The sequence below is a fragment of the Lithobates pipiens genome, unplaced genomic scaffold (genome assembly GCF_037356315.1).
Source record: "Lithobates pipiens isolate NorthernLeopardFrog02 unplaced genomic scaffold, aLitPip1_a1.2 Scaffold_1, whole genome shotgun sequence".
Taxonomy (NCBI): Eukaryota; Metazoa; Chordata; class Amphibia; order Anura; family Ranidae; genus Lithobates; species Lithobates pipiens.
Window position 1 is genome coordinate 225,153,547 of NW_027507685.1, and position 72,089 is coordinate 225,225,635.

The window sequence follows — 72,089 nt, forward strand, 5'->3', positions numbered from 1 at the left end:
ATTTATGGGCTTTGTTATGATAAAAAGGTTGACTCGTCACAATGTTCCAACCATTCAAAGGAATTCTACCACAACCATGTCCTGATGTTGCAAGTCTTGCAAGGAAGGGTCTCAGCAGAGCCTCCAGAACCTTCTTGCCAGTAAGGACTCTATGAGGCTGATTTACTAAAGACAAATTTCCAAGGAATAGCCCCCTGGGTTTATTGAAAGAAGTGAAGCTCTACTGACTTCCATTATCCAATCGTGTGCAAGCAAAAATGTGGCTTTTCTGTTTTTTTCCTTGCATGTGATTGGGTTATCTGGGTAAAGTGAAATTTCACTGCATTCACTAATCTCTGGGGAAAGTTCCCTTGCAAAATGAATAGCGTATTTACCTTTAGTAAACCAACCCCATGTAGTGGCGTCACCAGCGGGGGCCAGAGGGGGCCATGCCCCCCCAACATTATACTGTGCCCCTATGTACCCCCCAACTAAAAAAAACGGACACTGGGAATGCAGGGGACAGGTATGGACTGAGCTGCCGTGTTGCTGACTCTGGTTCCGTCTCCACCTCCTGAGTCTACTGCCGGTGTCTTGTCAAATAACGTCCTCCATCGGATAGTGTCCGCTGTGTACTGCGCATGCGCAGTACACAGCAACACAGATTCCGAAAATTGCCGAGGATGAACGGCGCCTGCGCCCTGAGTCCAGGTTCTATCCCCACTATCCAAGTGGACATAGAGTAGGAATAAAAAAGAGCCGAGCGCAGCGAGGTCGAGCCCGAAGCGTGGCGAGCGAAGCTCGCCCGCGAGGGGCCCTTTAATACTCACAACCCTATGTCCGCTTGGATGGTGGAGCTACCACCTCCACTCACGGCGCAGGCGCCGCTCAGCTTCGGAGATTTTCCGAAGCTTCGTCTGCTCCGTACTGCGCATGCGCAGTACGGAGCGGACACTATTTCATGGCCGGACACTATACGGCAGAACACCGGCCACTGTTTGCTTGAGCCGCCTCCCGTCTAGCAACCAGTGTTGTCAGAGCCGGTGTCCTATCATATTGTGTCCCCCATCGGATTGTGTCCGCTGTGTTCTGCGCATGCGCAGTACACAGCACACACAGATTCCGAAAATAGCCGAAGATGAACGGCGCCTACACCGTGAGTCCAGGTTCTAGCCCCACCATACAAGTGGACATAGAGCTAGAATATAAAAGAGCCGAGCGCAGCGAGGCCGTGCCCAAAGCGTGGTGAGCGAAGCGAGCCCGCAAGGGGCCCTCTAATATCGGCAGCCCTATATCCACGTGGATGGTGGGGCTAGCACCTCCACTCACGGCGCAGGCGCTGTTCATCTTTGGAGATTTTCCGAAGATTCTTCTGCTCCGTCCTGCGCAAGTGCTGCGCCTGCGCAGTACGGGGCGGACAGTATCCGATGGCCGGACTGAATATGCCAGAACACCGGCATTGATGGTTCTCTCTCCCCTCCTTCCTCTCTCACATGGATTGGCGAGAGAGGAGACACAGCCAATCTGCTTCTTCTCCCCCTCCCCTCTCCTGTGTGTGTACCGCGGGAAGTGTCCCCATGTGCCCATATTATGATGAAGTTAGGTAACGCATCCTGTAGGGGTAGGATTAGGGCTCAAGTCCTGTGGGAACGCATGGGAACGGAGTACTTTTTCCACAACAGGAACTCAGTTCCCCTTAGCAGCCATGTCCTGCAAGACTTTGAAGTATGCCAGCTGTGTGGCAGGTGCTACACCAGCAGCCGCCGATACAGCTCGCAATAGTAAGTACCACACACCAGGGGTGGACTGACCATTCAGGCATTGTCATTAGGGGGCCCCATGACAGCCTCCGCTTCAATCTACCTTTCAATCACAGCTAGCTGATGGGTATATTAGGTCCCTGCTGCCAAGAGATTATATTTTAGTCAGACCTCATGTCTCCACCCCGCTGGCCTCTCCAGATTTTTTGTCTCATCTCCCCCCGGTCTCCTGCATACTTGATCTGTGTGTTCCGCTGAATCCCCCCCCTCCTCTATCTTCAGTGCCATATTATGAGAGAACCCAGAGGAGGAGCACAGCTATTCTGCTCACAGGACATGCAGGGAGAGAGGTGAGCTGAGGGAGGAACATCAGTTTGGGGTGGTAAGCTTTGCACAATACCTGGCAAAGTTTAATGCCAGGAGGGAAGTTTATGTGGAAATAAGTGAAGGGTTGGAATAGCAGCGAGTGTGTGTTGGAGCCCTGCAGAGTTTGCAGCCCCCCAAGCTAACATACATCTCCTAAGCAGGAACATCACTATCTCCCCAAGCATTCTGTCCAGATAATGTGCAGTTCATTTATGACCTTTCCATTTAACCCTGTGTTATCCAAACTCTGTTCAATGAAAAGTGTAAACTCACCACATAAACACTCTATATACAAAATAACATTCCCCAATAAAGATCGGAACATGATGTTCACATTTGCATGGAAGCACAATTGAATGAATGCTGATTATTCAGAGAATTACCATATTTATGTTTATTGAGGATTGTTTTATTTTATGCACTAACAGTTAAGCTTCATACACACAATACGAAAATTGGATGAAAAATACCACTTTTGAAGCGTTCGTGCATATGAGCGTATCATTTTTTTTTTTTTTTGGTGGGGGAGTTCCCACACTTTTTTCCCCAGGACTTGACCCCTGGGTAGGATGTATATGAAAATCGTCTTCAGCAGGTTGAAAGTCCTTGGCTCCCTCAGGTAGGCTAATGACCTTCATGTTATGTGGAAGTAGGGTGGCCACCTGTCTGGGATTCACCCGGACAGTCCAGGTATTGAACCATGTGTCCTGGTTTTAGACTGCCTGAAACCCGGACACATTCCCATGCTTGACCAGATCAACTAGTTCCCCTAAATAAATTCAAAGCCGCTAAATAAATACACCGCCGCTCAGTAATCAGCCCAGATTCTACCCCCTACGTCTTTCCCCTACACTCTCCAGCGCTCTTAATCAGTGTGCTCCAACGCTGGCTGCAGCAAGATGAAAGGGGTGGAGGCGGAGCTTGACGGGTAATGGTGAGATGGGAGATTATTGGCCAAATTCAGAGATCCCGCCGGAAGGGATGCAAGCATCTGGAGTTCATTCTAAGGCCCCTTTCACACCTCAGCGTTTTGGAGCCCGAAGCTCCAAAACACTGGAGGAGAAAAAAATTCATTATTCTCTATGGAGATGGTTCACATCTCCACTCCAAGTCGCCTGAAGCGTGTTTTTGCTCCCAGAGAAATTAATGAAAACACGCCATTTGCGCATTTTTTGTGTGCATTTGCGTGTTTTGTTGTGCTTTTTTTGCAGGGTTTTCTGCTCAAATTAAAACATTTAAAAAATAACGTTGTAATAAATAGATCTAAAATAAATAAATAAATACACAAATAACTAAAAATCATCATAAATATATAATATGTAATAATACATAAATAAATAATAATTAAACCTTAACCCAAAAAAATATATATATACATGATTATTATTATTCATTTTTTGTTATTATTATTATTATTATTATTATTAACACACAAACAAAAAATACTAATAATATCAATAATAATAATAATTTATGCATTTATTTATTTTGTGTTAGGGTGAGGGGGTTTAGTTATTTATTCTTAGACAGTAAGCTCTAAGGAGCAGGGCCCTCTGATTCCGACTATATTAAAGTGTATTGTATTTGTACTATCTACCTTCAAGTTGTAAAGCGCTACGTAAACTGTTGGCGCTATATAAATCCTGTATAATAATAATTATTATTATTATTTTTTTTAAGGGTTAGGGGTTAATTATTTATTTGATTATTAATTAGTATTCATTTATTGAATTTGTTTATTATTTATTTATCAAACGAGCTAGGGAGGCTCCAATACAGGATGGATCTGTGGGAGCCTGAGATAACACAGTGCCACGTCCTAAATAATAATAGTTTAATAAGGCACATGGAAAAATGGACTTCAGAGGCACCAATTATATAAAAAATAAAATACATTTTATCAAACATATTTTACATGAAAAACATTTAAAATACTGCCAATTGCAGTAAACGACAGAACCTCTCCAATATGGATCAAACACATCAAAGACATGTCATATAAGACATGTATGACTATACTAAATTGTAACATAAAACAATAGCTCTACATGTTTCGCGAAAGAACGCTTCTTCAGGAACTTGGCAGGGATATGCAATTAGTGGACCTCCAGCTGTTGCAGAACTACAAGTCCCATGAGGCATAGCAAGACTCTGACAGCCACAAGCATGACACCCAGAGGCAGAGCTTGATGGGATTTGTAGTTTTGCAACAGCTGGAGGTCCACTAATTGCATATCCCTGCCCTAAGAGAAGAAAAAGAGGCAATCAATAATAAAGATGGTAATGCATCCCAATGATAGAAAATGTCTCAAAAGGGGCAGGAAACTCCATACCTCCCACCCAACATTTTGAGATGGGAATGAGGGACACCTACTAGCATATGTATGCAGGCATAGGACACACACCCCTTGCCACGCCCCCTTGAAGGAGAATTAACCACAAAAAAAGGTTAATTAAATCCTTACAGGCTTTTTTTTATCACCACTATTCTTTTAAATTGGCTTTTAAAATTTACAAATGCAGAGATTTAGAATTTGTATGAAAGGTTTAGCACTGGGAAACACTTTTTGAAAGATAAAAAGTGCATTTTATATACAACTATATAGATCAGACCAAAATGAGGGACAAATGAGGGGGAAAGAGGGAAATTGCTCCAAATCAGGGACAGTCCCTTCGAAATCAGGGACAGTTGGGAGATATGAAACCCCATGGCATCAATCCGAAAGAACCATAAAAGGGGACATGCGGGCGGAGCAGTGGATAAAATGTGGGGACGTGCCTGATAAAAACGGTAGACAAATGTAGCAAAGTAGAAACACTCTAAGCCCCCGTGCACACGGTTGGACATTCCGACAACAAAATCCGTCAGATTTTTTCCGACGGTTTTTGTCCGAAACTGGTGTTGCATACACACGGTCGGACAAAGTTGTTGGAAAATCCGATCGTTCGGAACATGATGACGTTCGTTCGTTGCGACGGGACTACGTGCGGCTAGTAGCCAATTGCTTTGGTCTCGTAATTTGATCTGAGCATGCGTGGCACTTTTTCCGATCGGAATTCTCTACTAGTGATGGCCGAACGGTTCGCCCGGCGGTCGTTTCGCGGCGAATTTCCGACTTTCGCCGTCCGCGGGTTCGAACGCCTTTTTCCGTCGTTCGCCCCGGCGGACTTACGTGTTTAATGTATACAAGAACTTTAACCTTTCGTGACACGTTTATCATGTGTTACAGGACAACCAATTGAGACATGACAGCTCATGGACACTTGGACATTCCCCCTAACCTATAAATACACCCGATCCGGTGGCCATTTTACATTCTTTCTTCTGTCACTGTAGGGAAAGGATCCTGTGTGGAGTAGGGACAGAGAAAACGCTAGCTATTTGGTACACAAAAGTTCTTTTCAGGACTGGTATAGGTGTTAGGTCAGCAGCCTGAGTTTCTTTTGTCAGTTTAGATAAAGGGACAGAGCGCTGTATGCTGCTATTTTAGGGACAGCTCAGCCAGATTAGTCTTTCTTCATCATCATCATCATCATCATCATTAGCTGTTACTATCAGGTCCACAAAAGAGCTGTTCCAGCTAATCGTTCCAGCCTACTCTTTTTTGCCAATTTGTATAGGGACAGGCAGGAAGCAGTGTGTCAGGCAGTGAGGATAATTTTAAAGACTTGCTGTTACTATTAGTTCCACAAAGGTTCTTTTCAGGACTGGTATCAGTGGTACGGTAATAGGCTTGTACACGTATAATATTCTTTCTTCCAAATATAGAAAGAATATTATACTTGACTGCTGCCCTTCTGCTGCAGTCTGCTAATCATTCACAACTCACTTGTTCCACAAAGCTCTTTATCAGGACTGGTAACTTGGTCTGTCTAGGGTGCTACGGTACATAGGCTTGGGTGCGGTACAGTCTGCTGTTCTGTAAGGACCGCTATCGGTCCACAATACATAGGGTTGCCGTGCACTACTGCTGACCGCTGCCCTATACTGCAGCAGTCCTTCATTGGTATAGGGACTGACGTACAGTCTGCTAATCACTAACACACAACCTGCTTGGTCCACAAAAGTTCTTATAAGGACTGGTAACTTGGTATAGGGTGCTACGGTACATAGGCTTGAGTGCGGTACAGTCTGCTGTTCTGTAAGGACCGCTATCGGTCCACAATACATAGGGTTGCCGTGCACTACTGCTGACCGCTGCCCTATACTGCAGCAGTCCTTCATTGGTATAGGGACTGACGTACAGTCTGCTAATCACTAACACACAACCTGCTTGGTCCACAAAAGTTCTTATAAGGACTGGTAACTTGGTATAGGGTGCTACGGTACATAGGCTTGAGTGCGGTACAGTCTGCTGTTCTGTAAGGACCGCTATCGGTCCACAATACATAGGGTTGCCGTGCACTACTGCTGACCGCTGCCCTATACTGCAGCAGTCCTTCATTGGTATAGGGACTGACGTACAGTCTGCTAATCACTAACACACAACCTGCTTGTTCCACAAAAGTTCTTATAAGGACTGGTAACTTGGTATAGGGTGCTACGGTACATAGGCTTGAGTGCGGTACAGTCTGCTGTTCTGTAAGGACCGCTATCGGTCCACAATAGATAGGGTTGACGTGCACCACTGCTGACCGCTGCCCTATACTGCAGCAGTCCTTCAGCGGTATAGGGACTGACGTACAGTCTGCTAAACACTAATACACAACCTGCTTGGTCCACAAAAGTTCTTATAAGGACTGGTAACTTGGTATAGGGTGCTACGGTACATAGGCTTGAGTGCGGTACAGTCTGCTGTTCTGTAAGGACCGCTATCGGTCCACAATAGATAGGGTTGACGTGCACCACTGCTGACCGCTGCCCTATACTGCAGCAGTCCTTCAGCGGTATAGGGACTGACGTACAGTCTGCTAAACACTAATACACAACCTGCTTGGTCCACAAAAGTTCTTATAAGGACTGGTAACTTGGTATAGGGTGCTACGGTACATAGGCTTGAGTGCGGTACAGTCTGCTGTTCTGTAAGGACCGCTATCGGTCCACAATAGATAGGGTTGACGTGCACCACTGCTGACCGCTGCCCTATACTGCAGCAGTCCTTCAGCGGTATAGGGACTGACGCACAGTCTGCTAAACACTAACACACAACCTGCTTGGTCCACAAAAGTTTTTATAAGGACTGGTAACTTGGTATAGGGTGCTACGGTACATAGGCCTGAGTGCGTTACAGTCTGCTGTTCTGTAAGGACCGCTATCGGTCCACAATACATAGGGTTGCCGTGCACTACTGCTGACCGCTGCCCTATACTGCAGCAGTCCTTCATTGGTATAGGGACTGACGTACAGTCTGCTAATCACTAACACACAACCTGCTTGGTCCACAAAAGTTCTTATAAGGACTGGTAACTTGGTATAGGGTGCTACGGTACATAGGCCTGAGTGCGTTACAGTCTGCTGTTCTGTAAGGACCGCTATCGGTCCACAATACATAGGGTTGACGTGCACCACTGCTGACCGCTGCCCTATACTGCAGCAGTCCTTCAGCGGTATAGGGACTGACGTACAGTCTGCTAAACACTAATACACAACCTGCTTGGTCCACAAAAGTTCTTATAAGGACTGGTAACTTGGTATAGGGTGCTACGGTACATAGGCTTGAGTGCGGTACAGTCTGCTGTTCTGTAAGGACCGCTATCGGTCCACAATACATAGGGTTGCCGTGCACTACTGCTGACCGCTGCCCTATACTGCAGCAGTCCTTCATTGGTATAGGGACTGACGTACAGTCTGCTAATCACTAACACACAACCTGCTTGTTCCACAAAAGTTCTTATAAGGACTGGTAACTTGGTATAGGGTGCTACGGTACATAGGCTTGAGTGCGGTACAGTCTGCTGTTCTGTAAGGACCGCTATCGGTCCACAATAGATAGGGTTGACGTGCACCACTGCTGACCGCTGCCCTATACTGCAGCAGTCCTTCAGCGGTATAGGGACTGACGTACAGTCTGCTAAACACTAATACACAACCTGCTTGGTCCACAAAAGTTCTTATAAGGACTGGTAACTTGGTATAGGGTGCTACGGTACATAGGCTTGAGTGCGGTACAGTCTGCTGTTCTGTAAGGACCGCTATCGGTCCACAATAGATAGGGTTGACGTGCACCACTGCTGACCGCTGCCCTATACTGCAGCAGTCCTTCAGCGGTATAGGGACTGACGTACAGTCTGCTAAACACTAATACACAACCTGCTTGGTCCACAAAAGTTCTTATAAGGACTGGTAACTTGGTATAGGGTGCTACGGTACATAGGCTTGAGTGCGGTACAGTCTGCTGTTCTGTAAGGACCGCTATAGGTCCACAATAGATAGGGTTGACGTGCACCACTGCTGACCGCTCACCTATACTGCAGCAGTCCTTCAGCGGTATAGGGACTAAGAGTTTTGTCACAGGGTCATTTAAAAAATGACATGCAGAGGAAGAGGCAGGCCCTTCCGCAGGGGTGGTAGGGGTAGGGCAGGAGCAACAGGCTTGAGCCAAAGTGGGAAGTTGCAGAAGGTGCGTTCAATTACTTTAAAGGATGCACCAGACTTGGTTGAGTGGCTCGCTCAGCCTTACTCTTCTGCACCCTCCTCATCCTCTCGATCTGCACCCTCTTCTTCACTCTCTGCTATGTGCACCCCCAAAGACACTACCACCAACAACACGACCACCACCACCACCACCACATACCTTCCGCTTGAGTCACTGGAATTATTTTCCGATCCATATCAAGAGGACATTTCTGATGCGCAGCCACTCTTGGTATTGGATCAGGAAGAGGAGGTAGCAACAAGCGCTACTCAGCAGTCTGACGCCAGTACCCAGATCAGCCCAAGGAGGAGGTTGGTCCCCGGTGTTGCTGCCTACTCTACTTATAGCGGTGGGGAAGGTGACGTTGATGATGACGTGTCTAGTGATGTCACGTGGGTGCCCACAAGAGAGGAAGAGGAGGGGAGTTCAGAGGGAGATATGGACCAGCAGATAGGGAGGAGAAGCAGCAATGACTTACATTGCACAGCAGGGACAAAGCAGACTGCAAATGTATCAGGAGCGAGTCATCGACCATGTACGGTCACATCTGGCGCTCCCAGGACACCGGCACATGGCTCCGCAGTGTGGGCTTTTTTTAACGTGTCCGCTGCTGACAATAGCGTTGCCATCTGCAATCTTTGCAGTCAACGCGTTAGTCGCGGTAAGCCCAATACTCACCTAGGGACGACCGCCTTAAGAAGGCACATGAGCAGCCATCACCGAGCCCAGTGGGAGCAACGGAACACACAAAGCCACACTGCAGGCTCTCACCGTCCAGCCTCGTCTTCTACTTCTCCTTCTCCTCTCTCCTCACAATTGTCCTCCACTCCACCTTCCATCACGCCAAGCTCACATTTTTCTGCAAAAAGGCAGGCTTCCGTGGGCCTAATGTTTGAGCGTAAAAAAATGATGACGCCGGATAACCCTCTTGCCCAACGGTTGGCGGCTGGCTTGTCAGAACTCATAGCCCGCCAACTACTGCCATATAAACTGGTGGACTCGGAGGCCTTTCGCAAATTTGTGGCCATTGGAACACCACAATGGAAGGTCCCAGGAAGGAAGTATTTCTCAGAGAAGGGCATCCCAGAGCTATATGGCCATGTTCAGCGGCAAGTGAATGTATCTCTGGCACACAGTGTCGGTGCCAAGATACATCTGACCACAGACACGTGGTCTAGCAAACACGGGCAGGGAAGGTATATCAGTTTTACTGCCCACTGGGTGAACCTTCTGACGGCCGTCAAGCATGTAACCCGTGGCACCCGTGTAGATTTGGTTTTACCGCCACGGATTGCATGCAGGCCTGACTCTTCTTCTCCTCCTCCTACTCCATCCTCCTCCCTCTCCTCCTCAGCTGCCTCCTCCTTTTCCGCTGCTAGCGTCTCTTCCACTGCACCGCCCAAGCTCCCCAGAACCTATTCCACATGCCAGGTGAGACGTTGCCATGCCGTGCTGCGTCTGTTGTGCCTGGAAGCAAAGAGCCACACTGGCCCGGCACTCCTTTCAGCTTTGCGTTCACAGGCAGATGAGTGGCTAACACCGCTCAATTTGACAGTTGGTAAAGTGGTGTGTGACAACGGTGCCAATCTGCTTAGCGCATTGAAACAGGGCAAAATCACGCACGTGCCGTGCATGGCACACGTCTTAAACTTGGTCGTGCAGCGATTCCTTGTCAAATACCCTGGGGTCCAGGACATCTTGCGGCAGGCAAGGAAAATCTCGGCCCATTTCAGAAGATCTTACACGGCCATGGCTCGCCTTGCTGACATTCAGCGGCGACACCATCTGCCGGTCAGACGTCTTATTTGCGATTGCCCGACGCGATGGAACTCAACCTTCTATATGCTTGATAGGCTGCTCCAGCAGAAACGTGCAGTTAACGTCTACCTGTATGAACTCTGCGAAAGAAACGGTTCTGGGGAGCTGGGTTTTTTTTCACCGCGCCAGTGGCTGCTCATGCGCGACACATGCAGACTTCTGCGGCCATTTGAGGAGATCACCAAACTGGTCAGTCGCAGCCATGGCGCCATCAGTGACATGGTACCTTATGCCTTCTTTCTGGAGCGTGCATTGCGTCGTGTCATTGATCAGGCTGTGGAGGAGCAGGAGCGGGAAGATGAGGAAGTCGCAATGCTGGATGAATTCCCAGGGGGGGCTACTCTATCTGAGACAAGTCAACAACAGGAGTCTGATGAGGAGTCAGAGGAGGATGGTGCCGGGGCGGATGAGCAGGAGCAAGAAGAGCATGCTTTAAACCTTTCTGGGATCCCTGTTGTGCGAGGATGGGGAGAGGAGAATGAAGAGGACGACATTATCCTGGATGATGAGCAGGAGCCAGGCCACCACACCGCTTCCACTTTAGTGCAAATGGGGGCCTTCATGCTCCAGTGTTTTAATAGGGACCCCCGTATAAAAAGCATGAGGGTCAAGGACCAGTACTGGGTGGCAACGTACTTAGACCCCCGGTACAAACACAAAATGGCGGAAATGTTACCGCCGTCGCAGAGGGCTGTCAGAATGCAGCACTTCCAGGCCTTGCTTCGAGAAATGCTGCATTCTGCTTTTGCGTGCGCTGGCAGAGGAGCAATTCCCACTCCCAGAGAAGGATTTGCGGGTACCAATCCAACAGCGCCTGCAAGAAGAGGCCGGTTTGAAGATGTGTTGGTGACTTCGGATATGAGGTCATTCTTTCAGCCGACCCATCGACAGGTGTCATCCGGATCCAGCATCAGGGAACGCCTAGACCGTCAGGTGTCCGACTACATTGGGTTAACGGCCGATGTGGACGCTCTGAGGAGTGATGAACCCCTAGACTACTGGGTGGGCAGGCTTGACCTCTGGCCAGAGCTTGCCCAATTTGCAATCGAACTGTTGGCTTGCCCCTCATCCAGTGTCCTGTCCGAAAGGACGTTCAGCGCAGCAGGGGGGATTGTGACCGATAAGCGTACTCGCCTAGCTCACCACAGTGTTAACTACCTCACATTTCTAAAAATGAATGAGGCATGGATCTCGGAGGAATTCAACACATGTGATCAGTAGACCATGTATATGTCTATAAACAATTTTTGGAATCAAGCACACAGACCTTCTTAATTCATTTGGCTCACTTCCCTGACCCAAAAAAGCACACCGTACTATATGCCCCTACCCTCCTCTTTGAAGAGGTTGAGCGGTGTCATATTTCTACTGGGGCTGCTTATTATGAGGGGTTCCCACCATCCCTGTGCTGTGCTGACTTCCTCCTGGGTGTTCTTATTATGAGGGGCTCCCACCATCCCTGTGCTGTGCTGACTTCCTCCTGGGGGTTCTTATTATGAGGGGATCACACCATCCCTGTGCTGTGCTGACTTCCTCCTGGGGCTGCTTACGGTGCTGCTGTCAGCGCTGTATGTCACGGAGCTGCTGTCAGCGCTGTATGTCACGGAGCTGCTGTCAGCGCTGTATGTCACGGAGCTGCTGTCAGCGCTGTATGTCACGGAGCTGCTGTCAGCGCTGTATGTCACGGAGCTGCTGTCAGCGCTGTATGTCACGGAGCTGCTGTCAGCGCTGTATGTCACGGAGCTGCTGTCAGCGCTGTATGTCACGGAGCTGCTGTCAGCGCTGTATGTCACGGAGCTGCTGTCAGCGCTGTATGTCACGGAGCTGCTGTCAGCGCTGTATGTCACGGAGCTGCTGTCAGCGCTGTATGTCACGGAGCTGCTGTCAGCGCTGTATGTCACGGAGCTGCTGTCAGCGCTGTATGTCACGGTGCTGCTGTCAGCGCTGTATGTCACGGAGCTGCTGTCAGCGCTGTATGTCACGGAGCTGCTGTCAGCGCTGTATGTCACGGTGCTGCTGTCAGCGCTGTATGTCACGGAGCTGCTGTCAGCGCTGTATGTCACGGAGCTGCTGTCAGCGCTGTATGTCACGGAGCTGCTGTCAGCGCTGTATGTCACGGAGCTGCTGTCAGCGCTGTATGTCACGGAGCTGCTGTCAGCGCTGTATGTCACGGAGCTGCTGTCAGCGCTGTATGTCACGGAGCTGCTGTCAGCGCTGTATGTCACGGTGCTGCTGTCAGCGCTGTATGTCACGGAGCTGCTGTCAGCGCTGTATGTCACGGAGCTGCTGTCAGTGCTGTATGTCACGGAGCTGCTGTCAGCGCTGTATGTCACGGAGCTGCTGTCAGCGCTGTATGTCACGGTGCTGCTGTCAGCGCTGTATGTCACGGAGCTGCTGTCAGCGCTGTATGTCACGGTGCTGCTGTCAGCGCTGTATGTCACGGAGCTGCTGTCAGCGCTGTATGTCACGGAGCTGCTGTCAGCGCTGTATGTCACGGAGCTGCTGTCAGCGCTGTATGTCACGGAGCTGCTGTCAGCGCTGTATGTCACGGAGCTGCTGTCAGCGCTGTATGTCACGGAGCTGCTGTCAGCGCTGTATGTCACGGAGCTGCTGTCAGCGCTGTATGTCACGGTGCTGCTGTCAGCGCTGTATGTCACGGAGCTGCTGTCAGCGCTGTATGTCACGGAGCTGCTGTCAGTGCTGTATGTCACGGAGCTGCTGTCAGCGCTGTATGTCACGGAGCTGCTGTCAGCGCTGTATGTCACGGTGCTGCTGTCAGCGCTGTATGTCACGGAGCTGCTGTCAGCGCTGTATGTCACGGAGCTGCTGTCAGTGCTGTATGTCACGGAGCTGCTGTCAGCGCTGTATGTCACGGAGCTGCTGTCAGCGCTGTATGTCACGGAGCTGCTGTCAGCGCTGTATGTCACGGTGCTGCTGTCAGCGCTGTATGTCACGGAGCTGCTGTCAGCGCTGTATGTCACGGAGCTGCTGTCAGCGCTGTATGTCACGGAGATGCTGTCAGCGCTGTATGTCACGGAGCTGCTGTCAGCGCTGTATGTCACGGAGCTGCTGTCAGCGCTGTATGTCACGGTGCTGATGTCAGTGCTCTGTATTACGGTGCTGCTGTCAGTGCTCTGTATCTCCTGCACCCTCTTGTTTGCCTACCCTGGTCCCTGACCTTCCCTCTCCTCCATTGCCTTCATTAGCTCCATAGTCCTGAATTGTCAGAACAATTTCCCAAATAAAAAAAAAATGCTTGTAGTTATCGATCCCAAATTCACCTCATACATGTATTATGCTATTGTCCAGGTGGTGGGACTACGTGCTACCCCCTAATAATTACCCCGTGGCCGCAAATTCGACCTAAAGGTTTGCGAAATTCGCCTCCCATTGAAGTCAATGGAGCCCGCGGCGAACGGTCGTTTTCGCGAACGTTTGTGTCCGTTCGCGTTTCGCGTTCGCGAAACGTCCCGTCGGAAGTTCGTCCATCACTATTCTCTACAAACAATCAGAAAAATTCCGATCGGATTTTGTTGTCGGAAAATGTGAGGTCCTGCTCTCAAATTTTTTCAGTTGGAAATTCCGAAGGAAAAAGTCCGATAGAGCCCACACACGGTCCGATTTTCCGACAACATAGTCCGATCTGACCTTTTCCGTCAGAATTTCCGACCGTGTGTACAGGGCATAAGATTGATTTACTAAAGGCAAGTAGACTGTACTCTTCAAGTTCAGTTGCTCCAGAGCTTAGTAAATGAGCAAAAGTTCTGCTGACTTCCATCATCCAATCAGGTGTAAGCAAAAATGCTTTTTTTTTTTTCCTTGCGTGTGATTGGTTATTCTCTGCAAAGTGAAGCTTTATCTTATTTACTAAGCTCTGGAGCAATAGCCAGTTTGTCTTTTGTAAATGAACCCCCATATGTCAGTCATCGGTGTAAGGCAGCCATTCTCAACCTTTTCAACACAGAGGAACCCTTGAAATAGTTCTCCAGTCTCGGGGGGGGGGAACCCCTACTAACAATTAGAAATCTACAACTCATGGTGCAATAGTGTGATGGCCAGTGGGAAGAATGGTCCTTACACTTGTGGTCATTGGTAAGAATTACCTCCTTACCCTGTTTCCCCGAAAATAAGACATAGCATGATTGTCGGTGATGGCTGCAATATAAGCCCTAACCCCCAAATAAGCCCTAGTTAAAGGCCTTGTCAGTCTTATTTTCAGGGTAGAGCTTATTTTCGGGGAAACAAGGTAGGGCTTATTTAGGGGGGTAGGGCTTATATTGCAGCCACCACCAACAATCACGCTAGGTCTTATTTTCGGGGAAACAGGGTACAGATAGCTAAAAAGATCAATGGTGTGAGTGGGAACTTATCTGAAAGGCAGAAATTGCCCAATGCTGAAGGAACCCGTAGCAACCTTTGGGGGAACCCCGGTTGAGAATCACTGGTGTAAGGCCTAAAAAGCAATAGGTACTACAACAAGTGTGACTATAGATAGTAAAACAAAAAAGCCAAAACAAAGAGAACCATGTGACCCGTGATGGTATATCTATGGGTATGGGAAATCTAGCTAATCCTACCTGGATATATAATGTATATAGCAATATTTCATTAGATGATAATGGTTAAAAATGATTGGAGGCGAGAGAGTAATAGACGGCAATCAAGCCACCTAAGAAAAATATTTGATGGTATAAGATAGTTAGAGAAGTAAGGTAAAATAAATTTGTTTGGGAAAATGGAACCCTCAATTGAAAAATAGTAATAGAAAATAGTCTCACCTCTAACCTGAAGCTCTTGTTTCATACAATCAGATTCAACATGAGATTAGCATGCAAAAAAAAAAAACAGACAATCATTTGCCCGATAATCGGATCGTGTGTACCGGGCATTAGTAACAGTGTATACAAAACAAGCCAAAACAATAAGGCAGAATTGATGTTAGATCCCAACTTGTAAGGCCGCGTACACACGCGGGGACTGTTCGCCCAACTTTGTCCGTCAAACAGTTTCAGCAAACAGTCCGCTCAAAATTAGCATGGACGGACATGGCCACACACGACGAACGAACAGTTTGCTGAAACCGTGCGCGATGACGTGAACGGCACGTACGACGGGACGAAAAATACGACGTCCTATACACTGCATTATAACTTTCGGCGTGTAAATCCTTTCTGAGCATGCGTGGAACTTAGTTTGACGAACAAGCCTACACACGAGGGGACTGTTCGCTGAAACAAAGTTTCAGCGGACAGTTTTTCGGAAATTCCGAAAAACCTTGTTCAGCGGACTGTTTGCTGAAACTGTCCGCTGAAAGCCCACACACGAGCGGACTGTCCGCCGAAACACTGTTCAGCGGACAAAGTTGGGCGAACAGTCCCCGCGTGTGTACGCGGCCTAAAGGATAAAGGAGAGGTAGTGTGGATTTGTAGTAAAGCAATATACTCAAGCCGACAGGCTTACATTGCACACCATCTAAAATAGTATAGATGACACCATTAAATATTTTAGAAAGAAAGAGAGAATAATGCTATTTAAGCTCAGATAAAATATAGAGAAATCCTACCATGTAAAGTAGATAGATGAACAACGGATGGATCTAAGGCTCGGTTCACACAGTGGGCGGCACGACTTGCAGCGCCGCGACCTGCACACGATCATCGGCGACTTGCAAAACGACTTCTGTATAGAAGTCAATGCAAGTCGCCTGAAGTCGCCCCAAAGTAGTACAGGAACCTTTTTTCTAAGTCGGAGCGACTTGAGTCGCTCCTATTAGAACGGTTCCATAGTACAGAACGGAGAGCGACTTGTCAGGCGGCAAAGTCGCCTGGACAAGTCGCCCCTGTGTGAACCGAGCCTAATGCCTCTAAAGTCCATTTTTCCACGTGCCTTATTTAAACTTTTATTATTTATTTATAAATATTTTTATTTATTTATGTATTTCTTTTACATGAATTTATTATTATTAATATTATGCTAACCCTAAGAAAAAAATAATAATCCTAACCCTAAACCCAACCCCTAATCCTAACCCTAATCTAACCTTAATTCTAACCCCTTACCCTAACTAAAAAACAATGATAATAAATTAATAATAAAAAAATAAAATAAATAAAAGTTAATGGAAAAGCTAAAAAAGCTGAAATAACTAACAACAAATGATGCAACGGATGATAGTTTTCTCTATTGGCTAATAAAATAACGCCAAAGCTCAAAAATGCTGTATAAAAACACATGTAAATGAACTAAGCTGCATTCAGTGGCTAGGCAATCAATCTTGGCTGTGAAGGTGATTTTGCAGACCTCAGTGACTACTACTACCCTTGGTGTGTGTACTGACCTCAGCGCAATGTGCCAAATCCAGGAAGGGGAGAGAATCCCCCTCCGCATCAGTCTGCTATGGTATATCCCCCCCATTATAGGGTGACAACGCTCTTTCCCTGTCTCCCAATTGTGCTCCTGTGTTGTCACCTTACACATGGGCTTCTGTTTTAACACCACTTATGAAGGCATTGTCCACTGTTGTCACTGTCAGAAAATCCTGCTTCAAGAAATGCCATGCAGACATTGGTAGGGGACCTGTAGTTGAGAAGTGGCTGCAAAGAGGCTGCTCAGATCAGGAGTATTGAAATGCAAAAAAGTATGAAAAAATGGTGAAGACAAGTATTTTATAAAAATAATTAAAGTAAGAAAAGCCATGGCAGTTGTTTATGACACAGAGTGCTTAAGCAAACTTAATGTCGTTCAGCAAGGGTTTATCTCCACACATATTGTATGGTGACAACACTCTGTCCCTGTCTCCAAATTCTACCCAGTATTGTCAACATGTCACATGTACTCCCAATGTGAGATACAAATAGCAGTACCTACTCACTTTGCACAGGCATGTTTAACTGTTGTTACCAGCAGGAAACTCCCCATGAGAAATTACATGTATTCGTTGCTGGTGGGTATGAATGTGGGCAGGAAATGGCTGGTTGCTGATCCTCTTATCTGACTGCAGGTCTACTGGACTGAATCTTTTTGACCACAAACAATAAACTGTTTGCAATCGCTGAAATTCACGGGTGGAAAAACAAAATCAGTGGTAAAAAGTGTCCCCCTTACATCCAGGAATGCTCATCAGATACCCCCTCCCCTTCTACATCCAGGAGTGCCAAGCAGAGCCCCCATCCCTCCTACATCCCTCCCTCCCGAGTAGTGTCCCCCTTATATCTATGTTTGCCCAGAAGAGTCCCCCTTATATCTATGTTTGCCCAGCAGAGTCCCCCTTACATTCATGTGCACCCAGGAGAGCCCCCCCTACATTCATGTGTAACCAGGAGAGTCCCCCCTTACATTCATGTGTAACCAGGAGAGTCCCCCCTTACATGCATGTGTACCCAGGAGAGTCCCCCCTTACATACACGTGTGCCCAGCTTATATCTATGTGTGCACAGCAGAGATCCCCTTACATCTATGTATGCCCAGCAGAGTCCCCCCTTACATCCATGTGTGCCCAGCAGAGTCCTCCCTTACATCTATGTGCGCCCAGCAGAGTCCCCCTTACATTCATGTGTGCCCAGCAGAGTCCCCCTTACATCTATGTGTGCCCAGCAGAGTCCCTTCTTATATCCATGTGTGCCCAGCAGAGTCCACCTTACATCTATGTGTGCCCGGCAGAGTCCCCCTTTACATCTATGTGTGCCTAGCAGAGACCTCCTTACATCTATGTGTGCCCAGCAGAGTCCACCTTTACATCTATGTGTGCCTAGTAGAGACCCCCTTACATCTATGTGTACCCAGCAGAGTCCTCCTTACATTCATGTGTGCCCGGCAGAGTATTCCCTTGCATTCATGTGTACCCAGCAGAGTCCCCCCTTACATTCATTTGTGCCCAACAGAGTCCCCCCTTACATCTATGTGTGCCCAGCAGACATATATGTGTGCCCAGCAGAAACCCCCTTGCCTCTATGTGTACCCAACAGAGTCCCCCCTTACATCTATGTGTGCCCAGCAGAGTCCCCTCCTTACATCTATGTGTGCCCAGCAGACATTTATGTGTGCTCAGCAGAGACCCCCTTGCCTCTATGTGTACCCAGCAGAGTTCCCCCTGATATCTATGTGTGCCTGGCAGAGTCCCCCCTTGTATTCATGTGTGCCCAGCAGAGTCCTCCCTTACATTCCTGTGTGCCCAGCAAAGTCCCCCCTTACATTCATGTGTGCCCAGCAGAGTCCCCCTTACATTCATGTGTGCCCAGCAGAATCTCCCCTTACATTTATGTGTGCCCAGCAGAGTTCCCCCTTACATTCATGTGTGCCCAGCTGAGTTCCCCCTTACATTCATGTGTGCCCAGTAGAAGCCGCCCTTAGTAAGCATCTATGTGTGCCCAGCAGAGTCACCCCTTACCTTTCAGGAGGCAGAGGAGCAGAGCAGAAGCTGGGAAGTGGACCAAGTTTGGATGGAGCAAGGCAAGGCCTACAGCAAATGCTGGGGGAAACACACCATTGGTTGCTTGGATGCTGGTGGTGGAGACAGGGATAGGGTCAGGACCGGCTGGTTAGACGTGGATGTGCTGGTCTCCATATTATGACCGGTGAAATCCCTGCCAGCCAGCTGGGGTATTTTTGTAGACAGTTGCTGTAGGCCAGATATAGCGGGTCGGATGTGGCTCTCATGCCAAATTCTGGAGACCCCTGGTCTAGGACAAAGCTCCCAACTCTCCCTCGTGAATGATTACCTTGGTTTGGATCCAAATTTGTCTGCCCCTCTTTTTTTTATCAGTTGTCCCTCATTTTGGTCCAAGGTTGGAATGTGTATAAATCTAAAAAAAAAAAAAAAAAATGTAAAGTATTATACAGCACTAAATTCTTCATCCATGCTCTAAATTATTACTTGCAAAATTTTGAAAAGTTAATATAAAAGATCCTTCTACAATTAAGCCCTGAGTGAAGCCTGTCTCCCTGCGAGGAGACAGGCTGAAGTAATTTCTCATTCACAGATTTGGCCGTCTTTGGTATGCTGTGTACCATCTTATGCTAAGAGTTTCACTGCAAGATTAGGAGTGACACCAATGAGGGCTGCTAACTCTCAAGTTTGAGTAAAACTATTTTTTGGAGTTTATGGGGTTCCATTACTAGGAGGTTATATGATTTATTGGAGTATTTTTAAAGTCTTATTTTTTACTTGGTATCTGTGAATAAAAGAAATGTTGTAGATTGTTTTAGTTGTAATCCTTGGGCACCGTGCTGAAAAGTCCACTGACTATAAACTTTAGGGATCTATACCTATAGAGTTTGTTCTGCAGTATGTCCCTCTTTGTCAGCTGAGAACGCTGGAAGCCATGCTTGGACTTACAAACGTAGGCATATCAGACTATGTCTGTCAGTCTGGGGAAGTGCAGAATTACGAAACTGTATTTTTGCAGATATTTGTGGTAAAATAAGATAAGACTTTTTTCCTTCCCCAAAGACTGACTTTTCATCTGTCTTATATTATTTATTATATTATGGTTATTATAAGGAACCACTAATGTTGCAATAAGGCCTCGTTCACACGTGTAATGAAGCCTGCACCCGTGTGAGGACTGTGTTTTGCCTGCAGAGGTTGCATGGGTGTTCCATGTATCTGCATGCAAGCAGCCCCAATCATGACAATTAGGACGCAGACATTGCTCCCAATTTGACATCCATGTGGGTACAGGTGTGTGCGGGGTGCGTCTCCTCCAGTTGAACTAGGGTTGCCACCTTTTCTTCAAGGCAAACCCAAACACTTTAGCGGTGCACAGCAATTTTTTTTTTTGCTCTGTTGTATCACGAGATGGATAGGAGTCCGTTAAAGAAGAGGAGGATCAGAGAGACAGGATCACACAGCCTTTATACACAATTCAGAGCATTAACCCCTTAGGTTCCACAGTGAGCATGCTTTACTGCATATGCAGACTGATTTTACTGTTGTAAAGGCTTGTTGAGTATCTATTTATTTGATGCAGCCTCATCTTTATATTTTACCAAAACATTGGGTAATATATTGCAGTAGGTGTCCTAAAATTACCTTTAAAGGTAGTAGATCCTGCTCCCTCGCAAATGCTATGCTCACCCTTTGGCTTTATTCTGCACTCTCTAACTCACATCTTCAACCTCTCCCTCTCTTCTGGCATCTTCCCCAACTCTCTAAAACATGCACTAGTCATCCCTATCCTTAAAAAAACCCTCACTGGACCCCACTAATCTTAACAAACTACGCTCCACCTTCTTACTCTCCTTCTCCTCCAAACCCCTTGGATGTCTGATCTACAACTGACTGAGCGACCATCTGACTAAGAACAAAAATCTTGATCCCCTACAGTCTGGATTTCGCCCTCAACACTCCATGGAAACTGCTCTCCTTAACCTTACAAATGACCTACTAACAGCTAAAACCAATGGAAACTATTCTGTGCTACTCCTCCTGGATCACTCTGCTGCCTTTGACACAGTGGACCACCCCCTCGACCTCGAAATACTCCATTCCTTTGGTCTCTGTGACTGTACTCTTCACTGGTTCTCATCCTACCTATCCCACTGCACCTTCAGTGTCACTTACAACTCGACTTCCTCCTCAGCTCTTCCTTTCTCCATCAGGGTACCCCAAGGTTGTGTTCTTGGACGTCTCTTTTTCTCAATCTACACCTCCTCCCTGGGTCAGTTGATTGCCTCCCATGGCTTTCAATTCCACTTCTACACGGATGACACCCAAATCTATCTCTCTACCCCTCTGCTCACTCCATCAGACTCCTCACACATCACCTACTTAATAACAGATATATCAGCCTGGATGTCACAGCACTTCCTCAGACTCAATCTATCCAAAACTGAATTCATAATATTTCCTCCCCCATGTGCCTCTTCCCCTGATTTCTCTTTTAAAATCAATCGCTCAACTATCAACCCATTGCCAAGGTTCTAGGTGTAATCCTGCATTCTGAACTATCCTTTCGGCCCTGTGTCTAATGGATGTCCAAAGCTTGCCCCCCTAAAGAGGAGGTAAACCCTGATGAGTTTACTTCCTCTTTCATTCCCTGCAAAGGCAAAGCATAATGGACTACTGTGCATCGCATAGTAGTCCATTATGTGTCACTTACCTGACACAGGAGCCAGCGAAGTCACCGCTGTCCCCTGTAGTCCGGCGCATCCATCTTCTCGGTGGGTCTCGCAGCTCCGCCGCTGTCATTCAGCGAAGCCGCGATGACGTCACTCCTGCGCATGCGCACGGGAGCCGACACGCACGGCATCTTCGTCATTGACGATGCCACGCTCAGTGCGCCTGCGCAACACTGTCTACGGCGCATGCGCCGTAGACAGCGGTGCCTGTCTTCGGGCAAATATCTCCTAAACCATATAGGTTTAGGAGATATTTCTTGAACCTACAGGTAAGCCTTAATCTAGGCTTACCTGTAGGTCAAAGTGGTTTGTAAGGGTTTACAACCACTTTAACTGCCGCAACATCTCATAGATATGTCCCTTTCTAACCAATAACACCACAAAGCTTCTAATTCACTCTCTGGTCATCTCTCCCCTCAAATACTGCAACTCCCTCCTCATTGGTTTACCTTTAAATAGACTATCCCCACTTCAGTCCATCATGAATGCTGCTGCCAGGCTCATCCACCTAACAAACCGCTCAGCGTCTGCTACCCCTCTTTGCCAATCCTTCCACTGGCTTCCACTCACCGAGCTAATTAAATTCAAGTTACTAACATTAACATACAAAACCATCCACAACTCGGCCCCCAGCTACATCACTAACCCAGACTCAAAATACCAATCTACTTGTTCTCTTTATGAGAAATGTAATGTTTGTGAGAAATGTAAAATGTCATCCCACTGTTAATGAGCACTTATGTAAGAAAAATGGTCATAGTCAGCTTAGTGGGCCTCATCACTATGATATTCAGTGTTGTGTACATATGTTGTCTTCCAACCCTGCTTGTCAATAAAGTTCAGTTTAGAAAAAATAAGTGTGACATTTGATTACATAACCGTGTGGAACATAAATATGACACACAGCCATTCTGGCCAATCAGGACCTCCCTATCTAGCCTATCAGCGCTGTTTCATCTGAATTACACGGTTCTTGCATCACGCGGCGAAGGCGGGACCAAGTTGTCCAATGTGCTTCGTAAGCTGTGAAGTAAAGGTCAATTGGCCAATCGGACGCGCTGTTTTGGCGCTCCTTTCCCCAATCAGCTGCCTTACGTCTCCCGTGACGCTCCGCCCGGTGCCCGGCTAGGTTCCGGTCTCTCGGTTGCCATGGCGGCGGCTGCTGGCAGCCCCGGGGCGGCTTATGAATGTAATATCTGCCTGGACACTGCCCGGGAGCCGGTGGTCAGTGTGTGCGGCCATCTGTACTGGTAAGGGGACCTGTCTGCGCCTCCATTGTGGTGTCCTGGTGATGAGGTGGCTGCTTTGGGGGTAGGATGTGGCCCATGAGAGCCCTATAGTGAAGGATGGGGCCCCTGCGAGTCATATAGAGTAGAATGGGGCCCGTGAGATTCCTATAGTGTAGAGTGGGGCCCCTGAGAGTCCTATAGTGTAGGATGGGGCCCCTGCGAGTCATATAGTGTAGGATGTGGGGCCCCTGAGAGTCCTATAGTGTAGGATGTGGGGCCCCTGAGAGTCCTATAGTGTAGGATGTGGGGCCCCTGAGAGTCCTATAGTGTAGGATGTGGGGCCCCTGAGAGTCCTATAGTGTAGGATGTGGGGCCCCTGAGAGTCCTATAGTGTAGGATGTGGGGCCCCTGAGAGTCCTATAGTGTAGGATGTGGGGCCCCTGAGAGTCCTATAGTGTAGGATGTGGGGCCCCTGAGAGTCCTATAGTGTAGGATGTGGCCCCCTGAGAGTCCTATAGTGTAGGATGTGGCCCCCTGAGAGTCCTATAGCGTAGGATGGGGGGCCCCCCTGAGAGTCCTATAGCATAGGATGGGGGGGCCCCCTGAGAGTCCTATAGCGTAGGGTGGGGGGGCCCCCTGAGAGTCCTATAGCGTAGGATGGGGGGGCCCCCCTGAGAGTCCTATAGCGTAGGATGGGGGGCCCCCCTGAGAGTCCTATAGTGTAGGGGGCCCCCCCCTGAGAGCCCTATAGGGCCACACATGTATCCATGGTCAGTGTCACTAAACCAATCAAATAAACTCTTCTAGACCTTCCATGTAATCTGATCAGTGAGCCTTCTATTGATTATTGATCTTGCAGCACCGATAGACTGCGGAGGACCTTTGGCAGATTGCAGTTCTATCTAATTTTTTTAATGGGTTTTACATTGAAATTGATTGGAACACATCAGCGCGGCGTCATGATACATCACAGCGCATGTAAATACCACAACGTGCATTGACATCCGATGACATGCATTCAAAATGTGTAACAACAACACAGATTAACATGCGGTGCTGTGGGGTGATATGCAATTTGATGCGCTTTTATTGATTGATTCTGTAGAAAATGCTTGGGATGGGGGGGAGGGGGGATTACATCATGGCTTGAATTTTCTGACCTTCTCCCCCCCCCCACCAACTGTCATTCCGCTCCTACCCCTCCCCCTCTCCAACAATTGGAAATGTTTCTTTTTTTTTAACCCCTTGCTGTCACAGCCCGGTGGCCCTTTAAGAGGGCTTTATTGGGGTGGGGGGTTGAGTGTTGGGGCTCTTTCACACAGGCGGTCCGCCCAACGGACTTCATTTTTGCTCAGCGGGGGATCGGTCTGCTGAACAGGCGGATGACAGTTCTGTCACCGATCACTGTGCAGAGACAGACCTGTCAGAGTCCTGCTCTCCTCTATGGGGAGATCAGAGGAAAACGGACTGCCTGTCTTTTTTTTTTTTTTTCCCATCTGATCCTCCAGACAGATGGGGGGGAAAAAAAGGATCTCCATCGTCTGGATTTCACGGACGGATCGAATATAGGCGGACATGTCACCCCTAACATCCGCCGCTCCATAGAGGTTAATGGAGTGTCTGATTAGTTCCGCCTGAAAAACTGACAGGCAGACCTGATGGGAAAGCCCGGGGGAAAGGGGCCTTCATGGTCTGTGCTGCAGAGGTAGCAGTCCAAATATTGCAGTATGCACCCACCACGGTCCTGCATGCTGAATTTTTGATGCGTTTTCATCAAAACACGCAATAGTAGTGCAGCTTTAACCCCCTAGGTAGTGACGGTAATACGTGACCTCTTGGCAGGCGGGCTTTGGCGCCAAGAGGCCGCATATTTGCAGACACGGCTGTGCCGACAGCACATTACCGGTGGCTAAATGAAAGCTTTCTGACCTTGTGACCACCATGACAGCCAATCACGGCGGTCACATGATCATAACCCCCAACATCTGAAATCCCTTAAACGACCGGCCCAAAGTAGTTAAACACCTATAAAAATGCAGTGCACAAAAAACACACCACATACATAGGAGCTGGTTCTTACTGGATGGAGCCTCCTCAGGATGCGCTTCTCATGGGTTAGATGGGACCATGTTTAGGCAATGACACGGACTAAATATGGGGATGTGTCCGTATAAGGGCACTGATGTCATCAGCATCTCGCCCCTTTGTTTACGTGTACCATAGGACAGGAGGTGAAGTGTCCCGGTCTGAAGCTGATTGGATAAAAAAAAAGTGAGATTTAATATTTCAGTAAAGCTGCCCACCATAGACAGTTTATATCTCGGTGATGGCGAATCTTGGCACCCCAGATGTTTTGGAACTATATTTCCACTACACTGCAACGTGCCAGAGCTTCGTGGGAAATGTAGTTCCAAAACATCTGGGGTGCCAAGGTTCACCATCACTGTTATATCTCATCCAGTTCAGCGGGAATTTGCTGAGATTTGAACCATGTGTGGGCATGCTGAATATATACCCAAGTTGATCAATCAACTTGTGTACAGCCAGCCTGCTGGATTTTACATACGATTACTTCTAGCAGCTATACCAGCCACTGGCGATAATCACTGTCTTCTCCCAGCAGGGAAAGCAGCCAGCTCATAATGCAGCGACCTGTCATTGATTTGAACAGGCTGCCCGGAACACCTGAGCGTTTAGCATGGCTGGAGAGGGGCCTTCGTCTGAGTGTATGGATCAGAACGCCGTATGAATGAGGTCTGATGGTGGTATTCTGTGAATACATGAATTAAAAATAACTGATATCCGGGTTCAGCACACAGCTGGATGCCTATAGATCAGAACCCTGGAAAACATTTATAATATATGGGAACCTGATTGGTTGAACATTGGTTTGTTTTCTCTTAACTTATAATCTTTTATAATTTTTCATCCTTTTTTGCATCTCAGTGCTGCTGATCTCCTCCAACCTCTTTCATCTGCTTCCTGTCAGCAAGCCCTCAATCTGCTGTCACCTGTACATCATTACTTCCTAATAGTAACATCAGGGGTGCATACCACACACAGACCCTTATAGACTGCACTGGGGGTGCAGGTAACAGAGTGACAACACAGGAGCACGTTGTGGAGACAAGTCACACCCTAAAGCCTCATGGACAGTGAGAGGCTGGAAATTACAGACATTTGCCTGTGCCCAGGTAGCATGCCAGGCATATCCTGCCATTCAAGTTAAAGAGGAGTTCCTTTTTGATTAAAGTCAGCAGCTGCAAAAACTGTAGCTGCTGACTTTTAATAAACAGCCGCTCACCTGTCCCAGGATCCAGGGATCTGCTCATCCCAGCTGTTTTCATCTCCTGTTTTCTGTCCCTGCATCTTAACTGTGGGCACCCAGCTGTGACAGCTTGTGGCTTCATAGCCAGGCAGCCACTGTGCATGCACGAGCCACGATGCGCTTTGTGACATGTCCCAGACGATTGCAAGGAGGGCGGGGGAGAACTTCCACTCTGATCACCTAGGTGGTTTTGAGCGTAGATGGGAGCAGGTACCTGCCAAAATCGGGTACCCACTGCCCCCACATTTCATAAAAGGGAAGCAGGGGAGGTGGCCTTAAAGGGGTTGTAAACCCTTGTGTTTTTTCACCTTAATGCATAGGATGCATTAAGGTGAAAAAACACCTGGCAGTGGCAAGCCCCCCCCCCCCCCGTTTTACTTACCCGAGCCCCGGAACTTCATCCGGCTGGGATGCACTTTTCCTCTGCCCGGGGTTCTTGGCTCTTGATTGGATAGATTGATAGCAGCGCAGCCATTGGCTCCCACTGTTGTCAATCAAATCCAATGACTTGGGAGCGCGCCCGCAAGGTAACCCCCTGGGAGAGCTCTTCTCCTAGGGGGTTATCTGATGTGGGGAGGAGCTGCAAGAGCTGCTGGGGGACCCCAGAAGAGCAGGTTTGGTGCCACTCTGTGCAAAACGAGCTGCACATTGAAGGCAAGTATAACATGTTTGTAAAGCTGTTTATTTAAAAAAAAAAACACTTTAGGTCCGGTTCACACTGCTGCGGGGGGAGATCCGGATGTGATTCGCACCGCACTGCAGTGCAAATCACATCCGATCTCCGTAGCGATGCGAGTTCAGCCATACAGATAGCAAACTCGCACGGGACCCTTTTTTTGGTCCGCAGCAGAATCGGATCGCATGGGTGTTCACACCATGCGATCCGATTCCTGTGCGAGTTTGCAGATCGCACTGCGATATGCGGACGGATCTGGGGGTGTCATTAACATTTCATTGACACTCCCAGCAGTCCGCATAGGGCAGTGCGAACTGCCGGCGGGAGGCATGCGATGCGGGAAAAGGCTGCGGATTCGCGACGTTCCCGCATCGCTATGGTGTGAACCCAGCCTTAAAGCGGAACGTCCCATTTTGGGTGAATCGTCACATTAATGGCTGTATGTGGCTCTTGAAATTTCTGCATTGAAGAAATGTCGCATGCATGGCACAGCTGCATAGAGGCATCAATATTTAGAAGAGTACAGTTGCAGCACTTGTGGCCCACCAGTCTGAAATGTAATGCCGGTTGTGTTTTCAGCCTCTTGCCATCTGTGTGCATGAGGACTTAAACAGGAAGAGGAAGGACCTTCATGGCAGGATCACCAGGTGCAGTCATGTGATAAAGTAAATACACCCCATGGCAACTTTTTCTGCTTATTTGAGCAAGCAAACAGTAGATCTTTGTTCAGACAGTGTCTGCAGATAAAGGTGATTTTTATACAAACGACACATAAAACTGAAATGCATTAGCTTCTTTGTAAAAAGTGAATGTACACTATCAAGTGGTTGTAAACCCTTACATGCTCAGTGAAGTGACTGGCCTCAGGTGATGCACAGAGTTGGGGGGGGGGGGAAGTTGTACCCGTTTATCTGCAGCCTTTTCTCCTCTACAGCCATTCAAAGTCCAGAATTTTATACAGCTTGTCTGAGAGTTCAGAAAAAAGGGGGTGGAGAGCTGAAGTCACACTTTGCTGCTTGGAGGGAAGGGACACACCCCTCTTCACACAGGTACAGAGCTGAGGCTATCAATCACAGGCTGTGTGCTGGAGGTCCCTCCCCTTTCACCTTTTTTCTCTTGGTGTCAGAAAATCTTGTCAGAAGTGATTCATGCAGATAGCAGAGGAACGAAGCAGCAGATGGAAATGCCACTTAGTGCCCTTACTCGAGACAAATACAGACTATAGAGGGATATGCTTTGTTCATATTTCATGTCTGAGATTTACATCCACTTTAAGTCCAAAGAGCTGCATGACATCTCCTGGGCTTATCTTCATTATTTATAGCTGACAGTTTCATTGCACTCCTGGAAGTTGGCTATCGCTGTATTTATGGAAGCCCAGCGCTAATGCTTCAGGTATAAGCTTTTTCAACATTAGATTCAGTGCAGCTTCTATGCCTGCTTTGCCGCCCCTCCTGCCCAGTCACAGAAGCCTTTGTGTTCTCTTGCTTCTGTGAATGGACAGCAGAGGGGATGGGCAGCCATAGCTCCCTTGTATGTCATTATCTCTCACAACTCCATGTGTCATTGTATTGTCTGGCTGACCTAAACCTGTCAGATATAGATAATAGAAATAAGTTCAGGAGATGTCCTGCACCTCCTTGGACTTGACTCATAGTGTGACTTTTTTACAAACTGCCTGAATTCCTTTAAGTCAGCTTTAATTCTAATGTTCTAAATTAATGGAGATGCAGATTTGTCACATGGGGGAAAAATTAAAAACACCCCTACATTCACCTCCACTTCAAATCGATGAAATCCAGAATCTGGTATTCCCGATTAGGTTAGCAATGAATTGGTCTTCTTAGGGAGTTTGTGGAGCCATGGACATTTTAAAAAATTACCAAAATGGTTTCAAAGAAAAAAATAATCTACAAGTGGCAATGGAGTCTAGAAGCTCCAAACCAAGAAGTGACTGTTTTGAGTCTATAAGACGTCTCCAAGAACCCCAAATGTAACTCTGAACAGTTGGGATCAAAGTACTACAGTGCATCTACAATAAGAAAGAGATTAGCCCATATGGGAGATGTGCCAGGAAAAAGCTTTTGCTTTCCAAAAAAATAATATTCTAGCAAGATTACAGTTTTTATATTTGTATGCAAAGGCCAGGCCTTCCAGGCCAGGCCTTCCGGAACAATGTGCTGAAGACTGACCAGTCAAAGATTTTCTAGACCTATTTGCTGCAAACCAAAGACAGGTTTTTAGGTGGACCTCATACCAGCTTTGAAGCATGGTGGTGGAAATGTTATGGTTTTGGGTTGCTTTGCTGGTTGAGGGCCTGGGCAGCTCAGTCATCCAGTCAACTACACATTCTGCATCAGATCGTAATGTGCTTAATGAGAATGTGTGCGAACGTTGAGGTTGACCCAGAAACAAGAGTTTCAACACCATAATGATCTGAAGCAGACCACCAAGGAATGGCTCGAGAAGAAGAAATTAAAGGTTGTAGACTGGGCTAGTCAAAACCCTGTTTTGATTCCCATTGAAATTTTGTAAACCAGAATTTTCTTTATGGAAACCCCAGAAGTATCTTACAGCTGAATAAATTGTGTGTGGACCATGGAGTTGATGTAAGAGACTGCTGGGCAGTTATACAAAACACCTACAGTGCCTCGAAAAATAAATTTTCCACAAAGTGGCACGTAATTGTAAAGTGGAAGGAAAATGATAAACGGATTTCAGTTTATTTTACAAATATCTGAAAAGTGTGACGTGCATTTTGTATTCAGCCCCCTTTACTCTGACACTACTAACTAAAATCTTTTGGGACCCATTGCCTTCAGAAGTCACCTAATTGGTAAATAATAGAATCCACCTGTGTGTAATTTAATCTCAGTATAAATACAGCTGTTCTGTGAGGCCCTCCGGTTTGTTAGAGAACCTTAGTGAAGAAACGGCATCATGAAGGCCAAGGAGCACACCGCACACAGGTCAGAGATAAAGTTGTGGAGAAGTTTAAAGCAAGGTTGGGTTATAAAAAAAATATATATATCCAAGCTTTGAACATCTCTCAGAGCACTGTTCAATCCATCATCTGAAAATGCAAAGAGTATGGCACAACTGCAAACCTACCAAGACATGTCCATCTGCCCAAACTGGCAAGCCTGATAGAGAGCATAATTTCAGAGAAGCAGCCAAGAGGCCCATGGTAACTCTGGAGAAGCTGCAGAGATCCACAGCTCAGGTGGGAGAATCTGTCCACAGGACAACTATTAGTCGTGCTCTCCACAAATCTGCCCTTTATAGAAGAATGGAAAGTAGAAAACCATTATTAAAAGAAAGCCATAAGAAGTCCCATTTGCAGTTTGCGAGAAGCCATGTGGGGGACACAGCAAACATGTGGAAGAAGGTGCTCTGGTCAGCTGAGACCAAAATTGAACTTTGGTCTAAAAGGAAAACACTGTGTGGTCGAAAACGCACACTGCACCATCCCCACTGTGAAACATGATGGTGGAAGCATCATGCTGTGGGGATGCTTTTCTTCAGCAGGGACAGGGAAGCTGGTCAGAGTTGATTGGAAGATGGATGGAGCCGAATACAGGGAAATCTTAGAAGAAAACCTGTTAGAGTCTGTAAAAGACTTGAGACTGGGGCGGCGGTTTCACCTTCCAACAGGACAACGACCCTAAACATACAGCCAAAGCTACAATGGAATGGTTTAGATCAAAGCATATTCATGTGTTAGAATGGCCCAGTCACAGTCCAGACCTGAATCCAATTGAGAATCTGTGGCAAGACTTGGAAAATTGCTGTTCAGACGCTCTCCATCCAATCTGACAGCTTGAGCTATTTTGCAATGAAGAATGGGAACAAATGTCACTCTTTAGATGTGCAAAGCTGGTAGAGACATCCCCAAAAAGACTTGCATTTGTAATTGCAGTGAAAGGCGATTCTACAAAGTATTGACTCAGAGGGGCGCCATACATATGTACCCCACACTTTTCACATATTTATTTGTAAGGCATATTGAAAACCATTTATCATTTTCCTTCCACTTCACAATTATGTGTCACTTTGTGTTGATCCATTACATAAAATACCAAGAATATACATTTACGTTTTTGATTGTAACATGACAATGTGGAAAATCTCCAGGGGTATGAATACTTTTTCAAGGCACTGTACAAGGAATCCGTTCTGCTACAGGGAACAATGCCAGAGTCTGAGGCTGAGGATTTGCCTCTTCTGAGGGTTTAGCTCTTCCACAGTACACTATTGTAATGATGATTTTTGTGGAATAAATGATTGAAAAGGCACATTTTTCTTGTGTTCTTACTTGCCTGTGGTATATCACTTTTATCTATAGGCACTGTTTGGTTAAGGATCTAATGTTTGCCTGCTCAAATTAGTCAACATTTTCCATTTTGAGTTGTATATTTACTCTTTCATATGACTTTTAAGAAAAGCTGCAGAATTGAATACATTGAAAAACGTCACTTCATGGCGTCATAATACATGATCTTGGATAGGTAGGTGTGGGCAGAGCTGTGTGAAGTCGTACAGAGTCCTCCCTGGCCCGAGGTGTGTCTGGCTGACTCACTGTGCACCAGAATGTTTGTGCTGTAAATAATATATGAAGGTCATTTTAGGGTTGATTTACTAAAGCTGGAGAGTGGAAAATCTGGTGCAGCTCTGCATAGAGACCAATCGGCTTCCAGGTTTTATTATTAAAGTGTTGTAAAGTCTTTATTATTTTTATAGGGGAAAAAAAAAACATGTTTAAAATGACCTGCTCTGTTGCAGTGGATTTGCACAGATCAGCCCAGATCCTCCTCTTCTCGGGCCCCTCTTCTGTGCTCCTGGCCCCTCCCTCCGGTTCAACAAGCAGCTAGCTCCCTGTGTCCATTCAGACATGGAGCCCTGACCCAGCCCCATCCCCTCTCTCCCCTGATTGGTTAGCTGAGTTTGACAGCAGCGGGAGCCAATGGCGCCGCTACTTTTTTTTTCCCAATTAGGAAGGAGAATCTTGGTCGGCTGAGGCGCTTGTAGACATCGCTGGACAGAGAGGGACCTCAAGTAAGTATTGGGGGGGGGGGACTTCTGCACACACAAGGCTTTTTTATCTTAAAGTGCTTGTAAACCCTTACAAACCACTCTGACCTACAGGTAAGCCTAGATTAAGGCTTACCTGTAGGTCCAAGAAATATCTCCTAAATCTTCACGGTTCAGGAGATATTTGCCTGAAGATGGGCACCGCTGTCAGCGGCACGCAGGCGAACTGAGCGTGGCATCGTCGATGACAAAGATGCCACGCGTCTCGGCTCCCGTGCGCATTCGTGGGAGTGATGTCATTGCGGCTTCGCCGAATGACAGCGGCGGAGCTGCGAGACCCCACCAAGAAGATGGATGCGGCGGACTACAGGGGACAGCGGTGACTTTGCTGGCTCCTGTGTCAGGTAAGTGACACATAATGGGCTACTATGCGATGCACAGTAGTCCATTATGCTTTGCCTTTGCAGGGAATGAAAGAGGAAGTAAACTCATCAGGGTTTTCTTCCTCTTTAATGCATAGAATGCATTAAAGCGGAGCTCTGCTGTGTTTTCTTTTTTTTAAGTCGGTAGCTACAAATACTGCAGCTGCTGACTTTTAAAATAAGGACACTTACCTGTCCAGGGCGTGCCGATATCTGCACCCGAAACCGATCTGTCCCTCAGCTCTTGGGTGCTGCCACCACCATTTTCGGTAAGGGAATCAGGCCTTGCGGCTTCTCTACCTAGTTCCCTACTGCACATGTGCAAGTCGCACTGCACGTTCCCACTGGTCCCTGCTGTCTTCTGGGGCCTGTGTGTCTCCCAGAAGACAGCAGGGGTTGGGGGGGGTGGGTAGGTGCCGGAAGTGGCCTAGATACCCCCCGAAAGGTACCAAATATGACACCGGGGAGGAACCAGGAAAAGCGGAAGTTCCATTTTTGGGTGCCCATTCATTTCAATGTGCAGGAGCAGTGTATTCCCCTGCTTTTTCACTGCTCCAAAGATGCTGCAGGACTCTTTATATGTCCTGCCATCGCATCGCCATGCTTTCACACTGCGACTGCAGGGGAGATGCTTTACAGGTGCTATTTGAAAAATGCCCCAGTGTGAAAGGGATCTTACTGTGAGCAGTAAATTGAGACAAAATAAAATTGTTAGAAATGTTCCATACATAGAGTATTTTGACACCTAGGGCTCCTCTACGTGATATAGCAATAAAGGAACAGGGGACGCCATCATCTAAGTGTAGACTTTATTAACCATGAGTAAAAAGATGATAGGCACTCACGTAAGCCTCAAAAAATGGTAATTGCGTAAGCCCCAAAACGCATAGTCATGCCCTTGTTGTTGCTGTCATCTTGCTGTCACACCCTGACATTATTACGCTCCTGAGTTCTGCAATGTAGTGCGTTCCGCACTAGTTTGATTGGCATCTACACACTCTAATCTGCAACACCTGGTCATTTCCGTGGCTAATTCTGCAGATGCCCACAGGATTGTTTCCTGTGTCTTTTTTATCATTTACAGCATGTGAGTGTGTGATGGAACCATTTGGCACACTGCTTAGGTGCTTCCGCCAAACCATTCCAGCAGACCAAGAGCGAATACCAGCCCTTTTACCTCAAGCATCGTACACAGACACGATGTTGAGAGAACCAAATGAATCACTTTATTAGACAGACATACAGGTTTTTATACACTTCAAAAGTAGGTCAGTCCCCACATGAAAATGAGGTAAAGTTGACACAAACAAGGCTAATCCCATCATCATAACTTCCAAGAGTTGGCCAACAGACCGAAACAAGAGGTGGCTCAATTAACAATGGGAATGCTCCCCTAGGAGGCACACAAATGGAAATGCACACGTGATAAACAGATTATAGCAGGAGACCCCAGTCTGAAGCAGTCATTGCTGGTTTGGGCATAGAGACCCCAAATATGTATCTGGGTTCTCCAGTTCCCAGAGTGTGTGTTTTGGGGGTCCCCCAGGCACACACCTCCCAAAGAGTAGTGTTCCCCTAAATGCCAGGTCCCATAGTCTGTGGGTAGGAGGCTTGCTCCTAGTCCCCTCCAAAAGCCTCTGTCCCAGTTTGGTCTGCCACAAAGTTCACATTATCTTAGATGGTGGCGCCCCCTGTTCCTTTATTTCTTTGTAGAATACAGGTACAGAGGATCTATCCTGAAGAGCTGCAGCTATCCATAGGATACCTATACAGTATGTTAAATTTGGACCATGTTAAAAATGATTTCAAGTCCCTTTTCGCCTATTACTTTAACCTAGTTGCACATAAACAATTTATTTTTAAGTAATATATTCCTTCACATTGGTGGCTAGTAGAGAAATATCCACTTTATACTGGTGGTCATTGAAGAAGGGCTCCTTAAGCTAGCTATAGACATTATGATTTCCCTTGTTCAGCCCCAAAACCTCAGCGAGAGAAGTCGCTTGGTTCCCCCATCCACGCCAAACTGTGTGGATGGACGAATCTGCAGTGCTAGCTATTGTATTCTGAGAGGTGGCCCCTGTGGCTAACGGAATACCTACTAACCTGCTAACGGAACAGCTACTGCAGCTGATTGGATACAGGTACTGTTCTGCCGACAATTTTCCGCCCACCTCCTTTGACAAAAGTTGAATGAAAATTTACTTTTGTCAATCTGGGTGGTGCCAACAGGGCCGCCCATGTAAAGAAATTTGGACCGTTCCTGCCGAATCAGCCAATCTGTGTATGGTCAGTGGTAAAGGTGTCCTACTTACATTGTTGGCGAGTGGGAGATTAACCCTTTTACTGGTGGTCAGAGGGAAAAATTCTCCTTATGTCGGTGTTCAGAGGGAAGAATGTCTGATTTGCAGATATCAAAAAAGACCACTGGTGTCCTTGGGATCACTTTTTATTTTTTTTTTATATGTATAACGACTTGCCGACCGCAATATGTATATGTACATGTTGTGGTTTGCAAGTGGTTTACTGGGGTTATGGCTAAGGCTCGGTTCACACAGGGGCGGCGCGACTTGCAGCGCGACTCACAGACGTGACCTGCAAACGACTTCAGCGGCGACTTGCAAAACGACTTCTATATAGAAGTCAATGCAAGTCACCTGAAGTCGCCCCAAAAGTAGTACAGGAACCTTTTTTCTAAGTCGGAGCGACTTGAGTCACTCCGACTTAGAACGGTTCCATAGCACAGAACGGAGCGCGACTTGTCAGGCGGCTAAGTCGCCTGGACAACTCGCCCCTGTGTGAACGGAGCCTTAAGCTATCAGCCATAACCTCGGTATTTTATTTTAATTCTTTTCAGCCACCGGCTGACTTTCTCAAGAAACAAATTACATTCGAAAGCCACTGTGCACAAACCATGTGACATAAAATTGCAACAATCACTATTTTTATTTTCTCTGCTAAAAATATATACTGTGTGTGTGTGTGTGTGTGTGTGTGTGTGTGTGTGTGTGTGTGTATTACAGTATCTCACAAGCGTGAGTACACCCCTCACATTTTTTTGTAAATATTCTATTCTATCTTTTCATGTGACAACACTGAAGAAATGAGACTTTGCTACAATGTAAAGTAGTGAGTGTACAGCTTGTATAACAGTGTACATTAGCTGTCCCCTCAAAATACCTCAACACACAGCCATTAATGTCTAAACTGCTGGCAACAAAAATGAGTACACCCCTAAGGAAAAATGTCCAAATTGGGCCCAATTAGCCATTTTCCCTGCCTGGTGTCATGTGACTCTTTAGCGTTACAAGGTCTCAGACGTGAATGGGGAGCAGGTGTGTTAAATTTGGTGTTATCACTCTTACTCTTGCATACTGGTCACTGGACGGTTCAACAAGGCACCTCAATGCAAAGAACTCTCTGAGGATCTGAAAAAAAAAAAGAATTGTTGCTCTACATAAAGATGGCCTAGGCCAGTGATGGCGAACCTTGGCACCCCAGATGTTTTGGAAAACGACATTTCCCATGATGCTCATGCAGTCTGCAATGTAGTTGAGCATCATGGGAAATGTAGTTCCAAAACATCTGGGGTGCCAAGGTTCACCATCACTGGCCTAGGCTATAAGAAGATTGCCAAGACCCTGAAACTGAGCTGCAGCGCTGTGGCAAAGGCCATACAGCGGTTTAACACTACAGGTTCCACTCAGAACAGGCCTCGCCATGGTCGACCAAAGAAGTTGAGTGCACGTCTCATCATCGTATCCAGAGGTTGTCTTTGGGAAATAGAAGTATGTGTGCTGCCAGCATTACTGCAGAGGTTCAAGGGGGGGGGTCAGCCTGTCAGTGCTCAGACCATACGCCACAAATTGGTCTGCATGGCTGCCATCCCACGAAGCCCCTTCTAAAGGTAATGCACAAGAAAGCCTGCAGTTTGCTGACGAGAAGCAGATTAAGGACATGGATTACTGGAACCATGTCCTGTGGTCTGATGAGACCAAGATAAACGTATTTGGTTCAGATGGTGTCAAGCGTGTGTGGTGGCAACCAGGTGAGGAGTACAAAGGCAAGTATGTCTTGCCTACAGTCAAGCATGGTGGTGGGAGTGTCATGGTCTGGGGCTGCATGAGTTCTGCCAGCACTGGGGAGCTACAGTTCATTGAGGGAACCATGAATGTCAACATGTACTCTGACTTACGGAAGCAGAGCATGATCCCTTTCGAGACTGGGCCGCAGGGGCAGTATTCCAACATAATGAACCCAAACACACCTCCAAGAGGAGGAGAGGAAGAGAACGAGAACTCCATGCCCACGAGGGTTAAGGCAGTGCTGGAAAATGATGGCCACATAAAATATTGACACTGGCCCAATCTGGACATTTTCACTTAGAGGTGTACTCACTTTTGTTGCCAGTGGTTTAGACATTAATGGCTGTGTGAGTTATTTTGAGGGGACATCAAATTTACACTGTTATACAAGCTGTACACTCACTACTTTATATTGTAGCAAATGAAAAGCTATAACATATTTACAAAAATGTGAGGGGTGTACTCACTTTTGTGAGATACTGTGTGTGTATGTGTAATATAAATCCATCTCCATCTCTATCCTCTCCATCTCCATGTAGTTTTCTAGTAAAAAATACTTTTTTAAACAAAGTGCCAGAAAATGCTTGCTCTTCAAGTGGTTAATCGTTCGAAAATTAATCATGGAACCCCTAGCAACCTCTGGAGGAACCCTGGTTGACATGTTGGAAACCCCAGAAGATAGTGTGATTCTTTTCCTCTATGGCATGGTCATAATTGTTGTCCATCAGATAACACAGGCAGTGGCACTTAACTTTGGTCGCCTATATCTCACTACCAATTGATAAACCTCTTGCTGATAGACTCCCTGATGTTGAAAAGTTGCAGGCAGCCCTAATCTGCTTGTGTATAGACGGCTAGAGTCCAGTCTAGTATCCAATAGGGGGAGATAGCCTGCCACTGGCTATAACAGAACTGCAAAGATCTAATGTATATATATATTTTTTTTATTTTAAATGGAATAGCTGGTTCCTGGAACTTGTCTATTTCTAAGTTCTACTGTGTTAGATGTATGCTACAGTATATTTTAATTATTATTATTATGTTATTGCAGTGTTTCCGTACTGATTATGTTTGTCTTGTTTTGCAGCTGGCCATGTCTTCATCAAGTAAGTGTTTTATGCTTTTACTTGCCAAAGTTTACTTTGAATACGTTGTGGTGCAGTGCTATCTCTCTGGGCCCAGTTCACACCATAAAAACACAGTCCAGATGTGTCCCTGCATGCATGTTTTTGACGCATTCCGGTGCACCCCCCCTCTATTCCCTCACCTTAATTAAGTATATGTGCATTTTTTTTTTTTGTGTGTGTGCGTTCTTGATGTGTTTTACCGCATTCCAGTACGGTTCTGTGTAGAAAAAATGCAGCACAGTCTACTTGAGAAAAATGCACGGGATTTTGCCATGATTTTCATAGGTCAGCGACTCCAAAACCGCATCAAAAACACAACATGAGTTCATTTTTGCAACGGTTTCAATGGGGAGGTGCTTTACACCGCAACGGACCAATGTGAAGACATATATAGAATTTAAAATGGATGCATTTTTCTTGAGCTTTTCTTATGCTTTTTTTTATGCAAAAGTGCTTACAAAATTATTAAAAAGCCAAATATAATACAATTACATATTAAATATATATTTTAAAAACTCAGTTTCGGTCAAGTGTATCCTGAATTTTCAGTTTCGCTGCGCTAATACCTACTTTCCATGCGTTTTTTTTGATGCAGAAAAAAAACGCACTGGACTGCATGTGGTGTGAACCGGCCCTATGTGTGTAAGGTAGACATTTTGTCATATATTTGTTATCATTGCATTATTACACAAATATATGCTGCACAATCCATTGAAGAGCTGCTATACTTTCCGAATTGGCAGTTTCCTGCTGACCTGGTTGAAATTCAGGCTGTGGGTGGCCCTGTCGGCACCACCCAGCTCAACGAATTTCAACGAACTATTGTTGGCCAAACAGTGAGTTCATCCAATCGGCTGCAGTCACGGTTCAGGTATTCTGACAGCTACGGGTGCCGTATATAACAGCTGGCATTGCAGATTCCCTAATCCAATGCTATTTAGTCTGGATGGGCAAATCAAGTGATTTCTCTTGTTCGGCACACAGGGCAGAATGTGAGAACCTGCATGTGAATGGCCAGCTTTAGGCACAATTGTGCTTTATGGCACAGTAATAGTTCTAGTTCTTGGTGAATTTTTCTTTGGATGCGTTCCCTGAAAAAGAAATTGGGCCTTACAGTGTTGGCCAGTAATGAAGTGTATAAGTGACCTAACCTTCTCAATACTGCTAAATGTATGAGCCTTCAACCATGATCCCGGCACTGTTTTTTGATCCGGCGATTTTCTCTTCTGGTACAATATAATTTTTTTTTTTTTTATTGTAATAAGTATAACATTTTCACCAACATTGACCCACGTAGGGGTACAGCACAGTGGACAGAACAGAAAGGTGGGGGCAGGAGAAGTCCAATCAAAGAACTTTTATAAATGTCCATTGGGCGATCTAGTGGGATAAACCAAAGGTCACTAATGCCGCGTACACACGATCAAACAATCCGGTGGAAAAGTCCGGCAAACTCAAGTCCGCCAAACAATCCCCCCATGTGTAGCCTCCGGCATACTTTTTTGACCCGACAGTACGGCGGACTTAGAATTTCGGTTTGCACAAAAATTTGCACGCCGTACTCGCATTTCGGCGGACAATCCGGCCATGTGTATGCAAGTCCGCCGTACTTTTGAAATGAGCGGACTTTTCCCGCCCGGAGAAAAGTCCGCTCATTTCGAGCGGGTCTCCAGGTAGGCGGGGCCTGCGAAGGAGACGTCGCTGGCCCCGCCGCCTGGTATGGACTTAAAGGGGAACCCCAACGCCGAAAAAAATCGGTGTGGGGGTCCCCCCCAAGTCCACAACAGACCCTTGTCCGAGCACGCTGGCCGGCCAGGAAAGGGGGGCGAGCGAGCGCCCCCCCCCTCCTTAGCCGTACCAGGCCGCGTGCCCTCAACATGGGGGGTGCCTTGGGGAAGGGGGGGGCCGCGCGGCCCCCCACCCCAAAGCACCTTGTCCCCATGTTGATGAGGACAAGGGCCTCTTCCCGACTACCCTGGTCGTTGGTTGTCGGGGTCTGCGGGCGGGGGGCTTATCGGAATCCGGGAGCCCCTTTTAATAAGGGGGCCCCCCGGATACCGGTCCCCCACCCTATGTGAATGAGTATGGGGTACAACGTACCCCTACCCATTCACCTGGCGAAAAAAAAGTACAAAAAAAAACACAACACACGAGATTAAATACTTTATTGCACAGCTCTGGGGGTCTTCCGTCTTCGGGGATCTTCTCGCCGGACTCCTCCGCTATCTTCTTGTAGCTCTTTTGCTAGCGGAGGAGCCCGGCTTTCTTCCTCGCCGCCGGCCTCTTCTCCCGACTTCGGGGGTCTTGTCCCCCTCTTCGGTTCTTCTGCCGGGCCACCGCGCCTTCTTATAGCTCTTTTACAGGCGGTGGCCCGGTCTTCTGTCGCCGCTGCCGCCTTCCGTTCTTCTTCTTCTTCTCCTGGAGATGTTGACTCAACGCTCTCTCCGGCCACAATGCCAGGGACGCGCTGCGCGGCCACTTATATAGGGACAAGGGGCGGTGTCACATGGCTTTATGTCACATGGGTTGGTGTCACATGGTGACCCCGCTCCTTACGATGTCAGTCCCCATGTGACATCAACCCATGTGACCAACCCATGTGACATAAAGCCATGTGACACCGCCCCTTGTCCCTATATAAGTGGCCGCGCAGCGCGTCCCTGGCATTGTGGCCGGAGAGAGCGTCGAGTCAACATCTCCAGGAGAAGAAGGAGAAGAAGAAGAAGAAGAACGGAAGGCGGCAGCGGTGACAGAAGACTGGGCCACCGCCTGTAAAAGAGCTATAAGAAGGCGCGGTGGCCCGGCAGAAGAACCGAAGAGGGGGACAAGAGCCCAGAAGTCGGAAGAAGAGGCCGGCGGAGAGGAAGAAAGCCGGGCTCCTCCGCTAGCAAAAGAGCTACAAGAAGATAGCGGAGGAGTCCGGCGAGAAGATCCCTGAAGACGGAAGACCCCCGGAGCTGTGCAATAAAGTATTTTATCTCGTGTGTTGTGTTTTTTTTTTTTGTACTTTTTTTTTCGTCAGGTGAATGGGTAGGGGTACATTGTACCCCATACTCATTCACATAGGGTGGGGGACCGGTATCCGGGGGCCCCCTTATTAAAGGGGGTTCCCAGATTCCGATAAGCCCCCCGCCCGCAGACCCCGACAACCAACGGCCAGGGTTGTCGGGAAGAGGCCCTTGTCCTCATCAACATGGGGACAAGGTGCTTTGGGGTGGGGGGGCCGCGCGCCCCCCCTCTCCAAGGCACCCCCCATGTTGAGGGCACGCGGCCTGGTACGGCTCAGGAGGGGGCGCTCGCTCGCCCCCTTTCCTGGCCGGCCGGGTAGCGTGCTCGGACAAGGGTCTGTTGTGGACTTGGGGGGGGACCCCCACACCGTTTTTTTTTTTTTTTTTTTTTTTTTTTTTTCGGCGTTGGGGGTTCCCCTTTAAGTCCATACCAGGCGGCAGGGCCAGCGACATCTCCTTCGCGGGCCCCGCCTACCTGGAGACCCGCTCGAAATGAGCGGACTTTCCTCCGCGTGTGTGGGCGAGTCCGTTCATTTCGAAAGTACGGCGGACTTAGTATGCCGTATTAGTCCGCTGAAAAAGTGCCGTGTGGGCAAGTAGCCCGTTCGAAAATTCCGACGGACAGTTTGGCGGACGTCCGCCAGACTAAGTACGTCGGACAGACGGCTACGTGTGTACGCGGCTTTAGGGCCATCTAACAGGGGCGCCGGGTTGCAGATGCATTGGTTTACAGCAGAGGGTAATGTGTGTACTGGTCTATTGGACACCCCCAGCACAAGTCGGAGTGAGCCATCTGTAGAGATGTACAAAAAGGGGGAAAAAAAAGAGGAAACTTTGGACTCCAGCAACAGTGGCCGTCTGCCAATAAAAGTTTGTCGAAGGACTGAGGGTCACCCAAGGACAGAAGAGACCGAGGGCAGCCATGAGCACGGTCTCTGCAGTGAAGAAAAGAAGGAAGGGTGGGGAGAGAGAAAGACAGAAGAAGGATCGAGAATGGGCACAGAGGGTTGGAGAAGGACAAGTCTTGCAGGAGTGGATGGTAGGCAAGTTAGTTCTTAGCCCTTGTACACACGGTCGGACATTCCGACGGAAAACGTCCGATCGGACAGTGTTGTCGGATAATCTGACCGCGTGTGGGCTTCATTGGACTTTTTCCATCGGAATGTCCGACCAGCAAAGTTTGAAAGCTGGATATAAAAATTTTCCCACAACATGATCCGATCGGACTTTGTCCGATCGTTTGTAGACAAATCCGATCGGACAAACTGCTACGCAAGCTCAGATTAAAATCCGAGACCAAAGCTATTGGCTACTAGCCGCAACGTAGTCACGTCGTAACTAAATTACGTCATCCCGTTACGAACTATCGGATTTTCCGACAACTTTGTCCGACCGTGTGTATGCAACACCAGTTTCGGGCAAAATCCGATGGATTTTGTTGTCGGAATGTCCGACCGTGTGTACAAGGGCTTGGCGACCCAGGCTGCTCTGGTGTAAGGTGGGAAGAGCGTAGGACCACCAAGGTGACCATACTTTGAGAAATTTGGAGTGGGAATCATTAAAAATACTTGACTGACGATTTTATCTTTTATGTAAAAGTGATCAGAGAAGCTTTGAAGAAGCTGGATTTCTTTTACAGACACTTTTACTGATGGTCCTCCCGCTGTGTGACATTAGAAACCTGGAAGTGACAAGGATTTTGTCACTTTTCTGGTTTTAGTTTGTTGTGTACAAACCGGTACTGGCTTGTGAAAGCATCTGATGAAACCAATGTTGGTTTCAGATGCTTTTTGAAGCCAGAGGAGAGATATAAACCCCAGATCTCTTCATAAAGAGGACCTGTCATGGCTTTTACTATCGTAAGGGATGTTGTTGACCCCTTGTAATAGCAATAAAGTTGAGCAAAATATTTTTAAAGGAACTGTAAAAAACAAAAAAAAAAACCTAAATGTAAAAAAAAATGAGGTGACCCTAAATCAAAGATGAACATGCACGTACGCAGATGCAAACAGCGATCGCACCACACATGAGAAATCGATTTGAACGTCAGAATGAGAACAATATTTCTAGGACCAGATCTCCGGTGTAACTCAAAGGTGAGCAACTCTTATTCAGGGAAGTTCTTGTTGAATCAGCATTAAAATCATGTGTTTGGTTGTACTTGCAGAATAAACTTGTGTGTCCTGTAACACTGATAAGCCAGGTGTGACTCAGGTGACATAGTTGCCACCTTCAGTATCAGGCTATTTATTTTCTGGGTTCTCGAAGAACAAGCCCAGCCCATAGTGATCTGTTGGGAGGCTCTTATAGAAGGATTATGAATCCTCAGTGGTGACGCTTGTAAATGGAGACACCATGCACTCTGAGACCGGCCACGTCATGTATTGCTTAGTGTCTGCTCTTAGGATATGGTCAGGTTACACCATAACAACTGTGCTGGCACCACAAACAAAGTTCTTGCATTGCTTTGAAATGTGAATTTAAGGATTAGTGTAGACAGGAAATTTGCTGCTGAAATGCATTTGTGAAATATTTTTGCAGGATCTGGAATGTGGAGTTTTTACATTTGGAATAGGCTTGTATGGAGCTGTGCGGACTTGTATTTTTAGGGCTTTTGTCATACATTGTGGTAATTTTGTTTCTACATGCAACATGTCCTGTTCTGCTGTGTTGGACCCCAAATTCATGAATAAATACCGTCCTACTGAAATGTTTTGGCAGCGACACACAGTGGGTCTCGTAGCTCCATACACTGTGATATTAACTGAAAGGAAACGCATACATTGGAGAAAATAATTATTTAATCCCCTGCAGATTTTGTAGGTTTGCCCACTTATAAAGAAATGAAGGGTTTATCATTTTTTATCATAGGTGTATTTTAAATGATAGAGACAGAATATCAGCCAACAATCCAGAAAAAACAAATACCAATATTATAAATTGCGTTGCAGTTCAGTGAGTAAAATAAGTATTTGATCCCCAAGCAAAACATGACTTAGTACTTGGTGGAGAAATCCTTGTTGGCAATCAGAGGTAAGACGTTTCTTGTAGTTGGTGACCAGATTTGCATACATCTCAGGAGGGAATTTTTTTCTTTATTTTTTTTCTTTAATTTCTGCTATAAAACATATGCAATTTAAAAAAATTGGAAAATCGAATTTCTTAATAAATTTAGGCCAGTATGGATTCTGCTACGTATACCGCTAAGTGCATATTTATTGGTTTATGTGAATTTTATAGCGCCTGGAAACTATGGGATATATACTAGAATTTTTATGTATTCTTCCTTTTTTTTTTTTTTTTTTTTTTTATACTAGTAATGGCGTCAATCAGCGAATTATAGTGTGACTGCAAAATTGCGGCAGACCAATTGGACACTAACTGACACGTTCAACACTTTTTGGCAACCAGTGACACTAATGCAGTGATCAGTGCTAAAAATATGCACTGACATTGTACTAATGACACTGGCTGGGAACATCTGGAGTGATCAAAGGGTTAACTGTGTGTACAGTGTGGTTGCTTTTACTAACGATATGGATTCTAGTCACACACATTCAGGAAGACAGAATCCAACCCTCCCCCCCCCCCCCCCCCCAGAACAGGGACCTGCCTTGTTTACATGGGCAGATGTCCGTTCTGTGATATTGAAGATCGGCAGGTCCTGGAGGACATTGAGTGCCCGGCACCCACAGATCGGCTTCTGCGATGAATATTCATAGCAGATGCGGTACGTGCACACCCCCTGCAAGCAAGGTGGAAGTCCGGAGTCGCATATCTATACATGGTCCAGCGCACAGCTAAACTGCTGTAGGGTGGTCAGCAAGTAGTTAAATAGGGTGTCCCAGGAAGGGAGGCCCCCTTTTGGGTTTGGCAGAGATGGAGGGTCCCTCGTGGTGTCTGAGAAGGGGCCTCCAGTCATACTTCCCCCTCACCATCAGGCCGTATCCCAGTGGTGTATGTAGCCCCCCTTCAGATTGCATGCATCACATGGTGGCTCAGAGATGGAGGCGGGCTGCTGACGTAATTATGCTTTGGTGATGTCACCTCCTGAATGTCTATCTTATAGTAAAAGCTCACCACAACTGCATGCATTACAAACGGTTGTGGTATGGTCCCAATTACTTAAAGCGGTGTTCCCCCTGGGAAGAAAAAAAATAAGTCGGCAGCTACAAATAGTAGTAGTATACAAAATAAAGATACTTGCCTGTCCAGGGAGCCCGCCATGTTGGCACCCCATCCGATTTACGGATCGGCTGGTGGGTGCTGCCGCCGATCGCCGTAGGGGAAGCCAGCAGTGAAGCCTTTTTGCTTCACAGCCGGCTCCCTACTGCACATGTGCGAAGAATTCTGCGCTTTCGAATTGGCTCAGCGGCAGGGGAAGGAGTAGGGGGGTGGCTGAACTTCTGAGGGAAGGCGCTGTCACCCAGAAGCGTGGCGAAGGGTACCTGTCAAAAACAGGTCCCTGTTCCCCACCTTCCTCCTGAAAGGTGCCAAATGTGGGGAGAGAGATCAGCAGAAGTTCCAGTTTTAAATGGAACTTTGCTTTTAAATGGATTGCTGTTGGCAGCGGTTCCATCTGCCAAACGCAATATGTACTGAACACAGATCTGCCTGTATAAAGAAGGATGTCAGGAATGACCAGGAGGTTTAGCACTGTACATGCTCTGCAGGCAATGTATAAAAAAAACAAAAAAAAAACTGCTAGAAGCAAAAATACGTTATCCAAACCTTTCATGTCTCTTCTGCCCAAAAAAAAAAAAATCTATGTTCTAGCAATATTTTATTGTTTCACTTTAAAGTGGAACTTTGCCCATAACAACTTGATAAAAAATTATTCTTTAGCGAAGGACATACATTTCACAGTAACAATTTATGCTACTCGCGTTAGTGTGCGCTGTAAATTGTCTCCACCATTGCTCCTGTCTCTTCTCGCTGGAGGATGCCATTTTGCTGAAGCCAAGAGCCCCCTGAGCATTGGTAAATCTTTAGGCTGTCAGCAGATTTACCTCTAAATGTTTGGCACAGTGCTGAAAAATGAAGAGCAACTGAGCATGTGCAGAGCCCCGGGAGGACATCGTATGACGGAACATGAATGGCGGGGTCAGGACGCTGATGCCATCATGCTGTCCAGGATTGTACTCGCATACAAACTACAGTGGCTGGAGACAATTTGGACACACATCAATGCCTATCATACATATGAATATCGTGGCATGATTTACTGGTGATTACCTGGCAAACTTGCTAAAAAATATCTCTGATTCAAGTATTGATTACAGAAAGGAGCAGCTGCTGGTTTATAATTTGACCAGCTATTGGATCTGGTGAGTAAGTTTGGTACGGCTGGTGGAGGATCACATTCGGTGCTATTGTCACAAATTTATCAGTACACAAGTTTCACTGCATGATCGCAGATTGATGCGTGAAGAATGAACGTTTTTTTATATATATGTATACATATATACATTTTTTTTACACGCACATGATTTTATTGATCAGTTTTCACATTTTTTTTTTTTTTGGGTTTACTTTATCTCTGTTCATGCACTATATATTTTTTTTGTCTTTGGAGAACAACATTTATGGACTTTATTATACACACAGAAATTGCAAAAAATATATATATATATATATATATATATATATATATATATATATATATATATATATATATATATATATATATATATATATATATACACCGGTAATAATTTTTTCATTCGTTTTGATCAGCGCTGCTTTATTACAATTTTTAATTGGAGCAGCTGTGATCTACAGGCTATCAAGTATCATCTTTTTTTTTTTTTTTTTTTTTTTTTTTTTTTTTTTTTTAACCATCTCGTTTTAGAAGTCTTTGGAGCTATATTGTGTTCCTGATGTGCAGACAGTTAATTGCTGGGTTTTAAACAGCATAAGTGCTTATTTTTAATGTTTTTCTTATCTATACCTGAAAAAGTGAGCAGCCTAAAGTGATCTATCAGGACTTAATTTTCTGACTAAAGTTCCACTTAAAGGTAGCAAAGGCAAAAGCTGATTATTTATTATAGCAAGCCAGGTTTCTTTGGTGTTTGTAATTGGCTTGGAAAAAAGACCAAAGCCTGCTCAGTGGAGTCTGTTCTGATAACTCACATTCTAATGTTTCATAATTTCATAGTAAGGTTGAATAAACACACCAGTCCATCCAGTTCAACCTGAGTGTCTACAATTGTACCTATCCCTGTACATTGCACACTCGCATCAGTCCCTACCCTCAAGCAGCCCACAATCCAAGGTCCTCATTCATATACTAGGGCCAATTTTTGGACAGAAGCCAATTAACCTACCTGCATGTCTTTGGATTGTGGGAAGAAACCGGAGTACCTGGAGGAAACCCACACAGACAAAGGGAGAACATGCAAACTCCAGGCAGGTAGTGTTGTGGTTGGGATGCGAACCAGCAACCCTTCTTACTGCTAGGTGAGAGTGTGAACCACTACATCACTGTGCCGTCTAATGTGTTTGTTTTATTCTTACAAGACCGGTGTGTGGAAAGGTTACTGTGTTATAGAATATTACATAAGTTCTGGGAAACTGAGTCATGACATGATGATTTCACACTCTACACCAACACTGAGAAGCCAAACCATTACCCCTTTTCAGAGCTGTGCAATCTTTAAGAAACGTTTTGTAAATGCTCCAACTTCTCTAATGTCTCTGTATTTGTCCTATTTCTTGCTTCTAGTGGTTCGAAACCCGACCAGAGCGCCAAGAGTGTCCTGTGTGTAAAGCGGGCATCAGTCGAGAGAATGTCATACCAATATATGGCAGAGGAGACAACAACCAGCAAGACCCCAGGTGAGGCACAGAAGGGAGCTATGAGTCTGTCCTCCTCCTGCAAAGTGACACAGACAGAAGGGATCTGAGTCCTCTTTCCTCTCCCTCCTTCCTCTTTCCTCTCCCTCCTTCCTCTTTCCTCTCCCTCCTTCCTCCTTCCTCCTTCCTCTTTCCTCTTTCCTCCTTCCTCTTTCCTCTTTCCTCTCCCTCCTTCCTCTTTCCTCTCCCTCCTTCCTCTTTCCTCTCCCTCCTTCCTCTTTCCTCTCCCTCCTTCCTCTTTCCTCTTTCCTCTTTCCTCTTTCCTCTTTCCTCTTTCCTCTTTCCTCTCCCTCCTTCCTCTTTCCTCTCCCTCCTTCCTCTTTCCTCTCCCTCCTTCCTCTTTCCTCTCCCTCCTTCCTCCTTCCTCTTTCCTCCTTCCTCTTTCCTCTCCCTCCTTCCTCTTTCCTCTCCCTCCTTCCTCTTTCCTCTCCCTCCTTCCTCTTTCCTCTCCCTCCTCCCTCCTTCCTCTTTCCTCTCCCTCCTCCCTCTTTCCTCTCCCTCCTTCCTCCTTCCTCTTTCCTCTCGCTCCTTCCTCTTTCCTCTCGCTCCTTCCTCTTTCCTCCTCGCTCCTTCCTCTTTCCTCCTCGCTCCTTCCTTCCTCTTCCCTCCTCGCTCCTTCCTTCCTCTTCCCTCCTCGCTCCTTCCTTCCTCTTCCCTCCTCGCTCCTTCCTTCCTCTTCCCTCCTCGCTCCTTCCTTCCTCTTCCCTCCTCGCTCCTTCCTTCCTCTTCCCTCCTCGCTCCTTCCTTCCTCTTCCCTCCTCGCTCCTTCCTTCCTCTTCCCTCCTCGCTCCTTCCTTCCTCTTCCCTCCTCGCTCCTTCCTTCCTCTTCCCTCCTCGCTCCTTCCTTCCTCTTCCCTCCTCGCTCCTTCCTTCCTCTTCCCTCCTCGCTCCTTCCTTCCTCTTCCCTCCTCGCTCCTTCCTTCCTCTTCCCTCCTCGCTCCTTCCTTCCTCTTCCCTCCTCGCTCCTTCCTTCCTCTTCCCTCCTCGCTCCTTCCTTCCTCTTCCCTCCTCGCTCCTTCCTTCCTCTTCCCTCCTCGCTCCTTCCTTCCTCTTCCCTCCTCGCTCCTTCCTTCCTCTTCCCTCCTCGCTCCTTCCTTCCTCTTCCCTCCTCGCTCCTTCCTTCCTCTTCCCTCCTCGCTCCTTCCTTCCTCTTCCCTCCTCGCTCCTTCCTTCCTCTTCCCTCCTCGCTCCTTCCTTCCTCTTCCCTCCTCGCTCCTTCCTTCCTCTTCCCTCCTCGCTCCTTCCTTCCTCTTCCCTCCTCGCTCCTTCCTTCCTCTTCCCTCCTCGCTCCTTCCTTCCTCTTCCCTCCTCGCTCCTTCCTTCCTCTTCCCTCCTCGCTCCTTCCTTCCTCTTCCCTCCTCGCTCCTTCCTTCCTCTTCCCTCCTCGCTCCTTCCTTCCTCTTTCCTCTCGCTCCTTCCTTCCTCTTTCCTCTCGCTCCTTCCTCTTTCCTCTCGCTCCTTCCTCTTTCCTCTCGCTCCTTCCTCTTTCCTCTCGCTCTTCTTGTCCTCCTCCTGCAGGGTGACACAGACAGAAGGGATCTATGAGTTGTCCTCTTTCCGCCTTCCTCAGTCCTCCTTCTCCCCCACCCCCACAGAAGGGAGCTATGAGTCTGTCCTCCTCCTGCAGGGTGACGCCTATGGAAACTATGCGTTTGTCCTTCTTTCTGTAGGGTGACACAGAAGGAAGATGCTACTGCCTCGTGCCCTGTAACCCTCGTCTTTTTACTAATATATAAGACTTTTGTATTGTGACAAATTTGTCACTTTTTTTTTCCCTCCTGTTTCTCAGGTTGAGGACTCCTCCAAGACCTCAAGGACAGAGACCAGAACCAGAGAACAGAGGGGTAGGTTGTTTGTGGTAAATCAAATGCCCTTATTTCATTTTTAAATTGTAATTTGTGTGTTTGTATATTTCTTAATTGTATAATGTTCTCGCTCAGTGTAGACGAGCATCTCCTTTACTCCATGGTCTAAAACCATCCTGAATCTAAACGCATTGGTTTTTAAAGTGATATTAAATCTCTCATGGCTTACTTGTACGTACAGGTAAGCCTACAATAAGGCTTACCCGTAGGTGCAGTAAATATCTCCTAAACCTGCACCATTTAGGAGATATTTACTAAAGTAGCAGCCAGTGACGTAATGGGTGCATGTGCATCGCACGGTTAATGGACGGCAAATGCAAACCACCTGTAGAAGCGTTTTTTGAGCCCAGTGTGCATGGACCCTAATGCTTAGTACACAGGATGAGAAAATTGGACAAGAAAAATATATATATATATATATATATATATATATATATATATATATATATATATATATATATATATATATATATATATATATATATATATATATATATATATATATATATATATATAATTTTTTTTTTTTTTAAGCAATCGTACTACAATCTGATCATTAGTACACAGCTTTCAAGAGCCAATCCTGCAAAATTATCCGACGATATGCGCACGGACATTTGTCCCATACAATACCAGGGCAAACAATTTTCGTTTTAATCAGTACAGCATTCATCCAAAAAAAGTGACCAGGGCTGTGCATGCTCGGAAACAAAAGAATACAATACATGACATCACTTCCGAGGTTGTATTCTGTCCTACGAGAATTTTTGAAACTTTAGTAACCTCTTCATTTTCAGTAGGACACTAGTATAGTCGGTTCACATATCTCCGGAATGGTTTGTACAGGAGTCCTGTGCATCTTTCGATCTGTTTCAGGGCCAAATTCAGACAAAAATGTTGTCCCTGAAACGGAGAACAGGGACGCCCTTGTCCCTTCTGAGAGCTGCACCCGGCAGCAGTGTGAACCCAGCCTCAGTCTTGTTGATATAGAGTCAGTACCTGTTTGTAGACATAAGGTGGCGCTGTTACTGTAAAATGCATTTTGGCATAAAAGAAAAACATAATGAACTGGTCTCCTTTGCATAGAACAGATTTAGGTGGCCTGTGTTGGAATTATAAGTCCCAATTTTCTTGAGTCCTACTGCAATCAGATTAGGCAGATAAATGCGCTCATGCCTTCTTTTTTTTTTTTTTTTTTTTTTTAACGAAGATTTTCCATTCTTCAGCAGGAAATCCAAGTCTAAGTAATATCTACTATATTTATGTACCCAATATCGCTAGCCTCTGTCCATTTTACGTTTCTATAAGTATTGTCTTGGTTTGACTTGCATCTATGTAAGTTGTAAGACATGAAGGACTTGCATAAACTAATGTTCACTTACTGCATCTCACACACACAGTATATTCTCTCATAGATTGTCTGTAAATGAGGTTGATTCAAGGAACAGGAATATGTTTTGGATTTCACCTTTTATTCTGTATGCCCCTCTGATAGCACAATATCCTGCCTCTTTTGTATAAATATGTTTTTATTCACGTTTAGAGCAACTCTGCTACTAAAATATAAAGGTTAATAAATGTGTCCCTGGCAAAGAATAAACTAAATACTTTCTGCCTGAAGACGTTTCAGAAACCTGCACTTTAAAGAGTGTCTGTCTGCTGTCTCCTCCGCTGTGTTCAGTAGTTTCTCCTACCAACCCCTTGTCTCTACTGTGTCCTATACCGATTTGGGATCGGTGGGAGCAACCACTGAGTGCAGCAGGGGACACAGGAGGTCAACCCCTTTGGAAGTGTTGGTTCTTGAAGAGCCTATAGGGAAAACGCTACTTTAACGTTTTGTATAGAGTAATGGAGGGTTTATTTTCTGTCACCTGTGTCCCATTAAAGTGGTTTTAAACCCTTACAGACCACTTTGACCTACAGGTAAGCCTAGATTAAGGCTTACCTGTAGGTCCATGAGATCTCTCCTAAACCTACATGGTTTAGGAGCTATTTGAAAAAAGACAGGCACCGCTGTCAGTAGAGCGCAGGCGCACTGAGCATGCTGCCACTAATGGCATAATGCCGTTAGTGGCGGCTCCCGTGCGCGGGAGTGACGTCATCGCTGCTATGTGATGCATAGTAGCCCATTATGCTTTACCTTTGCAGGGAGACCAAGGAAGTAAACCCATCAGGGTTTACTTGCTCTTTAAGGCGATTTCCCTTCCTGTCCCATAGCCAAAACAGGAAGTGAGCTAAAATACCTACAAATTAAGGGAATTCCTCGGGGACCGCTAGGTCACCGGAACTAGTTTTCTTTTACCTTCACTTTCGATAATGGTAAACAAGGCAAATCGAGAGGGGGAATCTCCCTAATGGGGACACAGACAGCAATAAAAACGTAATAGGTGTTCTAATCCAGCTCCACTCTATCCAAAACTAAAAAAAAAAAAAGCTTTCCCTTTTTGTTACTTTAACCGCTTTGGCCCCAGAAGATTTTACCCCCTTCCTGACCAGAGCACTTTTTGCGATTTGGCAATGCGTTGATTTAACTGACAATTGCGCGGCCTTGCGACATTGCACCAAAACATGTACATCCTTTTTTTCCCACAAATAGAGCTTTCCTTTGGTATTTGATAATTTCTGCGTTTTTTTATTTATTTTTTTTCATTTTTTTTGGACTATAAACAAAAATAAAGCGACAATTTTTTTTAAAAAAAGCAAAATTTTTTACTTTTTATTTATAATTTTTTTTTTTTTGCTATAATAAATATCCCCCAAAAAGTGTGTGCTAGGGAGTGATTCTAACTCTGGAGGGGTGGGGGGTGGGCTACCACTGACATGACGGAGGTCACAGCTCCCGATGACAGAGAGCAGTAGATCCCTGTCATGTCATTAGGCAGAACGGGTAAAGGGCATCTCCCCATTCTGCGGCCCCATGACACGTTTGCCGGGATATCGGCAGACATTAAATCCGCGAGCACAGAATGGAAATGCACACTAGCCCCGCCATTTAAAAGGGACGCACAGGTATACCCATTTGCCCGCCGCTGCCATTGTGCTGACTATATCAGTGTGCAGCGGTCGGCAAGTGGTTACGCTTCAACTCTTTCTTTTATAGTCGGGCGAGAAGCAGGAAAGGTAAGTATTTACTAGGGGCAGCACAGTGGCTTAGTGGTACGCAGCACCGAGGTCCTTGATTCAAATCTTGGTCAGGACGCTTCTTTTAGATGCTCTGGCTTCCTCCCCAATGCCAAAAAATTGCTGGTAGATTAATTGTGTCCTGTCTAAAATGGGCTCTTGCATGAGATTTTACTGAGCATGCCCAGTTTGATGAGCGGTTTGGGTCCCCAGGGAGAAAAGCACTATGGAAATATAAATTATTGATGAACATAATTAAGTTTTTAGCATAATAATACTTTTTTTTTTTTTTTTTTTTTTTTTTTTTTTTTAAGGGTCTGTTCTATTTCAGTTTACAATTTATTTTTAGACATTGTATACTACACAAGGTACAAGCTTTGGGGTACAAAAAGGAGCCGATTTCTAGAACTTTGTCAAAATGTAAAAAGTGCACCAAGCAGTTATGATCCTGGATATAATGCTGGGCTCTGTTGAAGAAGCAGCACTGTGTTGCAGTCAGTAAATTTTGCTTTGTGACTTTGCTGTGAATATACTCTGCAGCATTTTGATTTGAATACATTGTGATGACTCCAGAATGACAACCATGCAATATGCTTTGTACACAGGGTGTTCCAGGGTTCACAGATACCGGCTTCCACATGTCCTTCGGCATCGGAGCATTCCCTTTTGGCTTTTTTACAACAGTCTTTAACACTAATGACTTCCAGTCAGCACCACGTGTAGGTAAGTAAATCTACAGCTAAGCCAATGCCGACAGACGGCATGTCAGACTTCTGTACAGACACCGCTGCTCTCTATGTACAGGCTGCTGACAATCTCTTGGCTGGTGCAGGAGAATTTTAAGAGTTCTGTGAACAGTAAAGCAAGTCATACAAGCATTGATTGCTCTCATATAGGTGAGTCAAAACGAGACTCTCTGAAGAAGCAGTGGTCTCTCTGTAGATTTCTGAGCTCTCCAATCAGGAAAGAGCAAGGACATTTTTATTTTTTTTTATAGATTATTAGCTTGCACTTTTAACCAATTGCTCACCGCCCCATAGCAGATTTGCCGCTACAGTGCAGCTCTCCTGTGCAGAATCGCATATCTATACACTTCCTCCTGCAGGGGGTGCACCACTTCTGCTGAGATTATTCTGAGCAGATGCTGATCTGCAGGTACCGGGCATTGGATGTCTGCCGCCAGCTGTCGGGCAGAGACTCAGAATGGGGTTCTGCCTATGTAAACAAGGCAGAGCTCCCTTCTGATGAGGGAAGGGCTGGGTTTTGTGTCCCTGCAAATCCATCACTTCCCTGAGTAAAAGTAGCACATAAAAACACGCACAGCTAGGCGCACAGCTAACTCTTTGATTGCCCTAGATATTTAACCCCTTCCAGTATATTGCCCATACTTTATAGACACTATAACTTTTGTAAAAACCAATAAATATACGCTTATTAGGATTTTTTCTACCAAAATATGTAGCACAATACATATTGCCCTTTAATTTATTAAGAAATTCGATTTTCTTTTTCTTTTTTTATTGCACATGTTTAGAAGCAGGAAGTAAAAAAAATTATTTATATATATATATAACTGCAGAGGTGATCAAACACCACCAATAGAAAGCTCTATTTGTGGAGAAAAAATAACCTAAATTTTATTTAGGTACAGCGTTGCATGACCATTTAATTGTCAGTTTTTCCGTATTGCAAAAAGTGGCCTGTCATTAAGGGGGGTAAACCTTTCAGAGGTCAGGTGGTTAAAATTAATTCCATTCATTTTTTTAACTTTTCGGTTATTAAACACAATAATAAAAAAAAAACAATTCTGTATAAATTAAGGTCAAAACGTACTCTGTTATGTCTTTGGTAAATAAAAAAAATCCCCAATAGGTGTATATTAATTGGTTTGTGTGAAAGTTATGGCGTCTACAAACTATGGTATATACACTGGAATCTACACAGCTGTAAACGCTATCCTGTAATGGCGGCGTGAACAGCGACTTATAGTGGGGCTGTGATAGGGTGGCAGGCGGTCTGGTGCTAACATACACTATCTGGGAGGGTCACTGACATCACTATTGGCACAATACAGTGATTGGGGATAATACTGTACACTGACATTGTACTAATAACACTGGCTGGCAAGGGGTTAACATCTAGGGGCAATCGAGGGATTTACTGTGTGCCTACCAATGTGTAATGTGCATGATATGTGCTGCTTTTACTAAATAATCTGGCTGATTTTTCTCCCTGCTGTTCAGGGAGAAGAAACAGGCAGATTGCTGTCCCCTGTACACAGAGTTCTGTGTGTTTTGTAAACACAAAACTCTGCGTGTGATTGGACACAGCTGATCAGGTTTTAGCCAAAATCATTGATAAAATCTGCTGCCAAACATGTGCCCTGTCCAGTCACATCACGGTTTGGCAAGGGGGCTCGCTCCCCAAACCCAAGCAAGTCGACAATATACATATACGTTGCTATGCCTGCACCTGCCACCTGTTCTTTGTACATTTTAGGCCGGGTTCACACTGGTACAACAAATGCTCCAACATTGGGAGTTCATGTCACATGACCTGTGAAAATCAATGTCTCCCTATGGGAGCCGTCTTAGCTGGTCCGACACAAGTCGGTCCAACTTTGAAAATGCTCCCTCTACTACTTTGGTCTGACTTTGGTCTGACTTTGATCTGACTTCAGCCAATTGAATTTCAGTGAAGTAGGATCGCCATCTTAACTGATGTGACTTTGGCATGCGACTTGTTCTCTGAGGCTCTTGAAGGGGAACTCCACGCCAAATACAAAAAAAACAAAAAAAAACAACTGCATGGGTTCCCCTTCAAGAGCATGCCAGGACATTTGTTCTGGTGTAGATTTTCAGGGGAATCCCCACGTGGGAAAAAACTGTCGGGTCCCCCCAGCAGGACAGGAAAGGGGGTGGGGAGGAGCGAGCCCCCCCTCAACCGTACCAGGCCACATGCCCTCAACATGGGGGGGGGGGGGTGCCCTCAACATGGGGGGGGGGGGGGGCCCACCCCAAGGAACCTTATTCCCATGCTGATGGCCATTGGTTGTTCGGGGTCTGTGGGCGGGGGGGTATAGCGGAATCTGGATGATTGCAGCCCCCATCCCTCCCAACCTATGTGAATGAGTATGAGGTACATTGTACCCCTACCCATTCACCAAAAAAAAGTGTCAAAATAAAACACACTACACAGGTTTTTAAAGTATTTTATTAAGGCAGCTCCGGCATCTCTTCCGACTTCTTCTCCCCTCTCCTGCTCTTCTCCCTCTTCTGGCGATGTTTTCTGCCTCTGGCGGTTCTTCTCCCCTCTCCGTTTTTTTTCCCCCTCTGTCAGCTGCCTTCTGCCGGGTCTTCTCCGCTGTGTTCTCCCTCTGTTCTTCTTCCGATGTTGACTCAACGCTCTCTCCTTCTCTAAAGCCCAGATGTGCGGTGTTGCCACTACTTACGTTACGGGAGCACCATGTGACATCATCCAGAGGCCCCGCCCATTTTGACGTCACCACCCGGGGCATGATGGGCGGTGACGTCATAAGGGGCAGGCCTCCGGTGACCCTGCCCTATGCCAATATTAGTAATGCCACACCGCTCGCCCAGCATTAGATCGAGAGAGAGCGTAGTGTCAACATCGGAAGAACAGGGAGAACACAGCGGAGAAGACCCAGCAGAGGGAGAAGAACCGGGGTCTAGAAGACATCGGCGGAGACGGGAAAAGAACAGGCAGAGGCAGAAGACGTCAGCAGAGGGGAGGAGAGATCGGAAGAGACGACTGAGCTGCCTTAATAAATGTTTTGTTTTTGTGTGTGTGTATATATGTATGTGTGTGTGTGTGTGTGTGTGTGTGTGTGTGTGTGTGTGTATGGGTAGGGGTAGGGGCACAATGTACCCCATAATCTAACAAGGGGTTCCCCCACCCTATGTGAATAAGTGGGCTTCCAGATTCTGATAAGCCCCCGCAGACCCCGACAACCAAGGCCAGGGTTGCCGGGTAGAGGCCCTCAACATGGGGACAAGGTGCTTTGGGGTGGGGGGGGTACAGGGCCCCCTGCCCCAAAGCACCCACCCCCCCCATGTTGTGTGGCCTGGTACAGTTCAGGAGGGGGGTGCTCGCAACGACTCCAACCTGAAAATCCATACCAGACCAAAGGGCCTGGTATGCTCCCCGAGGGGGAACCCATGCTGGTGTGTGTTTTTTTTTTTTATTTTTTTTTTTTTTTTTTTTTATTTACATAGTTACATAGTTAGTCAGGTTGAAAAAAGACACAAGTCCATCCAGTTCAACCTTAAAAACAAATAAATAAAATAAAAAATAATCGTACAATCCAATTTTATGCCCACAATTAATATATTTTTTTACATTGTGCGTGGAGTTCCCCCTAAAGATTCATACCACACACAGTGCCTGGTATTGTCGAGGATCAAAGTCTGATCCCTGTTCATTGAGGTTGGACACATGTCATACCAGTGTGAACCTGGCCTTGCTGTGAGTGGTTGGCAGGTGCTTAAGAAGTTGCCTCCGATCAAGGCCTACCTTAGGCAGGCCATAGACGAGTCAAAATCTAGCGGTCTATTGATGGAAAAATGAAAATGCCACATATGATTGTGCCATCATTTTGTTTTGTTTTTTTAAACAAAATCCAACATGTTTCAGGCACTTTCAGCTGCGGCACGGAAATTTATGTAAAAAACGAAAGACCATGAATTTTTATTCGGTTTTCGACTGTTCTTTGGCCCTTCCTTACATGTTGTCACCTACCCTAAGCAATAATAAAGGGAGCAGCTGATTTGTTGCTAAGAGATACAGACTATTCCTCAGTTGTAGAGAAGTTCCATTCTCAGATTATTGATTAATCATTTTTCCTTGGTCTCTCCTCATTTGTAGATACCGGCCTCCCCCAGGGCAGGATGTTTGGGTTACCCGACTCTCTCTTCCTCATCATTGCTGCCTTCTTCTTTCTCTGGTTAATCAGCGTTTGAAGCCTGGGAGCGACTTTCTGACTCGCCAGCTGTAAGGCCTTATAGCCATTCACAGTACATCATTCATCGGAGACGCCGCTGAACCACTCGTCATCCCATCCCCTGTAAACACTCCCCTCGGTCCAGGCGCTTTTTACTCCATATATTCCCCACTCCAAATCCATCTTCTCTTTTTGTACGGCACTTTATTACGATCCACTCCAGTGACGAGTCACATTTGTAACCGTTACATTTTTATTTGACGATTTGTAGCCTTCTTCCTGTTTTTTGCACATTGTAAATGTTTTGAGATGAAAATTCATGGAGATCCAGGATAACTGTGGACGCGTAATATGATTCATTTCTCTAATGGTGGACATGTCCCGGCTTCTTCTACTTCCAGGAGTATCACCTTCTTTAATTAAAGGATAATTCTAGGACTGTCCAGCTTGTTTAGGTCCAGCAGGTTTTAGGGCTGCTAATAAGCTCATTGGGTAGCAGAAAAATAAAATGGTGATTAAATGGGAGGTGTGATGGACAATGTTGCGTGTATTTCCTACTTGGCAAATAATGATTTCCATCCCCTGTTCACATATGATTTTTCTTGATATAAAAAAAAAACCCCACACATCAGAATTGTATTTCTCAAACGATCTTGCATAAGAAATGCTTAAATTGTCTCACAGCAGCCAATCAGATTTGCACCTATACCACAAAATTCTGTTTCAGTACAGGATGAAGTACATACTCTCCTAGCCCCCTACCTTACCGTGTTTTACTAATTTGTTATAAAGTTCAGGAATCTCATTTGATATTCTGCCAGAACATCCTGTATTGTTCTTCCCCCCCCCCTCCTGTCCATGGTAAAGCCCCATAGACACTATCAGATTTTCTGCAGATTTTTTTTTTTTTCCTTCAGATTTACCAAAACCATATAATATGAGGTCAAACCTTAGGAGTTTCAATTTGTATGCAATCAGGCAGGCCCTTGTACTACATGGTTTTGGTAAATCTAAAAATCGGCAGAAAACCTGATAGTGTGTATGGGGCTTTACCCTGGACAGAGTCTGTATGGTGCACTCTTGTACTGATTGACAGCTGTAATATCCAATCAGTGGGCAAGAGCATACAGTAGGACACATTAGCCTTTGCCCAAGGACAACATTCTTGTTGGCAATTATCGGCACCATTTAGAGCAAGAAAAAAATGCATCCCTTTTAACTTCTATACATGTCTTCACACTGGTCTGTTGCGCTTCAGCTGTGGTGTTAAAAATATTGCTGCATTTTTGGTCAGTTAAAAAAAAAATGCCCCTCCCCATTGAAATGCATCGAAAACGGTTTTTGAGTCACATGGCCTATGAAAAATGCACTGTAAAATTGCGGTAAAAGCCTTTTTGGCGACATTATCAAACCCTTTTTCTCAATCGGCAAAACATCGAACACCATTTTCAGCTGATATGTTTTGGCCGCCGACAATTCGGTGCACCTCCTAGGTAAAACTTTTTTTTTCCATTTTGGATAGAGTAAGGGAGGGTTATTTTTGGTATGTTTGTCCCATGGCGGAGATTTACCTTAACTTCTTGTCCCATAGCCAAAACAGGAAGTGAGAAAATCCCTGCAAATTAAGGGAATCTCTTGGGGTCCCCCAGATCACTAGAACTAGGTTCCCTATTGGATGATTTCCCCTTTTTACTTTAAATGATAACGGTAAACAGGACGAATAGAGAGGGTGAGTCTCCTTAACGGGAACACAGACTGCAATAAATACTGACAAGTGTTCTAATCCCTCTCCACATTATCCAAAACTTCTCTCTCCAAAGTTTGCTGTGCAAATCTCCTTCTCTCTTGGCGAAGGGAAAACTTTTAGATGCGTTTCCCAACGGCTTTATCTTGTAGAAGAGTAGTGTGAGCAAGCTTTTACAAAACATGCAGAGCTTTCCAAAAGCTTTGTTGAAGCTTTTAATGTACTATTCAGCTCCAGTTAAGAAATGTTGAACACCGATCCTAATGTAAGTGCCGATTGCCACTTTAAACAAGTTACTAGCAGGCTTCTGAACTTCTTGAAGTTTGTTAAAAGCCCGCTGAAGTTTGCTGGTAGTGGCAATCGGCTCTCCCATTACGGTTTGTGTTCAACATTTACAAACTGGAGTTGAATGGCACTTTAAAAGCTTCAACAAAGCCTTGGTGCCATGAAATAAGAGATCATGTAGGCTCCATGTTCATTGAGAAAGTGCTGAGATACATTGGAGGGGTGAGAAGCAGAAGGGTTTTAACCACTCCAGTAGTGTTCTCCAATTCTTGCTAAGCTGTATCTGGTACATCCCACGTATTGAATATTACATTTCAAACACAACATGACAAATACAATATTCCTAGTGTCGTTATTCTTGGCTTGAATGAGTGGAAAAGCATTGCTGGACACCAGGGACCGTAAGGCCCCTTTCACACGGGTGGATAGAATTCAGCTTTTAGCTGTGGATAGATCAAGTTATCAACCGCAGCTAAACTCACACAATGCTTTCCTATGGCCCCATTCACACACTGCATTTAGCAATGGTTTTGTTACATGGGGTTTGGTACAGTTAGGAAAAATAAATTTGACTGCGTCCATGAGCGATTTATTGCAGCTATCTGTACATAACTGCAGGTAATCGCAGTGTACTATTTCTCCTGCAGATAGCAGCGGCAACAAGCAAAGACAAACAGGAAACACATCAGAAATGACAAGCATGTTCCAACGTCGCTAATCGTAATGTACAACTGCAAGTGAACGCTGTGCCAGGACTCTCTGAATTTCAAAATAATAAAACCACGCTTTTAACAGCGGCAGAACAGTCGCCCGCGTGAAAGGGGCCCGAGTACCCCCATGCAGCTGCTCGTCAACATAAAAGATTGGAAGATTTCTCCTAACAATCTCTACAATTTGACTATATTCCCTTAAAAAATTAGTGACCCAAAGTCAGTACATTGTCAAATTTATTGGACAATCTCTGACTGGCTATGACTTATTTTCTATTTCTTAAATGCGTGTTGTCTCATTTTAGTTATGGAGCACTGCATGTATCCTCTCTCTGATCAGAGCCCATGTTTGTGGCCTTTACCTAAATAATTCATCAGTAGAACAGTTGCACCTGACCTTAATAACTTTACCCATAGGAATAGTCCTAAGGCTCCATTCACACTTGTGCGACTTGTCATCAAAGTCGTATGACAAGTCATTCCCCAGGTTTTCCAATGCTAACCGTTCATATACAGTATGTCACAAAAGTGAGTACACCCCTCACATTTTTGTAAATATTTTATTATATCTTTTCATGTGACAACACTGAAGAAATGACAATTTTGCTACAATGTAAAGTAGTAAGTGTACAGCTTGTATAACGGTGTAAATTTCCTGTCCCCTCAAAATAACTTGACATAGCCATTAATGTCTAAACTGCTGGCAACAAAAGTGAGTACACCCCCTAAGTGAAAATACCCAACTTGGGCCCAATTAGCCATTTCCCTCCCCAGTGTCATGTGACTCATGAGTGTTGCAAGGTTTTGGGTGTTAATGGGGAGCAGCTGTGTTAAATCTGGTGTTATCGCTCTCACTCTCTCAAACTGGTCACTGGAAGGTTTAACATGGCACCTCATGGCAAAGAACCATCTGAGGATCTGTAAAGAATTGTTGCTCTACATAAAGATGCCCTAGGCCAATGATGGCGAACCTTGGAACGCCAGATGTTTTGGAACTACATTTCCCATGGTGCTCAACTACAATGCAGAATGCATGAGCATCATGGGAAATGTAGTTCCAAAACATTTGGGGTGCCAAGGTTTGTCATCACTAGCCTAGGCTATAAGAAGATTGCCAAGTCCCTGAAACTGAGCTGCAGCATGGTGGCCAAGATCATACAGTGGTTTAACAGGAGAGATTCCACTCAGGACAAGCCTCCCCATGGTCGACCAAAGAAGTTGAGTGCATGTGCTCAGCATCATATCCAGAGGTTGTTTTGGGGAAATGGATGTATGATTGTGGCAGAGGATGGGGGGGGTGTCAGCTTGTCAGTGCTCAGACCATACGCCACACACTGCATAAAATTGGTATGCATAGTTGTCGTCCCAGAAGGAAGCCTATATTTTAAGATGATACACAAGAAAGCCTGCAAACGGTTTGCTGACGACAAGCAGACTAAGGACATGGATTACTGGAACCATGTGCTGTGGTCTGATGTGACCAAGATAAACTTATTTGGTTCAGATGGTGTTAAGCGTGTGTGGCGGCAACCAGGTGAGGGGTACAAAGACAAGTGTGTCTTGCCTACAGTCAAGCATGGTGGTGGGAGTGTCATGGTCTGGGGCTGCATGAGTGCTGCTGGCACTGGGGAGCTACAATTCATTGGGGGAACCATGAATGCCAACATGTACTGTGACATACTGAAGCAGAGCATGATCCCCTCCCTTCGGTGGGCCACAGGGCAGTATTCCAAGATAACGACCCCAAACACAACTCCCAAGACGACCGCTGCCTTGCTAAAGAAGTTGAGGGTAAAGGTAATGGACTGGCCAAGTATGTCTCCAGACTTAAACCCTATTGAGCATCTGTGGGGCATCCTTAAACGGAAGGTGGAGGAGCGCAAGGTCTCTAACATCCACCGTCTCCGTGATGTCATGGAGGAGTGGAAAAGGACTCTGGTGGCAACCTGTGAAGCTCTGGTGAACTCCATGCCCAAGAGGGTTAAGACAATGCTGGAACATAATGGTGACCACTAGGGGTGCAACAGATCGTCACCGGTCCGTGATCCGAACAGGTCACCACGCTCGGATCGGCACACGCCACGGAGCGCTCCGCGGTCTCTGCCTTAGGAAAGGCCGCGGCTTCGGCCTAGCTCCGAAGCTGCGGCCATCTTTCTACACCCAGGCCGTTTACACTGTGATCGCTCCGTAAAATGATGAAGCGATCACTTGTCATTACATGACGCCGGTTCCTCCCTCCCCTCTCTGTACTGATCTGTACAGTGGAGGGGAGAGATCGGTGTCAGCAGCGCTGTGGGCTGCATCTGTAGTGCCCACAGCGCTGCTCATTGACAGCCATCCGTCCATACCCAGGCAATACTATGCCAATACCCTGCCAAAACTCTGCTGTACCCTGCCAATACTCTGCCGTTCTCTGCCATAACCCCGCCAATACTCTGCCATACCCAGCCATGCTCAGCCAATATTACAGTGGGGGAGATAATTAGGATATTACAGTGGAGACTATATGGTGGTGGAATTTTCACAGGTTTTTGAAAATTCAATTATTATTTGCTGATCCGAAAAAATGATCCGATCCGTGACTCTGATCCGAGGAACGATCCGAACCGTGAGTTTTTTGATCCGTTGCACCCCTTGTGGCCACACAAAATATTGACACTTTGGCCCCAACTTGGACATTTTCACTTAGGGGTTTACTCACTTTTGTTGCCAGCGGTTTAGACATTAATTGCTGTGTGTTGAGTTATTTTGAGGGAACAGAAAATTTACACGGTTATACAAGCTGTACACTCACTACTTTACATTGTAGCAAAGTGTAATTTCTTCAGTGTTGTCACATGAAAAGATATAATAAAATATTTACAAAAATGTGAGGGGTATACTTACTTTTGTGTGCTACTTAAAGTTGCAGTGCCTTCAAAGTATTTCATGCACTACACTGGTCTGACTTTCATGTAACTTGATGGCCTTGTGCCACGTACACACGATCAAATTGTCCGGCGGACTTTATAACGAACGGACTTGGCCACACGGACACTCCGAAAGTCCGGTGATTTCTAACGCGATGACATACAACACGTACGACGGGACTAGAAAAAGGAAGTTCAATAGCCAGTAGCCAATAGCTTCCTTCTCGTACTTGCTTCAGAGCATGCGTCATTCTTAGTCCGCCGGACTAGCACACCGACGAACGGATTGTCCGCTGAAAGCCAAGTCCAGCGGACAATTTTTGAGTCAAAACTACTTTCTAAGTCCACCGGACTTTACCATGAAAAAGTCCGCTGGAGCCCACACACGAGCGAATTGTCCGGTGTACTGTGGTCCGGCGGACAATTTGATCACATGTACGCGGTATTAGACTTCAATGTTAACCCTCAGAAGTTGCATGAAAGTCGTACCTGACTGTTAAACAATCCAACAGTTGTTCTTTATCACTGGTCAAAGCCAAAGTAGTATCCAATTGCACTCATCCAAAGTAGCACTCCAAAGGCAGCACAACTTTGGAGTTGTACAAGTGTGAATGGAGCCTAACCTGTGTGCTGAGTGACAACTGCTGTCTTTATGGGTGGAATTTACCTTATGAAGGTTTGTAGCAAGTGGTGCTCAATACCAAAGGAGTTTCTACTACCTTTTTGTTTTTTTTTTCTTGTTTGATGAAACTTTATTGAGATTAGAAGTTTTATAAACCTACAAGAGAGTAAGTGAACTCAAAATGTACATGCGTGTGACATATGATGTTGCAAATAGTGTAACCTGTAGCCATACATAGCATAGGGTAGCAAATAGTTTAGGCCAGATCGATATTGATGAATGAGAATGGTGTATGGTTCAGTGGGGCGTCACGCAAACTGCATAGAATATCCTTAAAGCGGTCCTCCACCCTGAAGTGGAAGTTCCGCTCATCTGATCCCTCCCCCCCTCCGGTGCCACAATCGGCACCTTTCAGGGGGGAGGGGGGTGCAGTTTCCTGGATAATCCAGGTATCTGCACCCACTTCCGGGACAAAACCGCCGCAGATGCCCCGCCCCCCCCGTTGTGTTCTGGGAAACGCACAGTTCCCAGGACACAGCGGGGACCAGCAGAGACGTGCAGCGCGACTCGCGCATGCGCAGTAGGGAACCGGGCAGTGAAGCTGCAATGCTTCACTTCCCGATTCCCTGACAGAGGATGGCGGCGGGGGCAGCAGAGAGACGAGCGATCGCTCGTGATCTGCCGCCGACATCGCTGGACCCTGGGACAGGTAAGTGTAAATTTATTAAAAGTCAGCAGCTGCAATATTTGTAGCTGCTGGCTTTTAATATTTTTTTTAAAGGTGCAGAACCACTTTAAAATTCCAATAACCGGAGGTCAAAATAATGCAGAGAGAGAATTTCAGACCCATAGGTCCTGCACTGTACATAATTTGGGCAAGCCTTGCCACTCTCTGATCATTCAACAAAATAAATACTTAAAGAGGAAGTAAAGGCAGTTTAAAAATCAAATAAAAAAAGGAACCTGCAAGGCAAAGGCATAATGAGCTAGTATGCATAGCATACTAGCTCATTATGAATAACTTACCTGAGAATGAAGCCCCCAAAGCGGTTCTCCGTCTTCATGTCCGCTGCTGCCATGGATCCCAGAGTGACTTCTGGGTCTCGCTGCTCCGGCGCTGTGATTTGCTGGAGCAGCGATGACGTCACTCCCGGGAGCCGACACTCGCGGCATATTGCTGCGATCTGCGGCCTGCCCAGTGCACCATAGACAGCGGTGCCTGTCTTTTTGTAAATATCTCCTAAACCGTATAGGTTTAGGAGATATTTCTTGGACCTACAGGTAAGCCTTAATCTAGGTCAAAGTGGTTTGTAATTGTTTACAACCACTTTAAGGAAGTGGTGGGGGGGACATAATAGGAGCACCTATTAAGATAAACTAGTGTTGGTCTCCTCAATAGTCACATGCCAAGAGGAAAAAACAAATGTTTAAAAGGTAGTTGCATAATAGAAACCTGTAGAACTGAGAGCCCTCTCGGGGTCCAATCTACAGATCCGTCTATGGCACATATCTAGAAAACATAAAGCATTGGACTTGCTTTTAAACTTCAATTACTTTCTATATTATCCCAACACCACTTCCCACTACTGATTGTTTACGGATCAAAGGTGGGGAGAGGGGTAGGAGGGAAAAGATATCAGTCGCAGGACCAGCATAACAAGAAAAAAAAGAAGGGAAGAAGAAATAGAGTGAGAAGAAGGAAGAGGAGAAGATAATGAATCCGGGGATCTACCGCCAACCGCTCCTGGAATCAGCACCTCGCGTCGGGAACCTACAAATAGGTAAGCCAGGGAGACCATATTTTGTTGGAGGTGTTGTTTGTCTCGCAAGACTCTAACCATTTTTTAATTTAGCAAAAAAAATTATTTAAAGGGACAGCGTACAATTTTTTTTTTATCAAGTGCCTCCGTCCCTCCATGCCCTTACGCAAAGGTGAACGCAAGAGTCAGTCCCGCGCACATATGCGAAAAATGATCACCCCACACGTGAGATATCCCAGCGAAACGTTAAATCATTGCCAGTAATTCTAAGTACCAGACCTCCTGTGTAAATCTAAAGTGGTAATCTGTAAAAGGCTCTTAAACCATTGCATGTTTGGTATCTATTTACATGGTGTAACATCATCTTTTATATTTTATTTAAAAAAATGGTTTATGGATTTATGATTTTTTTTTTATTGTTTTTTTTTTTCGCACCACTGTGCAAATACGGCGTGACATAAAAAAAATTACAACACCCACCAATTTATTCTCTAAGGCAGTGATGGTGAACCTTGGCACCCCAGATGTTTTGGAACTACGTTTCCCATGATGCTCATGACCTCTGCAGTGTAGAGGAGCATCATGGGAAATGTAGTTCCAAAACATCTTAGGTTCCAAGGTTCACCATCATTGCTCTGGTCTAGGGCCTCTGTTTGTTTAAAAAAAAAAAAAAAAAAAAAAAAAAAATATATATATATATATATATATATATATATATATATATATATATATATATATATATATATATATATATATATATAAAAAATATATATAATTTTTTTGGTTAGGTGAATGGGTAGGGGCACAATGTACCCCATAATCATTCACTATATATATATATATATATATATATATATATATAGTTTGAGGTTTCCAAGAAATTTTCTGTCAAAAAATACTGATTGTTATATGTAAACAAAAAGTGCAAGAAAAAGCCTGGAGCTAATGTGGTTAAAGATAGTCTGGATATATTGCGTTGGGGCGTTGGCTCTCTTTCTCCTCCCTACACATTTATTCGTTATCGGCTGCTTTCGACAAAATTATTCCCAAGTCTTTTGAAATACAGGAGGTAATGGATCCTATTGACTCCTTTGATATGGGTCTTCTTAGCTCCCCCACCCTCTCCTCCACATCTGGATGCATTTTTTTTTCTTTATTTTTTAAATAAATTAAAATGAGAGAATTCCTCCGCAGCCCTAAGTCCCCATATGAAGGTGTCCCCCTCCTTGGGGTTTGTGTTACTGGAGAGAGGTAATCATTGCTGAAATCTCGAAATGCAGCAAACATTCTCTTCTTTAATGGGATAATAATGAAGCTGCTTTGCTGGTGATACTGCTGGAGTTATTGCAAACAAATTTTCAAAGGCTTTTTTTTCTAGTGATATCAAGAATATTATTAATTTGCTTGCTATTTTTTATTTTGTTTTGCAAGTTACCACAACACCATTATCCCATTATCACCATTATCCCGTCAACTAGATACAACTATGTTGGTGTCCCTTGTTCATTTTAAATTGTGTTTTTTTTTAAATGTAACTGCCTACTCCCAAACTGTCATTTTTTTTTTTTTCCCACATTTTTTTTATTGTGCATTATAAAAAGAAAACAAATAAAATTAGACGTGCTATCTGCCAATAGAACTTGTGCATAGAAAAGTGCATTCTATGAATCCAAAAATATAGAAAATATAACAAATCAAATCATTATTATTCAACCAAAAAATAAAATAAAAATGACTCATACACTTGTCCTGCTTTAATGTGCCGCCGTGTGATCGGAGCAGAGATCAGTGGCGTGTCACACACAGCCACACCTCCCCCCCCCACAGTTAGGAACACTCCCCAGGACACACTTAACCCCTACACTGCCACCTAGTGGTTAACCCCATTCACTGCCAGTGTCATTTATACAGGAATCCGTGCAATCAGTGCGAAGTTTCCGCCGTAATGTCGCAGTCATGATAAAAATCGCTGCCATTTAAAAAAATATATATTAATAAAAATGCCATAAAACTATCCCCTATTTTGTAAACGCTATAACTTTTGCACAAACCAATCAGTGGTCGCTTATTGCGATTTTTTTTTTTACCAAAAATATGTAGCAGAATACATATCGCCCTAAACCGAGGAAAAAAAAAAGTTTTTTTTTATATATTTTTGGGAGATATTTATTATGGCAAAATGTAAAAAATAATGCTTTTTTTCAAAATTGATGCTTTTTTTGTTTATAGCGCAAAAAAAAAAACCGCAGGGGGTGATCAAATACCACCAAAAGAAAGCTCTATTTGTGGGAAAAAAGGGACTTCAATTTTGTTTGGGAGCCACGTCGCACGACCGCGCAATTGCCAGTTAAAGAGACTCAGTGTCGCAAAAAGTGCTCTGGTCTTTGGCCTGCAAAATGGTCCGGGACTTAAGAGGTTAAGTTTGAAAAATATGCCCAAAAAAAAAAAATCAGGAAGGGGGCAAATACTCTTTTCAGGGCACTGTATGGGTAAACAAGCAGAAAAACACTTAAGTGTGATTGGGGGCTTAGGCTGCATTCACATTATTTACGAAACACAAGCGAAAAAAAAGTGCGCTTGCAGTGTCATTTAGGCTTTTTTCACACTTGTGAGATGCAGGAATGCAATCAAAATTGCATGCCTTCCTTTATTTTTAAAGGGCACCCCAACACACCCTGCTAAGGTGCGTAAGAAATCGCATGACAAAGCGCATTTAACAAAGTACCATGCGTTTTGGTGCTGCGTGATTTAAAATAAAAAGGTCCTGCACTTCTTTTGGTGTGGGCAGCTCATTTAAATGAATAAGCTACCTACCGCAACACATTAAAATGCGTAAAACCGCCTCATTGATAATGGCCCCCAAACAAGTCAAATAGACACGGGGGCTTTGTGCAATAAAAAGTGCAACAAATGCCGCAATGCGCACCTTTAAAAAAACATCTCACAGCTCAAAAATGTGCACTTTTGTCAAGTTTGTTGTGCATAGGTCAGTCCATTGTAATAATTGGCAGGATCACCAGGTGCTTCTCCACTAGGGGCTCATGTGATTGGGTGATAGTGCAGGAGCCCATTTGGTAGACAGCTGTCTCTGCTTTACCGGAAGCCTCAGAACAAGGTCCTTCTAGGGCGGGATCATCAGGTTTTTCTCTCTCAGGGGCTCACGTGATTGGGTGACAGCACAGGAACCTATTTCAGGGACAGTTGTCACCTCATTACAGGAAATGCCTGAGAATGTCCTTTATGGCAGGATCATCTGGTGTTTCTTCACTAGGGGCCCGTGTGATTGGGTGACAGCGCAGAAGCACATTTGGGAGACAGTTGCCATCACAATACAGGATGTGGCTTGCCTGAACAAGGCCTGATTTGTCAGATATTTCTCCACTATTGACTGGGTGATTGGGCAGGAATTAATTTGGGAGACAGTTATCACCCCATTACATACCTCCCAACTGTCCCTGATTTGGAGCAATGTCCCTCTGTCCCTCATTCCTCTTCATTTGTCCCTCATTTTGGTCTGATCTATATAATTGTATATAAAATTCACTTTTTATCCATCAAAAGTGTTTTCCAGAGCTAAACCTTTCATCTGATTTCTAAATTGCTGCATTTGTAAATTCCAAGAGCCGATATAAAGAAATAGTAGTGGTAAAAAAAAAAGCACTCGTGGGTTTAGCCAATCTTGTTTTTTTTGTACAATTCTCCTTTAAGGGGGCGTGGCAAGGGGTGTGTCCTATGCCTGCATGCTTTTGCTGATAAGTGTCCCCCATTCCCATCTCAAAAAGTTGGGAGGTATGCCATTACAGGAAGGGCCTGAACAAGACCCTTCATAGCAGGATTATCAGGTAGTTCTCCACTAGGTGCTCATGTGATTGGGTGACAACACAACAATCCATTTGCCAGATAGTTGTCACCCCTTTTCAGGAAGGGCCTGAACAAGGCTTATTACAGAATCACCAGCTTTAAAATAAAATTGCAGATTTTTCAACATACAGTATTTCACAAAAGTGAGTACACCCTTCACATTTTTGTAAATATTTTATTCTTTCTTTTCATGTGACAACACTGAAGAAATTACACTTTGCTACAATGTAAATGTAGCGGCGGGCTCCTGAAGAGCACGCGCTATGCGTTTTTCAAAATTAAACTCTACCTAAGCTGCAGTTTGGTTTGGGTATTATTTGTCTAAATTTGACTTCTGTATCAGTCTGACTGGACTGTGAAATGTTCAGCCTGGCCACAGGGGGCGCTGTCTCTTCTAACAGGCATGGAACTATGTTCTCGTCAGGCGCTTAAGTTGCTCTCTTTTGGAGCCAGGTCAGTGGGAGTGGCTCTCTCGCTGTGCCCTCTGGGAGAGGGTATTTAAGATGCGGACGTCACGTGGTTCGGGGCTTTCCGGTCCAGTATGATGTGCTGATTAGATGGTCCTGGTCCTCCTGACCAGCCCCCAGGAAGGCTATGGCCTGGGGTGCGGTTCCACCCAACTTTAATGCCTCGGGGGTTGGCTAGCCCAAGGCAGGGAAACTAGAGGAGGATTCTGAGGTGGTTGGGTGCCGTCTCCGGTTCGGGAGAGACCCAGTGTACTTCAAGCATTCCAGGGGAGGACTCTTTAGAAGAACACCATGTATGGATTGATTTTCTTAACAAGAGCCTGGAAGGGCTGAAGTAACCGAGAGAATCCAGTCTTGTGGATATCGCCAAGCAGGCTGAAAGATCCAGGTATCCTACAAGTGCTCTACAGTTTAGTTTCCCTACATGTTCTGCAACAACGTCTGTCACAAAGACTTTGTTCCTGAGTAAGCACCTTGTCGGCTGCTAGGCCTTGTGAGAGAGGGACTGTCCAATCTGAGTGATCATCCAGCTGCGAATGGCTATTCTCTGGATGCAGACAAAGTAAGTAAATTCCTTAACGTTTTTTTGGACTTTGACATTGAGAGTACCTGAACTTCCTTTCCAACCCTCTGATCCCAAGTTGAAAGACTGTTCAATGGTTTGAGTTTTGCAAATAAAATCCATTCAAGTGGATCTATTGTCAGTCTCAAGTTACTGGGCCACCTACCACGGGACATCCCCTAGACGTGAAACAAGGAGAACGGAAGATAACGGTAAGCCCAAAAATAACCAGCAGCTGAAGTTATCTACCGTACTTAAACTCACATAATGCTTTCCTATGGCCCCATTCACACACTGCATTTAGCAGTGGTTTCATTACATGGGGTTTGGTGCGGTTAGAAAAAAAAAATTTGACTGCGTCCAGGACTGATTTATTGCAGCTATCTGCACATAACCGCAGGTAATCGCAGTGTACGATTTCTCCTGCGAATAGCAGCGGCAACAAGGAAATAAAAACAACAGAAAGTACATCAGAAATGGAAAAAAGGTCTCACCGCAGCTAAACACAGCCGCATGTAAACACTGCTAAACGCAATGTACAACTGTCAGTGATCGCTGTGCCTGGAGTCTTGGGATTTCAAAATAACAAAACATGCTTTTAACAGCGGCAAAACAGCCATCCCTATGAAAGGGACCTAACCGTGTCAATTTGCTGTCCCCTCAAAATCACTCAACGCATTAATGTCTAAACCGCTGGCAACAAAAGTGAGTACACCCCTAAGTGAAAATGTCCAAATTGGGCCCAAAGTGTCAATATTTTGTGTGGCCGCCATTATTTTCGTTTGATTAAGACCTAGTTTAAATTTAGCTCGGAACTCCGCTTTAAACTGGAGCATAGGCAAGGGTTAAAAGATAAAGAAATGGTTAAATCAGCTGCTGAGAGTGTATAAAAGTGGGTTAAGATTTACTTTTTTTTTTGCATTTCATTTTGTTTTTTATTTGAAAAACAGGCCACGCTATATCTAATGTACGTCACCAGATGGCAGCACTTAGCCAGCGTGGGGTGTGATGATATCATACGCTGTGTGGGGGGAGGGATGGTGGTGGACGTGTGACGTGTGTTTGTGTATGTATACTTCCTGTGTATGTGTGATACTATGGCCTCTTATCCTCAATGTCGCTCTACCGCATACATAACGAGGCGATCGATAGACTGTGTACAGACGAGGACAGCGCAACACCTTTTCATGCAAATACACACATATAAATATATATATATATATATATATATATATATATATATATATATATATATATATATATATATACACACACAGTGTATACATATTATTTGCTTTTAATATACGATTGAACGGTCAGATGTTGTAATTGTAAACATTTTACAGAACTGTCAGATTTGTATCTGCTATAGATCAGATCCTTTGTCCGGTACGGTAAATATTACAATGGATCTTACAAGGATGATTGATACATTGTGAATATTTAGTTAGTTAAAGAGGAAACTTCACTTCTACCTAAGAAAATAAAATAAAAATAATAATTCCTTAGGGCTGGTTCACACCAAAAATCACACGTGATGTGTATTCCCGTGCGGCTCCTGTGCATTCTCCTGCAGTGCGATTTTGCAGCCCATGCATTTGCATGGGCTGCAAACTCACATCAGAATGCACTACTTTTGAAAAATGCGATGCAATTCTACTGCAGTTGTCACACGAGCTATCATGGCATCCACGCCTTTTAAAAATTGCATGAAGTGCTTGCGTTTTTGATGTGTTTCTGCTGAATTTTTTTCTGGTTTCTCCCGCAAGACAACTGACACCCCCCACCCAAAAAAAATGCAGAACACAAAACACATAAAAAAAAAAAAAAATACTATGCGTCAAAAA

The 72,089-nt window shown here is 45.6% G+C and overlaps 1 protein-coding gene across 1 annotated transcript; it reads left to right on the top strand.

The window, feature by feature from the left end:
• Nucleotides 1-22,672: 22,672 nt before the first annotated feature.
• Nucleotides 22,673-57,861, top strand: RNF5 (ring finger protein 5). Its single transcript, XM_077483791.1, has 6 exons — nucleotides 22,673-22,866; nucleotides 37,475-37,493; nucleotides 47,247-47,359; nucleotides 49,167-49,221; nucleotides 52,968-53,085; nucleotides 57,247-57,861. Exons 1-6 carry the CDS (start codon nucleotides 22,766-22,768, stop codon nucleotides 57,339-57,341), a joined length of 501 nt encoding a protein of 166 aa, XP_077339917.1. The 5' UTR covers nucleotides 22,673-22,765; the 3' UTR covers nucleotides 57,342-57,861.
• The last annotated feature ends 14,228 nt before the right edge of the window (nucleotides 57,862-72,089 follow it).

What these genes read in the sequence shown, in the direction of transcription:
- RNF5 (XM_077483791.1), top strand. Translation starts at nt 22,766, where the DNA reads ATGGCGGCGGCTGCTGGCAGCCCCGGGGCGGCTTATGAATGTAATATC. An exon ending in AACAACCAGCAAGACCCCAG is followed by an intron (nt 47,360 to 49,166) that starts GTGAGGCACAGA and finishes CCTGTTTCTCAG; the next exon opens with GTTGAGGACTCCTCCAAGAC. An exon ending in CAGAACCAGAGAACAGAGGG is followed by an intron (nt 49,222 to 52,967) that starts GTAGGTTGTTTG and finishes CTTTGTACACAG; the next exon opens with GGTGTTCCAGGGTTCACAGA.